Here is a 72,089-nt window from a genome sequence, read left to right as displayed (position 1 = left end):
CCGAACCAAATGAACACGAACCATTTAACTTACTGTTATTTCTTTTATTTATAAATGGTCTAGATAAATTGTTGCTATATTCAGTTTGATTAAAATAGAATGTGCTTTTACTTGTTCAATACATTAATTTCATCTGCTTAATGATTTTATTTGGTTTGGCCTATGCTTCATCAATGGACTTTGGTAGGTCATTCTTTACCCCCGAGTCCGATTTTACCTGTAAGATTTTAAACTAATTTCGTGGTTTTTCATTATGAATATTATTTAAAAGGAGATTTTTAATGTCGATATTTCGACCCAGTTGCATGGATCGTGGTCACGACGGGACTGAAGTTGCGAGATGCGAAGTTGACATTCAGCTGATGTAACCCCTAACAGCTGATGTATATGAATAGGGGCAGAATCGATTGAATTCAATTATAGAATCCTTCGCTTGTTCGAGATTCAAACTCGGCACTCGATGAACAAATTACAACTTTGCTCACTTTTTGAACAAATAACTATTTTCGCCTCAACCAGGTGAATTTGAGCGGCAGCGTCAAACAGAGCCGACAAAATGTCGTCAACACACGTTTCCGACACCGGAGCATCCTCAGGAAATGTTGATTCTACAATATTTGTTCAATATACAGCCAAGCTTTCGCGGGAAATAGCAAAACATACATTGATTGTATTCCCCTAAATAGTGTAATGTACTGGTAAATTATAAATAAACAAAGTGGAAGAAGAAATATTTACTACTAGCTAATGCTTGCGACGTTGTCCGCGTCAAACTAGCGTAGAATATAAAAAAGTTTGGTTATTTTTAATCTTGGCGGTATTCTGGTATGAATTTTGATACAAGCATACTACATCACATCGATTCAAACCTTTCTACAAACGCTAACGCTTCGAAAACTAAAAAAAATGTATTAGAAAGACAGATCCGTTCGATAGCTTGATCACGTGACCTATTGATAACGAATGTCATTATCATACATTTTTTAATTTTCGTATTAAATTGTTAATTACATCAGTTTTTTTTAAATAGTTTGGATATCAAAATATATGTTTTACGATTTTATGATATTTATTCTAAAATAAGTTCTTTGTACCCATGTCTATACATAATCAAATATTGAGTATACCCGTATCTAGTATCCCGTACCCGTATCCCGTGGAGAATATAGATGGACCTCCGAAATTTTCAATAACAATAAAAGGCTAATACAATAAAGGAAACGAGGAAAATATAATAGAAAAAGAGAGTTTTTCAATTATGTTGACGATGTTACCGACAAGATTTTATGTTGAGGAATTTAATTGAAATTAAATGAAATGAAAATAAAATGAAATGAAATAAAAACGTCTAAAATATGAACGTCCTATAGAGTGTCCATACATACTAGTGTCAGCGTAGTGTATTAGTAATGCGCAGTGTTGGTCGACCCCCCACTAGGTAGGTAGGTAGCTGGATGCTGGCGGCTCGAAACCGAGTTGTTTGTAAGAGGCCTATGTCCAGCAGTGGACGTCTATCGGCTCCGAATGTTGATGATGATGATGATACATTAGTGGGTCACTAGCATACAGGCAAATATCTCTAACGGCGTTATAATATTTTTTAATAATTTACTATAACGCCGTTAGAGATGGAACGCCAGTTGCATGGATCGTGATCACGACGGTACTGACCACGATCCATGCAACTGGGTCGAAATATTGACATTAAAAATCTCGTCGTTTTTTCGTGGTATGTACCCGTTTAAATAATATTCATAATGAACAACCACGAAATTAGTTTAAAATCATTAACAACATAACATGATGTCCGCGTGTAGCCCAAAGGTTGACATGTAATGTATGTAAATCAATAGATTATATAACATATGCTGCACTTCCTAGCTTTGTATTTCCATGCGGTTTTTGAAAATTGATTAAAAAAGCCTTTGTTCTATGCTCTATTGGGTCTAAAGAAATTTCTGTATTCCTCGCACAAGAAGTCGCGACCAATTGTAGGTATAAAGTAGCACATACACATAAAACTTGAGAAACTGTGATGCATATAAACCTGCCTGCCTATACCTATACCTACTACTTCTACTGTTCTATACGTCAATGTGACGTGCATTTTCATACTAATCTATGTAAATGAATACATTCTGCAAGCAGACCCTAGTTATAGCAAATGCTAATGTCGCTCTAGTGTATTCATATATTCATCATTAACCTATTTAATTATTTACTGTCCCACAGTTAGGTAAGAAGAACATATGGACCTTAAATGAAAAATTTGGCGAGTTTATTAGCGTGATATTTGATTCTATAACGATCATTATTAGTTTTAGTGGCAATGACCACAGACTTGCAAACAAAGTCTAATTGTTGTCAAACCGCTCTGTTGCACTTTTAAGAAGAACCGAAAAAACATGGTTTAGTTAATACATTAGGCGGAACAAATGTAAATACCATAAACATAAAAAAAATGTATATTTGTGCATTTTATTCTTCCTTCTCTGTGCCTTTCCAACTATTGATCATTGTTATGTATAAATAGAGTTCACATCTTCAGATTAGCTTATCCGATATTCAATGTAGCTAAGTACCTACACTGAATATCAGATAAGCAATTTTTTTTTTAATTTTAAATTTTAAAGTCAAATTTTAAAACATTTGATTGTGATAAACGGACAATCGGCAACGCACGTGATCCTTTAAGGGTTCCGTTTGCACTAACATTCGGAACTTTAACAATCTTTATTTATGAGCTGCGATGTCACAGATAAACATATACGTACACTTTGTGTTGTTGGTACTATCCTACTCCTACTAATATTATAAACGCGAAAGTTTGTATGGATATTTTGATGTTTGGATGTTTGTTACTCTATAACGCCGCTACTACTGAAGCGATTTAGCTGAAATTTGGAATGGAAATAGATTTTTCTCTTAATTAACACATAGCTACTTTTTATCCTGAAAAAATCCATGGTTTCTCGAGGTTTGCGAAAACTGGTAATTTTGATGATATAAATGTTTGTTACTCTTTCACGCCTCGACTATTGAACCGAAATAGCTGAAATCTGGTGTTGAGATATATCATAGTATGGATTAACACATACTTTTTATCCCGGAAAAATCCATGTTGGCCGAGGGATTTGTGAAAAACTAAATTCCAGGCGGACGAAGTCGCGGGCGTCCGCTAGTATACTATACTTATAACACCCCTTGTACGTACGTTCGTAGAGGGTTAAAGAGAACAACAACATCGTTTACAAATTCCCCTTCGTGGTTTCGAGCTTCCGGTGGTATTTGGACGTGTCCTGTTATTTAAAATTTAACCGTTACCTACCCAAAGCCGCGCCGAAGGAATAAAATATGAGTTGCTCGGAAGCTATGTTTCACGGGGATGAATTTTAGATTGATATTGTTATTTATTCACAATAATTCCATTAACAACAGTTTTAAATAAATGTAACAAACAATGTATTTCAATATTAACCCGTTTGTAAAGCTTATGGATAATAATATAATTTGTTGTTTCATATTATAATATACTAGCGGATGCGACTTCGTCCGCGTGGAATTTAGTTTTTCACAAACCCCGCGGGAACCATGGATTTTTCCGGAATGAAAAGTAGCCTACGTGTTAATCCAGAGCAAAATATATTTCCATTCCAAATTTCAGCCAAATCGGTTCAGTTGTTAACATCCAAACAAACACCCATACAAACTTTCGCGTTTACAATATTAGTAGGATTAGTAGGACTTGCCAACACTCCACGGTTTTACTCGCGTGATTCTCGTTCCCTTGAGAATGCGGGATTAAAATATAGCCTATGGCACTCAAAAAAATAATGATGTTTTATAGTGGTATTAAATCGGTTCAGTAGATCCAGAGATTACACCCTACAACACCACAGACTTTAACTTTTTATGATATTAGTATAAACAAACATACCTTACTTACTCTTTTTTGATAATTTACATATTTTTCTCCATATTTCAATTCACTTACACAACGCCTTGATAAATGATATGCCTAAGCCTTCTCATGAAACACTGTATCTATTGTTGAAAATCGTAAGAAACGGCAGTACGTTCAGTCGTTTTTGATTTTATTCGGAACAGTCAGATAGACAGACAGACGCGCCGAGGGACTTTGTTTTATAATATTATTATGTATATGATTATCCAACAAATTCAAAATTCATTTATTTCATTGGGCTTAGTTTCCAAGCACTTTTGAAGACAGGTAATAAATAATATTGTTAGATAATGGTGATAATAATTGGTCGAAAAGTTTAAAATTAAAGTTACGAGGGATCGAAACGCGCTATGGTCTGAGAAGAGCCCACAAACTCAGCCAACAAAGTCAGATTAAAACATAATAAACTATGAATTTTTCACAACACAATGAAATATTGCAACGAATCAGAAGTGGAAATGGCAAATCATATAAAGCTACCAGAACGTGTTCGAGAGCAAATTCAATAAATCTCTATCAGAAGCGTATATATACGTAGCTATCAGATCTATACCTCGCAGCAGATCTTTGTAAATAAACGAATACATGGTTCCGATACAGTAAATACTTGAGTTGAGTTTGTTATGTACTTCTTTTTATACTGGTAGAGTTTCACTAGTTAATAAAAGACTGAAACTTTATAGATAAGAGTATCTATAGCTTTAACTTTGAATAGGTTACGTTACATAAAATAATTATTATCATACGCGATTCAGAAAGCCTTTAATTATAATGGAAATGTTACCAATTTATTATTGTAGAAATCATATCTTTATTCAAATTACTGTAATTAATACATACATAAATTCTGGGATTCTGGGAGATCATTAGCCAGTAAAATTATTTCAATATAAGCTTTCATTTGTTTTGGTCTTTGTGTGATTATGACGACACAATTTATATAAAGATATTGCTACTATGGAAAGAAAAACTACTATCCTATTAGGTTTCTTCATTTCTGGTTGGCACAATAAAGATGATGATTTCAAGCAAGGCTAAGTTTAAGCTTAGCTTGCTATAGCTTATGTGAGCATTAAGCATCTGGTGCCCTGTGATTTTTAATTAGAAGTGAATTGATTTTCACGACTACTTTCAAAAAATTTTAATATATGTCGGCGCGAGTAATGTATTTGATCAGTCGGTCGTGACCCCATGGGTCGAGATAGTACGAAGCTAGGTGGGGGACCGAGTGCTGGCGATATAAGAGACCGCTCCGGTGGTCTAGCTCATTCTTGCCGAACCGTCAACACCTTTTAATTTAATGGATAATAACCCTGGGTTGTTATGAGATAGGCGTGGAGAGTGACTTGAGTGGAAAAAGGGAGTGTTAGATATCTGTCAAAGGTGCTTTTAATCCTACACACATCGTTCACAAGTGCGTGACTCCACTCAAGGTCATTATCTGCCACTCAGGGTCTGACAGATTTTCATTCAATAATTGTATTTTGAAGACAACCGCTTCTGATGTCAAACCCGTTTTCTCCAACATATAAAAGATATAAGTTTAAAATATAATTACCACGATGTCACTAGCAATAAGTAACACGAGAATCAAAAATATATTTTTCATCAAAAAATTTAAACGATACTTGCAGACTGTTTCGATCTTTTTGATGAGAAGTCTCACAGCTTATTTTAACAGCCCATTACAGAGCACTTGCCTCCCTCCGTAAAGAAGGTGGATTTTATAGGAGAGGGGATATGGAGCTTAGACACACCACGCTGTTTCAAATGCTTGTTTTAAACTTATTATCGACCAAGTGTTAGTGATAACGATCGCGACCAATGACTTAACGTTCTCTTCAAGGCACCATCATTCATTATTTAAGAATGTAATATGTGGCATTACTTAAAAATAAAGATCTTTCTTTCTTTCTTTACCTACCAATTTACCACCTCCTAGTGTTATTACATACGTCATGTAAAACTACCAATTTGATCACATACGGCACGTAAAATTAACAAATTGCCAACTTCTAGTATTACTCATCACATACGTCATGTAAAATTACCAACTCCAAGTATTGTCATATACGTCATGTAAAATTATCAGTTTACCAACTACGAGTACTAGCTAGTACTATCACATACGTCATGTAAAATCACCAATTTCATCACATACGGTATGTAAAATTACCAATTTACCAACTCCTAGTATTACACAAACGTCATGTAAATTGAAACATTAGTAAAACTTTTAAAAAAGCTTTAACTGCAAATAAAGTTTGGCATACAACGTAATACTTTTATAAAACATTTATATAACAAGGTTTAAAGCCGCAGCGGTCGTGATGGCAAATTTTATAAGCCGTAACGTATGCCCGGGGCTTAATTATAAAACCTAATTAAGAAGTGGAAACCTCCATTTCGTTCTTCAGCATTTTTATTATCAGAAATGATAATGCGATGTCGGAGAAGGGAATTTAATTAGTGTATTATTCACTTGGCTACACAAAATGACGTCTAAGTAATCAAGTATGTTTAATATGTTTTTTAAAATATGACTAACTAAGATGCCCGCGACTTCGTCTGCATGTAATTTCGTTTTTCGCAAATCTCGCAAAAGGTAGCCTATGCGTTAATACCGGGTTTTATCTTCGTTTTTAGTTTCAGCAAAATCAGTTCAGTAGTAGCGGCGTCAATGACTAACAAACATCCAAACATACATATAATATTAGTAGGATAACTGAAAAAACATAATCAAATTTACATTCTAAAGAATGTCAACTGCATGCAGAATAAAATATATTAGTGATATTTAAGAAAAAAATCAAATATATATTTATTTTAACGTATTGTAATTTTTATACAAAATTGTTAACTTGAAATTATAACTATGGTCATAATTTTAAGTTTATAATGTTGTATTGAATATATTATAAAATTACTACTTTATTTTACACCTATTTTTTATATAAATTAGTCGGTAATTTTCTATTTTCATGAACTATGAAGGCTTCAAAGTGAAAATTTAATACTTGCTCCCACACCCATAAAAATTATTCAAGCGCAACTTAAAAAATACGTAGATATTTTTATTCCAGCATGACAATACTTCACTACGGTAGTAACAAAATCAAAACTCCAAGTCTCCGAGTGAAACAACGTTAACATTTATGAGAATTCCATTGCAATCAGTAGTAACTCGAGCTTATTAAATTGAATGCAAGAGAAATAAAACCAGAAGCTAATAAAAGCTAGGAGTTGTATAAAGCGACAATGGCGCAACTAGGCGACGGGCACATCCGGGAACGCGGCCAGGTCAAGGTCACGGCCCGCGGATCGATGCAGCTCCGCCCCTCTCCCGGTCCCCGCTACGTCGCTACGCGGCTACGGCGCTACAATGCTACGCCTGCTACGTCGGTTGCCTAGTTCTACGCAATTTTTGCAACTACACTACTCTTTACAACTTTATAGTTACGATTACGACTTGATGTATATTACGAAATAAATATATAGATTTAAAATTCGCCAGAGCTAGAGCTTAGATGGAACTTATTACTTATGTCGATATATTCGATGATCTATTACAAATTAGAAGTTAGCAGTATTGTATATAAAGTAATACATATTATGCAATACTATTCTCTAGATGGAGTCCGTGATAGCCCAGTGGATATGACTTCTGCCTCTGTTTCCGGAAGATGTGGTTTCGAATCCGGTCCGGAGCATGCACCTCAAAATTTTCAGTCATGAGCATTTTAAAAAATTTTATAATATTAGTAGGAGTAGGATTAATGTTTATACTACCTTGTTGTTCCAATACTTCGCCTAAACAGCTATAGGTTATGCGATCCTGAGTTCCAGTCCTAAGGTTATTACGAAATATTGAATTGTTGTTTCTTTCAATCAATCCTCAGCTGCAGTGTAATGTTAGAAAGTGGTTTTTTTACCTAATCTCAGAAATTACATTGAATAGAATAGTAGAAACTGAAAGGGGTGTAGATTTTCATTCTACTCCTAACAAGTTGGCCCGCTTCCACCTTAGATTTCGTCATCACTTATATAGGTGAGATTTTAGTCAGGGGCTAACTTGTAAAGGATAAAAAACAAGAAAAAAAAGCCGGTCCCGGTTATATCACTTACACTGATATTAATAATAATCGTTACTGAATCAAATCCCACTCCAATAGGAAAATAAGACTGTATTTCTAATCAAAGCATACACAATAACGTTAGAACGAAACATAAGTTATATCAAAGCCATAAATGACAAATAAACTCTTATATAACATCTATGAAAAATATGAACGTATGCACTTAAGAATTAAATGGAAACGCTCCACGCTAAATCATAAAAAGATTAACGTGTCAGCATTCTGATTTCCGGCACCGAGCTAGCGTAGGCGAAAATATTTCCTTTGAAGCAATATTGGGTCACACATGTGCTGTGGAAAACGCTCCAACGTTTTCAAATACGAGAACATACTCGTAAACTAGATAAAAGTTTGAACCACCCGACAACTACTACTCTTTGTGAGTACTGACACGAGCTAACAGATTTTTTTTTTTCAATTTATTCTTTACAAGTTAAGCCCTTGACTACAATCTCACCTGATGGTGAGTGATGATGCAATTTACGATGGAAGCGGGCTAACTTGTTATGAGGAGGATGAAAATCCACACCACTTTCGGTTGCGACACGACATCGTACCGGAACGTTAAATCGCTTGGCGGTCTTTGTCGGTAGGGTGGCAACTATCCACAGCCGAAGCCTACCACCAACCAGACCTAGACCAATTAAGAAAAACTCAATCAGCCCAGCCGGGGATCAAACCCAGGACCTCCGTCTTGTAAATCCTACGCCAAAGAGACCGTCAAATTAGCTTAAATTTAGCTATTGGTCTAAAATAATTAGGTATTCTTTCATTTAATACCAAAGACGAAGAATTTCCATCATAATACAACAAGTCAAACTCGTATATTTATGTACTTCGTATACTAATATTATAAAAAGGTAAAGTGAGTTTGTAGTGGGTAATCTATAGGTCTGAACCGATTTTGAAAATTATTTCACCAATAGAATGCCACGTTATTTGTGATTATCATCCTACTAATACTATAAACGCAAAAGTTTGTACGGATGTTTGTTACTCTTTAACAACTATAAAACTGATTTGGCTGAAATTTGTAATAGAAATAGATTTTACTCTGGGTTAACACACAGGCTTTTCTACTCGGTAAAATCCATGGTTACAACGGTTGAAACGAAGTCGCTGACGTCCGCTAGTCTATTTTATCCCTCATAGAAACAGGAACTACGTAGCTTAAAAGCGTTATCTGTGTTCTGTGCTTACAACATCCTTAAAGAGAAACAAATAAATATATAACTAAAATAGTAAGCTATACAATATTTAAGAGTTCAAATAAATGCGCATTGATTTTGTATTACCTATCTGGTTTATTTTCTTTGATTAGTTTATTACTTTGTAAATGAATAATATAATTCTCATGGTATTATGTAACCCTAGCGGTTGCAGAAATAAAATTGTTGTAATTTATCGTAAAAATGTAAAGAATCATAATTAACGTTCAGCGAACATGCAGTGTTGGAAGCAACCTTGATAAAGGTTCTATAGCAACCGCGAACGTCCACCCCTGTACCACAAAGGGTCATGGTCGCGAGACAACTTCAGCTTTAAACAGAGACGTCCGCTCACCTCCGAAGCAGCCGCCCGAATGGCCTTCCCTCGGAGAGCAGGGGGTCTGTTTACCCGCCAGCCCCCCACCCCGACCGTGCCAGCTGAGCAGCGGCACGCTATATTTAGGTTGCGCTGTAAATATTCGCTCCAAGTACGGAAAGCGCCCCCCTGTGGGGGCAGGTGGGGACTTTGGATACATGAAGCGCTAAAAGTTGAAAGTTCACCAACGCCCCACACGAGCTCGCAGTTCGCACCGTTAGAGAACGTTCTCTTTATTTAAATTCTATTGCTAGATATTCTTTCCGTAGTTTCTTTTGAATTGACGTCATACAACTATGCTAATTTCTCAGGGAACAAAGGCAGTTTGTCTTCTTTTTTGAATGGAAAAAAAATCATTTTCATTTTCAAATAAAACATAAATGTGAGAATCCGCAAACTACTGAATAGAGGCAGGCGTTAGATTAAGCAAGTTCATAATTATCAATGCCAATATTATAAATGCAAAAGTAAGTCTGTCTGTCCTGTTACCTTTTCACAAGTAAACCGCTGAACTGATATCGATGAAATTTAGTATAGAGATAAATTTGGACCTTCGAGCAGAACACAGGCTACTTTTTACACCTGAAAATTACGGCATCCCAAAGTAATTAATTTAGTTTAAGATAACACCACCATAAGGCTGCCTGTCTATCAAAGCGGAGTGAGGGAGCGTAGCGGAAAAATGGACTAATGCGGAGCGGATTTGCTTACTGTCCACAGAAGCGGAGCGAGGCTGCGGAGTGAAGTGTCTTCTTAAAGAAACTGCCCCGCTCCGCTGCCCCACACGTGATTCCCCGCTCTGCTTACCGGTTTTATATGATTTTTTAAACTAGCTCTCAAATCTTAAGCCCTGTCCACTTAAGAGGAGCAGATTTTTTTGCAATCCTATTGGTTAATAGTTTCTCAGTTTCTCGGCTCTGCTGCCTCGCTCCGCTTCGGTGGACTGGCAGCCTAATACGGCTACAAATTCTCTACGTACAATGCAAATTTGCAATTGACCATTGTGAATTCTAATTCTACTGACGATACTCCGGTTTCAGAGTTAATCCTATTTAGAAGGTTTTAATCTTTAAACAGTTTAAATCGTCAGTATTACGCGGAAAATATATTATTAATTATCATATTATTTAACATCATCTGGATTAATACATAGGCTACTTTTCATCCCGGAAAAATCCATGGTTTCCGCGTGATTTGTGATAAACTGAATTCCACGCAGATGAACCTAAATATGAAAACACAATTTTGTAGTAAAGTTTTTTTCTCCATGTTCACCTGGTCCGCACACACGCCTCATATGAAGCTAACGTTGTACTCATTTCGGGAACGGTAACTGTTATGGCAACACCGGCCAATTTAAACAAAACATCAACGCTCACAAAATTATAACGGGATGAAAACAAGCTGCAGTGACCAGTCAGGGTTGTTCCGAAAATATGACTTCCTTTTCACTGAAATTAAAACAGATTACCTTACCCGTGATGGGCTATTTGCGTGCGTGAACAAATGGGGATGGCGTTTTGCTACATCATGGCGCTTTATATAGAAACATATTATCACAGATACCTTGGGTAGGTATTGCGAAAAATTGCCTTCATTATGATTACAACTGACGGACGCCCGCGACTTCGTCCGGGAGAAAATCGATATGTAATGTTTCGTTGTTTGCAAAGAAACATTACGTATCGATTTTCTCTATATCGATCTATTTGACGGGCTCCGTGGCGCATTGGTATGCGCGGTGGATTTACTTGACGGAGGACCTAGGTTCGATCCCCGGCTGACCCGATTGAGGTTTCATTATTGGTCCAGGTCTGGCTCGTGGGAGGCTTCGGCGTAGCGTTCCGGTACAATGTCGTGTAGAAACCGAAAGGGGTGTGGATTTTTATCCTCCTCCTAACAAATTAGCCCACTTCCATCTTAGATTGCATCATCACTTTTCATCAGGTGAGATTGTAGTCAAGGGCTAACTTGTAGAGAATAAAAGAAATATATTGGAAGATAAAATGGGTATATACCTAATCCTGAAAAGATATCCTTGAAAAATTTAAGACATCGCGGAGATTTTGAATACCTATAAAAGAGACATATGCCACCATGTATGTTTTTGTTATATCTCGAAAGGATTAGTATAGATATATTGAATCAAACAGAATTATCAAACACGAAGAGGGAGTGAAGATTAAAATGGAAACATATTTGAATAGTTTCGTTTTTCACGCTAATTTCGGAAATTATTCAATTAATTTTCATCCAGGATTTACAGGAAGAGTAAACATAGTATGGAGCAACAAAAAGTAACACAAACGTGCCATACAATTAGGTCATTCGTTGCTAGTGCTGTAAAATGCTTACTTTTACAGCATTGGCAATCTTACAAGACTCTAGTGTACCTATTTTAGTGCTCGTACTAATTGCTTTAAAAATGCAGCACTGAGACATCCAGTAAAAAATGTCCCGAGCTTAGCAGTTTTACAAGACTAAATAGACACCCGAGTGTGTTTTTGAAACGGGTTGACATCAAAAGCGAATTTAAAGTTCAAAACACTATTATTGAATTTAAGTTAATTAAAAAAAAAGTCTGTCAAGTCTAACAATACCCACTAAGAATGTTACCAATAAACCCTGGAATGGCAGTAATTAATGAAGAATGTTACCAATAACCTTTAATGAAGTCCCGGACTTGTGACCGAATGACGTAGGGTTAAAGACGTCTTTTAAAACTAATTAACACTCCCCTTCTCCACTCAAGTAATTCTCCCCAAATACCAAAATAATTCAGACAAAGCTCAAAATTTGATTAGCACAACTCAATTTTACGACTTTACTTATTACACTACGTTCTTGTAAAAATAATAAAAATATTAATGTGTCAAAGCATCATTAACAGGTTTACCATTTTTTTAATTAAAAAAGCTAGATTTGGAGTCTTAGACGCCAGTTTTGAAATTCCGAATCGTCCTGAGCATATGACCATCCTCATCATCATTATCAACCCATACTCGGCTCACTGCTGAGCTTGAGTCTCCTCTCAGAATTAGAGGGGTTAGACCAATAATCCACAACGCTGGCCCAACGCGGATTGGCAGAATTCACACGAGTACATAATTATGAAAATTCCCTGGTATGCAGATATATTATGATATTAATAGCCTTATTTTTGAACCTGAACATCAGCAAACATATTTTAGTCCAAGTGTTTGCGGATCGTAAATAGTTTGATTGGCAGCCGAGGTCGCTTTAATTTGGCATAAATGTACCTACAGCTTTTGTTAAACACCATGAGTTGCACTTTCTATTCAATAAGGGTAAACAATAAATCTGGTACTAAGGGGTAGCGTGTTTGATCATGTTATTGGATAGTGAATCTTTCAATGTTACTTTAATAACGTATTCAAGCATTAAATCAACTCAGTTTTGCATTAGGCTGTTAAAATTATAGTATAGTAGTTATAGTACTCATAGTACTATAACTTCTTATATAAAAGTACTTGCTGTTTGTATCAATTAGGCCACCTTTGCATATTGAACATTTTCAATATTTATTTCTCACTAGCGGACGGCCGCGACTTCGTCAGGGTGGAATTCAGTTTTTTTCAAATCCCGCGGGAACCATCGATTTTTCCGGGATGAAAAGTAGCTTATGTGTTAATTCAGAGTGAAATCTATTTCCATTCCAAATTTCAGCCAAATCGCTTCAGTAGCCGCAGCGTAAAGGAGGAACAAACATACACACATACTTACACACAAACTTTCGCCTTTATAATATTAGTATAATACCCGTGCGAAGCCGGAGCGGGCCGCTATATTTTTATATTTTTATATAACCACTGTCTAAGACTGTAGATAATAGTTAATCAATAACTTCAATTAATTGTTTTTTCTTTATATATTTGTTTTTTATTTTGTCACCCAAGAACGTATCCCATAGAATCCCATATAAAATACCATTCCATATTCGCGGTTTCTGTATTCGCGACACAGTTAGAGAACGTATCCCCCGCGAATAATGAGCTTTTACTGTATAAAACTACAAAGTTCGATCCTCGCCAATTGGACAGTTGTAGTATCAACTCTTATTAAAGTCTTTCCCGACTAGTTGGAGTGGAAAAGAAATATTTGTCATATTTAGAGGACATGGCAAATATTCTTTGAAAAAAAAATCACATCAAAGTAAGCGATCAAAGACAAACATATTATCGTATAACACAAAAAAGAAACATCATTCTTTTGTCTGAAAATAACTTTATTGCACTTGCTAAAAGGTTCTCAATGAATTTTATAAGAAAACAAAATGAGGGTAGAAAGTACCTAATTAATAATCTACGAAGTATACTCAGAGGGCGTTTTTCAGGGATCCGCGGCAGCGCCGCAAATCTGACCCTTTAAGTCTCTGTAGCTCCGAAAGTAATGATCGCAGATACCCTGTTACTTTTACAAAATTGCTTTACTATTAGCATTCTCTTAATTTATATACAATTTAAAAAACTTTCATCATCCCTATTATCCGCACACTTTAATATACTCGCGTCATAATAAAGTGGGCGGATAATTGTGCCTCTGAGTATATCTATGTTTCAAGCCGTATCACTCTAATCATCAAACCAATGAGGATCTCTGACAGTGTAGTCGTATTCCGGTTCGGATTCCACAACATACTTCTCATGCTTGGGATCGTGGAAGCTTACGATGCTCAAAACCGGCGTGGTGCCTCCGAACGCAATTCTATCATTGTGGCTGGCGATGGCCAGAACTGTTCCTTGTGCAGGATAGGAACAGCTGATGTATCGGTTGTGGAGGTTAATGACCTCGACGCAGTTGGTTCCGCTGCCGCCGATGATGCCGTATTTGCCTTTACGATTTAACTGTGAAAAAATAAAATGAAAATTATTCATCATCATCATTAATATCAGCCTATTTTGACCTTTACAAGGGGTGACATGGAGCTTAGACCCGTCATGCTGCTTCTTTGCGATTTGGCGGGATTAGGGTGATAATGTTGAGTTAATGATATCGATTGGGACTGACGGCTTTACGTGCTCTGCAAAGCACGAGTTGTAACATCACCAACTTCCCAGCTTAAGGATGAGAATTTTAATGAAAATACCTTAGAAAAAAGAAAAGTTCGGTAGGTTGTCCATGATTGAGTAGAGGTTAATGGAAATCACAATGATTAACCACTAGAACAGCGAGGCTGTTAAAATTCATAAATTACTTAATTCGAAAATTTTAATGAAGAATAATGCAAGTTTAGTTATAACTAGCAGACACCTCTGACCTCAGTATTGTTTGCGTTGAATTCCGTTTCCTTTAAAAAAGAAGGGTAAATGTACTGCTAAACGTCCTCTCCGATACCGTGATACCGTGTAAGAGCCGTGATAGCCCAGTCGATATGACCTCTGCCTCCGATTCCGGAGGGTGTGGGTTCGAATCCGGTCCGGGGCATGCACCTCCAACTTTTCAGTTGTGTGCATTTTAAAGAAATTAAATATCACGTGTCTCAATCGGTGAAGGAAAACATCGTGAGGAAACCTGCATACCAGAGAATTATCTTAATTCACTGGGTGTGTGAAGTCTGCCAATCCGCATTGGCCAGCGTGGTGGACTAATGGCCTTATCCCTCTCATTCTAAGACGTTCAGAAGAGGAGACTCGAGCTCAGCAGTGAGCCGAATATGGGTTGATGACGTAAACGTCCTCTCCAAAGTACGGTGTACCATCACCTATTCCCTGACTTCTTTTAAAAATAAACAAGATCATTTTGAGAATCGAACCTACAAATTCTTGAGTCGCAGTCACACACGCTAACTACAGAACAAACGAGGCATTTTTGTGGAAACCGTTTAAAATAATTGGATAAGATAGTATAAAATTCATGCTTACACTTAAATATCACGAGCAAGGTCATTAATGGGTTTAACCCAGCCTTATCAGAATGTTAGCCAACCAAACGGCCCGAGGCGGCAAGCTTACAATAACATTATAACGTTGTTCTAATGTTTGGATTGAAAATACAGAATAAACTGTTGTATTATGAGCATCATTTTCAGAGGTTTCAAAGGTTTTCGAAAGGTTGTTTTCCTTTAATTCTCCGAACGTTGATAAGTACATTTGGTAAGGTAGCAAAGTTTTGCTACGTAAGGCGGTTGTGTTTAAATAATATTAAGTGTGCCTAGTGGGAGTTTTCAATATTTTCATAGGTACTGTTACTACAGCGTTAACGTAAACGCAAATTTATATGGTATTGAAACAGTTGTATAATAGTGGGTTGGTGGGATTATGGTGATAATGTTGAGTTAATGATATCGATTGGGACTGGCGACTTAACGTGCCTTGGAAAGCACGTTAAGTTGTAGCTACCTGCCTACATACGTACATATATGCCAAACATGCGACCGCGCGCGATTCCATTCTGACTACAACATCGAGTCTTTCATTACTCTCAGAATAAACTGTTGTATTATGAGCATCATTTTCAGAGGTTTCAAAGGTTTTCGAAAGGTTGTTTTCCTTTAAATCTCCGAACGTTGAAAAGTACATTTGGTAAGGTAGCAAAGTTTTGCTACGTAAGGCAAGGCAGGTTGTGTTTAAATATTATTCTGATGGTTCGATCTAACTTCGCTGAGTTTTCGCTTGGGATGTTGAAATGTTAATTGCTTTACGTGAGGCGAACGGAATTCCATGGCCGTTGATATGGAATGGTATGTTACGCTAATAATTTTTGGGGAAATATCCAATGAAAATCTGGACTATTAATATGGTTTTGCTTATCATTTCGTGCCATTTCTCTCCATTGACAATCCAAACAAGCAGTAGCATGCACTTCATAGATGCAAAAATGCCCTGATTTCCCTAAGGACTCATAACGATCTTGTATTTGAGAAGGAATTTAAAATTTTGTACAATTTGTAAGTAATACCTACTTACAAATTGTAGTGCCTAGTTTAAAGCCTTGTGCACGCCACTACCGACTAGGTATTAATATGATTTTGTGTCTTAGTTAAAATCATCTAAGTTTAAAACAGCTTATTGTAAAACGGTTTCTTTACGAGAACCTAAAAGTTCCAAATCTATACTAACATTATGAAGAGGTAAAGTTTGTTTTATTATAGAGGGTAATCTCTGGATTTACTGAACTTATTTTGAAAATTCTTTTTTCATTAGACAGCCATGTTATTTGTGAGTGTTATAGGCTATATTTTGTTCCCATGTTCTCAAGGAAACGGGAACTACGCGGTTAAAACTGCGGGGAGTCGGCTAGTTCTAAATAGAGTAAATTTTTTACTGACCTCCTTAGATCTCCAGTATCGACAGGCGTAAATATATTCGCCGTCGACGTCTGGCCGTCTGTTCTGCACTCGGACGGTGTGCAACTTTTTCTTGGCAACTAAATCCCATACAGTGAAGGCTTCAGTCGGCTGCCAACTACCAACGATGCAGTTATCTCTCTAAACAAAGATTCTACATTAGTTTTCGTTACAATATTTTGACCTGGATTTCAGTTAGTTATTTTATTTGTTTTGTGGTATCCTGTGACTCGATTTAATTATAGAAAAGACTAAACTTAAATATACCTAATACTGCACCTAATTAGCACCATAAAATACATATACTCCACTACACGAAACAGGTCCCATAGACGCGGCGCTAATGTCTTAATGGCGCTCATTGTCATTTGGTAATGGTGGTATTATTGTCATTTATGTAAGGGTTAATATAAGTTCAGATTTCAGCCGCGGGACTTCTTTCGTGGCGCGGAGTCTAGGTGACAAGTTAACATTATCAAATAAATATATAGGTAAATATAAGGCTATAGGTATTACGAGTAAAATAGTATTGCACAAGTTTCGTCGTTATCAACCCATATTCGGCTCACTGCTGAGCTCGAGTCTCCTCTCAGAATGACAGGGGTTAGACCGATAGTCCACCACGCTGGCCCAATGCGGATTGGCTTCTACGCGCAAAGAATTAAGAAAATTCTCTGGTATGCAGGTTTCCTCACGATGTTTTCCTTCACCGTTTGAGACACGTAATATTTAATTTCTTAAAATGCACAAAACTGAAAAGTTGGAGGTGCATGCCCCGGACTGGATTCGAACCCACACCCTCCGGAATCGGAGGCAGAGGTCATATCACTAGTTTACATGACCAATATTACGGTTTCCCTTCAACTACGCCCAACCAACCAAAAAACAGAAGCTATGGATAAAAAATGGTTAACGGGCGGAGTTAAAGCTAACGCAGCAAAGTCATCCATCATTATCATACCATTTCTAACCCACTACTGTAAGGTATTGGCAGGTTTCACGACGTTTTCCTTCACCGTTTGAGACAAGTGATATTTGATTTCATAAAATACACATAACTGAAAAGTTAGAGGTGCATGCCCGAACCGCATTCGAACCTATGCCCTTCAAATCGAAGGCAGAGGTCATATCCATTGGGCTGTCACGTCACTACTATGTATTTAAAATTACGTTTTTTTATAAAAAGAAGCCTTTATAATATAATTTTGTAAACGTAAAAAATAATCTCAAGGGAGACTGCTAAGATCTCCAGGCGCAAGTTGAAAAGTATAATAAATAAAGTACCTCAAAGGCTCCGAACAAACTATGAGGGCACGTCAAAGTTGATAACAAGCGCAACAAAACTGTAGATGAAACCAAGTTCGTGACAAAGGCGGTTGTTTTTAATTAAAAGTACCTCGTCTTAGTTCTATAAACATCTCGGGAGTTTCTAACTATAGTACAAGTGGTAGAGCTTACGACCAACCGCTGCTAGGAGATACGTCGGGCCGAAATGCTTTGTTGCCCGAATTAAATTCTCCGTGCCTTAGGGTTTGGAAAAAATAATATGATTTTGTTTTTTACTGGGTTTACTTCGATGTATAAGAAAAGGAACGAGAGGTTCTTCAGCATCCGATAAAAATAGACTACATACCCATGGACAAAATTAACCTGTGAAATGAACCAGCGTGAATAACGCTTAGAAGGCTGTTAATATATCAGGAAATAGCTCTGAGCACTATGCCGTTATTCTGAGCGGTACATTTCGATAATTATTTATTTAAACAAATATTAACTGTAATTTTAGGCCGCATAGTTATTAAACATTATTGTCCGTGTTAAATAATATTTTGGACATGATGCCGTACATTTTACAATGATCTATATTTATTATTATATCATATGGGGTTTAGAGATAAGGTTGCTACCCCAGTACTATGTAATATGTACGGCGTTTACGGGTAAAGTATTTGTATATGTGTACAAAAGTAATTACACAAATGCCGTTCAAAAATAAATTACGTATATTGCTTCTGCAATTATCGGCGAATTAAAAATTTGCACCGACTTCCGGCACCACCACTTTAGAACGGCACTACGGTGTTTCGATATTATTTTTTAATCATCTTTACCTATATTACAAAGCCGTTTAAGAATAATTTAGTCCTAATTCGTCATTTGTACCTAAGAAATTCCATTCTCTCAAATACTCACCAGTACCGCTCAGAAATGACGGCATAGAACTCAGAGCTATTTTCTGATATAGTAACAGCCTTCTAAGCGTTGTTCACGTTTGGTTCAATTCACAGGTTATTTTTTTAAAGGGCTTGTAGTCTATTCTACTGTAGGTATTTTGCTTGAAACAGTAATTTAGCGACCTATAAATTGAATACACGAAGTGAATACAAAGGCCTAATTCCATAAGAGCCTCCATTTATCACCAGCTTTCACGTTACAAGTAAAACTCGGCATGTTTTTCGATTAATCTTGCAAAATCCCCGAAATGTGTTAAATATACGAAAACAGCTTTATCATATTTACGTAACTCTTGAAAGGCTCGCTTTAAGTACGCCCGTTTAATTATGGACTAGCTAATGTTCGTTAGTTTAATCGTGGAAATAAGTACTGAATACACGTACATAAAACCTTTAAAGCAAGGGTTTGTACATAATCGACGTCATGTAAAAAGAGAGCTGACTCTTGGTACATCTGTGCAATATAAAAAAAAGCTTAATTTAACGACTTATGCACAACGGATAGTAATTCGCGTACATATAGTATCTATGTTTATACTTACACCGATTTATCTTAGCTTAATTTTTTTTTCCTTTTATTTTTTGTTCTGCATACTAGAGCTGCTGAAGCACCTACATTACATTAACTACGTAGGTATATTAGAACGTTTAAGTATGGTTTTTTTGGTAAAATGGTAAGTAACTTTTATACATTTTATCACAGAAAACTTGAATCTATATTTGAAAACGTAAACTCCCAAATGAAACTCCGACAGGTATCGGACACGATTTTTTTTTTTATTGTTTTACAAGTTAGCCCTTGACTACAATCTCACCTGATGGTAAGTGATGATGCAGTCTAAGATGGAAGCGGGCTAACTTGTTAGGAGGAGGATGAAAATCCACACCCCTTTCGGTTTTTACACGGCATCGGTACGTCTTAGCCGGTATTTCCCGATTATATAAATCAAACCAACTCTACTCTGCCAGAGATATCGTCTTCCCTTCCATGTAATGATGTAACTTGCCAAGTCAGCGTCCTTTTTACATAACCTGACGTATCCTTATGAATATATTAATTTTCCTGTACGTTTGCAAAAGACGTCAGTTCCATTGACCTGTTCAAATTATACATAGTTATTAGAAATTTAGTTTCTTTCTTGTATTTTTCTTCCAAGAAATTACCCGAAAATCCTCAAGAACATTTCTTTCTATTTGCGGAGACGTGAAATGTGGCTTCATATAAAAGACACTAAATTCATCTGTACAATGGCAATAGAAAAAAGGCTCTCTTGTTTTTGCCATAACGACGTGCCTACCAGCCACAGATCGTAGTAAACTAGATAAGTCGACAGCAATCAGCATTATTGCCCTTAGTGTCATTGCACACCGACGACTGATACTCGTAGATTTTCGAGACTCAAACTTGCGACTTATTAATTACATAGCGATATCTGTTAACGTCAAAGAATGCGAGTTGTTTGTCTGTCAGGTATTTGTCTGTGGAAATTTGTCAGTTGACGGTCTCTGAGAAAGCAAGACGCAGTAGCTCACAGGTGATTTCAATTATGTACTAGAGTTGGGTCGAGACAGTTCAGTTCAGTTATCGTCCGGTCATTGCATTGTTAGTTACTTGGCTGGGAGGCACCACGAATGGAGAAGGGGAGCGTTAACTAGTCTTAAAGGGATCACTAAACCCTACTGCCATCGGTCGCAAGTCCGAGATCCGTTGTGGTAGCCATAGGATAGTTTACACTGATTTCCGTCCGATCTATTTTAATTAATTACCAAACCAAAACACAGCGGTAGCACTGACAATGTTTGGTTAATTTATAGACAAAATTTATCCAAAGTATTTAAAAATACATGTTTCAGTGGCAAGCATAAATAATTTTGAATCATGTAATAATTACCGAGAAATTGCCAAGAAAGAGTAAATCCTTGTCGTGCAAGTTAAAGTTGCTGCGTCTATTTAGTCGTCAGTGTGCAACAGTTTTTATACTTACATAGATGTATGATTCTTATATTTTTGCGGTATTATTTTGGCTTTTTGCTACTCCAATTCGATATGTCTCCAGGCATTTGGTACAAGGTCCTTAATAATTCCTTAATAATTTATAATTTTATATTTTAACTGAATAATATTGTATAACAATGAAGTATTTTGTACTGTTGTAGGGTTGTAGGGGGCAATCAGAGATTCATCCAGAGGATCTACTAAACCGATTTTGAAAACTCTTTTACCACTAGAAAGCCACGGTTTTTGTGAAAGTATTATACAGAATGCTCGGGAGTATTTTCCATAACTCTCCCATATTCTATAGCAAACATTTAAAGTTCAAAGAACATGTGTTCTAAAATGAACATTTTCGGAGTAAATAATATTTCGTTTGTAAATAGATCTTAAAATGTGTCCTTTATGCGCATCCTTATAATAATGACGTAACCAAACTTAAAATGCAACATTGTCGCTTTGTTACCTAAAAGCGTGTGTTAATAGTTGATATTATTTGAATTACTTTGTATAGAAACATTATTTTTTGTAGTTAATAAAATATTAGTCATACAGCTCGGTTCCTACAAGTGGTTTCATTAATACCTTAAAGTTAAGGTAAACTGGCGGACGCCCGTGACTTCGTCCGCGTGGAATTAAGTTTTTCAAACATCCCGCGGGTACCATGCTTTTTTCCGAAATTAAAAGTAACCTATATGTTAATCCACCAAATCGCTTCAGAAGCCCCAGCGCAAAGGAGGATTAAAACATACTAATACACACGAACTTTCGCATTTATAATATTAGAGTGATACTCCCGAGCAACCTGTATATTTTATCCCCATATTCTCACGGGAATGGGAACTACGTGGGTGAAACCGTGGGGCGTCGGCTAGTAAACGATATTTCTATACCTGTGCTGTGCTCTGATATTCCAAAATTCGAATCGAACAAATGGACAAAAAGCCGACGGCAATGCGGCATGATCGCAAAAAAATGGCTAGCAACATAATAAAGTATATATTTAATAACATTATCTTGTTACTGAAGATGCTTGATCAAAACATGAAAATATTTAAAAATTTCCAAAGATATAATAAACTTTACGAGGCTCTCTCTCATTAATTTTTCGAAGTTTGATCTTCAAGGACAACGAAAGCCTACTTTCCCGTAAATAAAGATAATACAATTTGCGTATCAAAAAATCGAATGGAAAAAGTCTATAATGTATTCGAAGTAACCGTATTTTGTAATTCGTAGCCGGGAGCTAAGCAATTTGGGTTATAGGTACTTCCACAGTTCGCAATTTGATATTATCTCGAACGACATGCATTATTTTATCTAAATCACGAAAGTCTGAAGAGTAACTTTGGAATGTCTGCTTTCAAAAAGTCATTATTATATTTTCTACGACACTTTAAACCAGTAGCGTAGCGTGCCGGATTAATATTTGTCTGACGTGTCGTGTCGTGACGCATCAGAACAGAATCGGTATCGGTATTAGATAGCCCATTTATCGAAGAATATAGGCTATCGAAGAATATATCAAAAAATATAGGATAATATGTAGGCTATAGGCTACATATTATCCCTGTGTTCCTACGGGAACGGGAACCACGCGGATGAAACCGCACGGCGTCAGCTTGTATTAGTATAAATAAGAGTATGGGCAATAAATATGTTGTGGATATTTAGTTGATGTTGTCTTGATCTCCAAATTAATTTACTCCTCACTAACTTTAAGATAAGCTATAGTCTATAAGCTCGTCTAGATTTAAGGTTTCGATCTCGCTGGACCTTTTCATTTAGCAAGAATTTATGAATTTCTAAAACTCCATAATAACTTGTTTACTTACATTCAAATCAATACTATCACCACAAATGTTCACTCCTTCAAAAGTCATCACACATCCGACTTTACATCTCAAGTCCCAGATCTGAAAAATATAATATTGTTAGCATCTGCATTCATCATCATCATTATCAACCCATATTCGGTTCACTGCTGAGCTCGAGTCTCTCTCAGAATGAGACGGGTTAGGCCAAATAGTCCACCACGCTGGCCCAATGCGGATTGGCAGATTTCACACACGCAGAGAATTAAGAAAATTCTCTGATATGCAGGTTTCGTCACGATGTTTATCCTTCACCGTTAGAGACTCGTGATATTTAATTTCTTAAAATGCACACTATTGAATAGTTGGAGGTGCATGCCCCGGATCGGATACGAACCCACACCCTCCGGAAGCGGAGGCAGAGGTCATATCCGCTGGGCTATCACGGCTCCTCTGAAGCATCTGCATGACTATTAATTTTTACTAAAATACGAAATAAGCCTTATGCAATCCAATTAAGACTTGTTTTCGAAATAACAGAATGATATTTTAAAAGTTGATGAAAGTTAAACCCTATTAACATTATATAATTTGTAGATGAACTAAATACGAGTTATACGATCGATCGATAGAGTAAATACGATCTAAAAATGTCACTTCAGAACTTTGTGAAAAGTACACACTTCTATCATTATATTTGCATTTTTCGACATCTTATTTCGTCGTATAAGTCGTTACGATGTTTAAGAACCCAATCTAGACATCGCAAATATTAATTTTATTAATTATTCAAATTTAAACTCTAAGCCTTAATCAAACTCCAGCATGACAGTTGGTTTAACTATGCACTTTAAACTTTCTAATTTATAGCTTTTTAATTAAATATTATATAAACAAAACAATAAATGTCATTAGAATACCCGTATGTCACATTAAAAAAAAGAAATTATATTACTAAGCAATTAACTTTCGGGAAAATTAAAAGTATGTGGGAACGCCGCTTTTTCAAAAAGGCACAACACCGAGTTACGAGTGCGATTCTTTGTTGACGCTTTTGTAAAGGAGCGCTTAATAAATAATTTGAGCAGTTAACCGCTAAGCAAAATATTTTAATCTCGACAGAGTCGCTTTGAGCGGTCGTTGTCCGCCATGTTTTATTCAGGGAGCGTTTACAAGTTGCGAGCGGAGTGTCTCGAAGCGTTGCGTCGAGTCAAGTGGGACAAGACCCGACCCTACTGTCTGCCTGCCTATCCCAGTAATCCTTGACCGTGTTTCCTTAAGTAATAACCACTTACATATCTGTATTATCTAGATAGCTGATAATTATCTGTCTATAACGGTAGGCGAGCTATATTTAGATGCGATGAACTATAGAAATAATTTTATGATCTATTTGTTATTGACTCTTCAGATCGGATTTATGTTTAAAGTGATAGTTTGTTAATACAAACGAATTTGGTACTTATTCTTTTGATACCTACATTTTTTATTATACATTATTGAAATTATAATAATTAAATTCATATATACATATTTGAAACGAAGGAAAAATAACTATTGACATCTAACTGATGGTATATACAATTTAAACGTTTATAATAGTGTGCCTAGTGAGAGTTTTCAATATTTTGATACTGTTACTATCGCGTTGACGTAAACGCGAATGTATATGTAATTGAAACAGTTGTGCAGTAGTGCCACTAGATGGCGCTGTTTCGATTTCTTAGAAATTCGCGTTTACGTTAACGCGATAGTAACAGTATAAAACCCTCTAAAAGATAAACTTGTAACTAAGGTAGACTTGAGTCAATTTTGGAAATAAAATGTCAATAGTTTTTTAATAATCTGTAGCAGTTACTTTCTTTCTAGGTACACCAGGCAGGTATATTACAAACTACAATTTAATGCAAACGGAGCTTGAGGAATAAAACGCCTTTTAATTTAATAGTAATGTCGACCACAGACCAGCTTCAAAGAGTCTGGTATTGTTACATTGTTTTTTAGAGTTCCGTACGCTGAGAAAGGAAAACCATTTAATTATAATAATAAGACCACCTAATAAATTATTTTTTTAATAGCTATCACAAAAATGAAAGCCTTATCTATTCATTTAAAAAAATACTGTTGTGCGAAAAATGTTTGTTATGTAGGTACCTTTTTAAATTTTTGATCGTGTTTTAGAGAATATAATTTTCTTTCGCCTTCAACGATATTAAAAGGCCTAAGTTAGGAGTAAGCATCACAACAGTTCAGCAGAAGCTTGAACCTAGACCCTCTCAGCCTTTAGTTAGGCCATTTAAGCGTGGAGTTATAGAGGCTGAGTTTGCAGTAGCACAAACAGTGCGTGCACAAGGTGTTTAACTAGGCTATGCACTACAAACATATCGGCGTACAAATTGTAAAAATCTAAAATGTACAAATTGTAAAAATGCATGTATGATGTGCACGCCACTGAGCACAAACAATCTTTTCACGTCGATAAGGGATCAGAGGATGTCGCGTTTCCCTAGACGAGCCTTAGAGGCTTAGAGAGGAACAGATATACTATACTCACTATAATCGTACCTAATATAACAAAGATGTCTAAGGCACAAGGTACGAATACCTGAAAGTTCTACGGCTTTTGCTAATTAAGAAAGTTAGTGCCAGACTCAACAAAGTTATAAAACAATATGTAAATGCGTTTACGTAATAATAGTACCTAACAGTAGTTTTATTTTTTCTTTTATTTATTTATTTGTTCTTTTTTTTTTTAATTTTTAACAATGTTACAAATACAAAATTTAATACAAAACACTATTAAAAATTAATAAAAAAAAAATATTGTTGTGATAATAATTCCTTTTTCCTTTTAGACGTGAATTTTTGGCTGGTGGGAGGCTTCGGCCGCGGCTAGTTACCACCCTACCGACTAAGACGTATCGCCAAGCGATTTAGCGTTCCGGTACGATGTCGTGTAGAAACCGATAGGGGTGTGGATTTTCAGCCTCCTCTTAACAAGTTAGCCCGCTGCCATCTTAGATTGCATCATCACTTACTATCAGATGTGATTGTAGTCAAGAGCTAACTTGTAGAAAAAAAAAAAAATCCTACGATCATAATCACAATACTAAGCAACATTTCCTAATCTAAAGCTTTTTTGTTAATAATTAATATAATTTAGTATCTGCCTTGAGCCTTGAGATGATGATGATGATGAATAACTGCCTCGTTGTTGCATTGGTGTGGCTTTGAATCATGAGGTTCTGGGTTAAGACCATAATTAAGTCATAAGGTCGGTCTATGAATCCAAGATAAATATAGAGAAATGTTGATATATTTTTTTCATATTTATTTAATTTATTGAAAAACTGAATTCCACGTGAACGAAGTCGTGGGCGTCTGCTAGTTTATTATTATTCAATACAAAACTAAGGCTACAAGAGAATTCCAATAAGTTCAGTTCTAAGAAACGGTAGAATCTAAGTAAATTTAATCAAATCTGTAGAGAAAAACAAAGGCAGGTATTCACTGAGATTTTAGTATTATTGGTTCCGATCGAACTATAGCACAAATACTAAGAGAAAATAAAACGATATTGTTTTATCTAAAAACATCGCAAGTTACGCAATAACAGTTTGAAATGGGATAGGCTTGTTCTGTGAAGAGGTTTCAATATAACAAAGGTTTGAATTTTGATTCGTAAACCAAAACTACGGTATTATATTCTATTAAAAAGAAAAACTTTTTTGCAGTTGTTTTTTTTTTAGAATCGTATTAAAAAAAAAGGATATTCGACGCGAACTAAATTATTAGGGTCTATAAAATGTAAGTTATACTCGTATCACTAAGTACACGAAGTTTTTGCTTAGATGTATGTAAATGTAGTCGGATATCGCTTGGCGGTACATTTTTGTAAGCAGGGTGGTGCTATGAAGCGAAAGAGTTTGTTCGTTTGTATAATGCTAATGTCAACAACAAATTGTATTTTTTTTACACGAAGCGCTAGGGATGATGACAGTTTTTTAAATTGTATATAAATTAAGAGTATGCTAATAGTAAAGCAATTTTGTAAAAGGAACAGGATATCTGCGATTATTACTTTCAGAGCTACAGGGATTTAAAGGGTCAGATTTGCGGCGCTGTCGCGGATTCCTGAAAAACGCCCCATATAAAATGGCACGAACTAATGACGTCGTAGGTAATGTAATGATCGTTAGATTTGTATGTGCGTTCAAACAAAATTACTAATATCTTTGTTATTTGTGCGTTTATCTTTATATTTCACGTATTAAAAAATGTCACATTTAATGTAAGGAAGCTAAAACTGTATGAATTTTCATCTAATTACGATAAAAGATTTTTAATAGATTTTGAAATTTCATTATCTGATTTATTTTGCAAATATCCAGACAATCTTTGCTTTTTATGTATAAATTAGTTAACTAATTGACCGTATTTACCCGAATGTATGATAAAAGTCAATATATTCAAACCTAGTCATCACCCCCATTCGCTTAAGATTTCCGCGCTAATGAAGTCTATAACGCGGAAATCTTCTAGTCTAGTATGCTTGTACCAGTATAAGTTGAACCGTACCCTTAAAGTTCTATCCCACGCCCCGCTGGCGAATATATAGGGTCTTTGGTCATGACAACGGATAGCGCACACTTGTCCAAAGTGTATCCTCTGCAGCTTCTTTGGTATGAACTGGAGGCGCAGCTTTTGTACCTTGTATGTTGTATCCGCCTGAAAAGATAAAGGTCTATTAATAGGTTGCAATCATTATCATTATCTTTTTTTTGTGCAAGACAAGATCGCGCTTGATTACAATTATTGATTACATTTGCATGTTGGAAAATATTAATGGGGTCTTGCTTTGAAGATATTTAAATTTTGATTGTTAGGAAACACAAACCTAAAGGTATTTAAACTAATATTATAATGAGGTAAAGTTTGTGTGTTCTGTGACATACATTGTAAAGCGTTTTGATAATTCTTTACTAATAGAAAGCCACGTTTTTTTCAGTGTGTCATAGGCTATATTATATCCCCGTATACTTACGGGAACGGGAACTACGCGGAGCGACGACTAGTAAGGAATATATTATACATTTGCCTAGCTATATACATTAGGTATATAGGTAGGCAAATGTGATTTTGTTCTTAGATTTTTTGTTTACGCTTTCACGCTTTAACCACATGTTTAGCACTGCCAGGGGTACACTTTCAAGGACATAGGGTACCTTTTATATAGGAAATGCTGCTGTTCCTTTGGGATAAAAAAAATTGAAGGCCCTTTTTTCTGAAGGCCCGGCTTTAATAAAAAATATTGTTTTTCTCAATGAATTTCTTTACTTAAGACAGTAAATTTTCTAGTCGGCACGATTTTTTCCAGCATACTCATGCCAAATTACGGCTTTTTAATAGTAGTAGTCTCTGCGGACGGATATGGTGAAACTTACTTGTTACTTGTTAACTACAGAACCCTAAAAAAAGGAATTTTCCATTTTGTATATATAATCTGTATTCTGTAAATATAATCTACCCTAGTCAAAAAACTAGAAACTACAATTTAGTTCGTTATCAACCCATATTCGGCTCACTGCTGAGCTCAATTCTCCTCTCAGAATGAGAGGGGTTAGACCAATAGTCCACCACGCTGGCCCAATGCGGATTGGCAGACTTCACACACGCAGAGAGTTAAAGAAATTCTCTGGTACGCAGGTTTCCTCACGATGTTTTTCCTTCACTGAGACACGTGATATTTAATTTCTTAATATGCACATTACTGAAAAGTTGGAGGTGCATGCCCCTCCGGAAACGGAGGCAGAGGTCATATCCACTGAGCTATCACGGCTTTTTTACAAATAAGTAATACGTACAAAATAATGGTTAAAATATGGTTGGATATGTTTTAGTTACATGGCGTATTAGGTATGTTCATTCTGTAATAATGTTGTTGTTCGTTTGTTTACGAAAGTTTAGTGTAAGCAAACGAAATGAGTTATCAAAGAGTTCTCTATTAGTTTCATAATGTAAACGTGTATCTACGTAGTTCCCAACTTTAGGTATAGGTACTTACAAAGTTCTACGTTGATTGTTCGGATTTGGTACACACAGGTAGGTAGATAAAATAGACTAGAGACATTTTGCTGTTATAGGTACTCGTATCTCTAAGGTAAGAGTAGATAGCACCTCCTTTGAAATATTTTTATTTTATTTTATTTATTTTGAAATAGTTTTAATTTATTTTATTTATTTTGAAATATTTTTAATTTAGGGATTGTTTACTATTGTAACCTATTAGGGGTACGAGTAAATAATATAAGAAAGAGGCTCTATAATATTATTTGAGGAATTATTGAGAATTATTTCAGGTAATTGCGTAAACCCGCCGGTCAACTGATGTACGTCGACCCGAGGCACGAGATAGCAACTGTGAGTTCCTTATGCCCACAGAACACCTTTATACTTAACTGAAAAGATGAAGCATAAGAATCACCAGTAGGCCTATTCACTATTTTGGTCTATAATATCAACCTATTAAAATAGACAACGAATCAATTGACAAAATTTCATCCATATCCACCGTTAGCACCAGATGACATATAGTAATAATTAGATTCCCTAGAATACTGAAAACTCCAGAAGGTGTGATCGAGCATAAGAATGAAGCCGTTGAAATTGCTATTTTTTGGTGTAATTTCACGAAGCGAAAGCGATGTAGCATTTAGACACACTAGTCGTTATCAACCCTACGGATAACTACTGAGCTTGAGTTTCCGCTCAGAATGAGAGGGGTTAGACCAATAGTCCACCACGCTGACCCAATGCGGATTGGCAGACTTCACACACGCAGAGAATGAAGAAATTCTCTGGCGTGCAGGTTTCCTCACGATGTTTTCCTTCACCGTTTGAGACACGTGATATTTAATTTCTTAAAATGCACACAACTGAAAAGTTGGAGGTGCATGCCCCGGACCGGATTCGAACCCACACCCTCCGGAATTGGAGGCAGAGGTCATATCCACAGGACGTCTCTCAGACACACTAAGTAAGCCGTAATACAGGTACAATTTTTAGGCACAATGCGTGCTTTATAATGACGGCTTAAAGTTGTTTCTGGTGTTTTCTGTATTCTGAATTTGTATCTTAATAGATGACATTTTGTCAATTGATTTGTTGTTGATAATAAAGACGAAAATAGGCCAGCAGGAAAAAATCTCATTAATTAACCCGCGGAAAGTTGTCGGGTTATTAGTTAAATTAACCCTTTGCCCGTTTTATGAAAAAGATTTTAATATTTTCTATTTCTAGAAAAACTTTCTTATCTTTATTTATAAGAAATTTTTCTAATAACAAACGTAATCAAAGTTAGGATAGAAATTATAAAAAGAAGCCTTGACCTTTACTCGTTGGCAAAATTTTAAGAATAATTTAAGTGAAACGATGTGACTTTTAGAACTTTTATGTACAGAAATTCAAGGCTCTCATCAGAGAGGATTTCCTGCAACATTATAAAGGGTTCCTTTATATAATCAACTTTAACTTATTCTCCTGATTTAATTTTGTGAGATGAGTCATCTACCTACTAGAACCGTAAACTAGCAAAGTTGTTTGATTTGCCTTTCTGCTTCGTTAATCTCGAAACAGAACTATTTATTACATTTGTTGACTATTAACATTTTGGACTCCGAATAGTGCAGCCCAGAAATCGATTGCTGCGGTAGCCAAAAAATATTGAATTTTATTAAATATTAGGAAAATGATAACACTAAACAACTCAATTTATGAGATAAATGATTGATTAAATACAGGCGTTTTTTTATTCTCTACAAGTTAGCCCTTGACTACAATCTCACCTGATGGTAAGTGATGATGCAATCTAAGATAGAAGCGGGCTAACTTGTTAGAGATAGGATGAAATCCACACGGCTTAGGTTTCTACAGGACTTCGTACCGCACCGCTAAATCGGTCGGCCGCTAAGTCTTTGTCGGTAGGGTGGTAACCACGGCCGAAGCCAGACCTGGACTAATTAAGAAAACCTCAATCAGCCCAGCCGGGGATCGAACCCAAGACCTCTGTCTGGGAAGTAACTGTAAGGTTACTTCCCATAAAATCGCATAATCTCAGTTTACGACCAACATCAGATAGGGTTGTTTGTTGGCCGTAAACTGAGATTACGCGATTTTATGGGAAGTAACCTTTATTGTAATCGGATTACAGCAAATAATTTAAAATTTCGTTATAAACTTCAAAATTGTAAGTTTGACGCTGTAAGTTTGACTGTATCCTGACAAAAACTTGCTGAGCAAGCTAAAAAATGCTGTGACAGTCACTATTTCCTCCTTTTTTAATAGTTGTAAGTGTGTCCCTAAGCTATTTCCTACCTTCAACCCCTACAGAATCGTTTTCTGCGTCAAATCACGGGCGCGCCGTGGTTTGTACGCAATAATGACCTCCGTAAAGATCTAGAACTGCCACCAATAGCCAACTACATGAAACAGCTCTCTCAAAACTATTTTGACAGAGCTGCCACCCTTCCCAACCAACTAGTGGTTGAGGCCTGCAACTACACTCTCAACCCTAACCCTAACGCAAACTGCGAGCAGAGGCGTCCTAAAAACGTCCTTTAACCAGACGATGACATGACGACAGACAATGTTTCCCAGGCAATACAAACACAAGCTACACAGCGTCTTCGCCGGCGAAGACGAGGTCCTCGATATCTAACGTCACCCGGACGTGGGTTTTCTAACTCACGAGCTTGGGGGCGTCCGGACTGATTCACTCAGGCGGATCATAGGAGACGCCCTTAGAGAGTCGTTCCTTCCTCTCTCTTATTTCAGCCTTCGGGTCTCATCAGGCGATGCTTCTGCGCTCGCCCAAACCCCCCGGTGACGCCGTAGTGGTTCCGTAGCACTTAGCACGGAGCTATTAGCACTTACTCAAACAGAAAAAAAAATCCTGCCTAAATTTATCAACTACCAAATCAAATCAAATTCAAGTAGACTTAGTTTACAAGCACTTTTTTTATACTTTACAAGTTAGCCCCTGACTGCAATCTCACCTGATGGTAAGTGATGATGCAGTCTAAGATGGAAGCGGGCTAACTTGTTAGGAGGAGGATGAAAATCCACACCCCTTTCGGTTTCTACACGGCATCGTACCGGAACGCTAAATCGCTTGGCGGTACGTCTTTGTCGGTATGGTGGTAACTGGCCACGGCTGAAGCCTCCCAGCCAAAAACTTATGAAACTTATGAAACGTTTGACTTTATGGAGACTCTATCACCGGTTCGAAAGGCAGGTTCTGCTGCAAAAAGCTGGCAATAAAATCAAAAGGATGCCGTTTTGAATTTAACATTATTTACAATATTTAATGTTATTATTACACAACATAATTTACTCTACTTTTTGTATGAAGATGCTAAAAGTTGCATATAATATCTTTAACATTCGGCTATAGATCAATCTCCAGCAACTAAAGCTTATCTAAATAAATATATAGGTTCATTATCCAAGTCTCTTGTTCCAACGTAAAATTTTACAAAACACAAACTAAATTATACTGAAATATTATTAATATTTATATTTTCAAATTGGGTATTTATTAGGTGTATTCTAATGAAAATTGTAATTTGTTTTGTTTCGTTCGGTATCAAACAAAGTAATGCATATTCAACACTAAACTGGAATATGCAAATGTTAAAGAGAGCCAATAACAATAAATTAAGCCACCTGAGGTATTTCATTCGCATCTGCCAGAGAAGTGTAACTCTATTTTATTTTATTTTATTTAAGAGAACGCCTAATAGTTCTATTAAGGCCTGCGATAGCCAGACCACTCTTACTCAACTCTGTTCAGAACTGTGGTTCTCGACAAATAGGTTCGATTCCTAGCGAGGGTCAGTTTCATCATTATCGTCATCATCATTAACAGCCGATAGATATCCACAGAAAATCCACACCCCTTTCGGTTTCTACACGACATCGTACCGGAACGCTAAATTGCATGGCGGCACGTCTTTGTCGGTAGGGTGGTAACTAGCCACGGCCGAAGCCTCCCACCAGCCAGACCTGGACCAATTAAGAAAACCTCAATCGGCCCAGCCGGGGATCGAACCCAGGACCTCCGTCTTGTAAATCCACCGCGCTTACCACTGCGCGACGGAGGCCGTCAAAATGGTCTTCCAAACAAAAGGGTCTCGAGCCGTGAGCATCCAGCGGCTCCCTGCAACCCGCTTGATGTCCTCGGTCCAGCTAGGGAGGTGAATCTTTGAACCTTATAGCAAGATAAGATTTTTCTTGTAAGAAAAATCCCAACAACGTATTTTTTGTTAGCCTGACCCGGGATTCGAAACCTGAACCTCATAATGCGTAACTTAACCAGTTAACCACGGGACTAATGAAGCACTTCATATTTATGCATCATCATCATTATCAACCCATATTCGGCTCACTGCTGAGCTCGAGTCTCCTATCAGAATGAGAGGGGTTAGGCCAATAGTCCATCATGCTGGCCCAATTCGGATTGGCAGACTTCACACACGCAGAGAATTAATAAATTTCTCTGGTGTGCAGGTTTCCTCACGATGTTTTCCTTCACCGTTTGAGACACGTGATATTTAATTTCTTAAAATGCACACAACGAAAAGTTCGGCCTTCGGAATCGGAGGCAGAGGTTATACCCACTGGGCTATCACGGCTATTTATGCATATAATGGGGTATATCTGACTATGACAGGCTCCTAAACCATAACAAAATATTCAATGAACATAAATTTCACAAAAACGCAATGCGACTCACCGTTGTAAGTTCTCTTATATCTAAACCATAAAAACTTAAAATATTATTCTAACACGAAACACCCGTTTATGTGACAGATAAACTATTGTGGCAAACACGTAAATTAACTCGAAGCGTCTAGAATCTAGATACTTTCAGCATTAAACATTCTATATATATATTTTTCTATTCCCATTTTCGTCAATAAAAAACTTCAAACCATATCACAAAGCTATTGATTCCTACAGGTAGTTTCGTAATGTTTATAACCACACGGGTAAACCATGCTACATTATTTTTTTTTTAATTATTTCCATATCATTAGTTTCAAAAAATCAGGCTTCCATAAAAGATACAAATCGAGGAGTCCAACGCCAATTATAAATTATTTACCGAGTTTTGTTAATTCTTTTTATCATGGTCGTAGAAAAGTATTGTATGCCACTGCACGTAATTAGCGATTATAGCACTCGTTCGCCTCAATGCACAAAAACACTCGTGCTACAATATTACATGACAGTGACATCGTCGTCATCAACCCACATTCGGCTCACTGCAGAGCTCGAGTCTCCTCTCAGACTGAGAGGGGTAAGGCCAATAGTCCACCACGCTGGCCCAATGCGGATTGGCAGACTTCACACACGCAGAGAATTATGATAATTCTCTGGTATGCAGGTTTCCTCACGATGTTTTCCTTCACCGATTAAGACACGTGATATTTAATTTCTTAAAATGCACACAACTGAAAAGTTGGAGGTGCATGCCCCGGACCGGATTCGAACCCACACCCTCCGGAATCGGAGGCAGAGGTCATATCCACAGGACAGTGACATAAATAACTATTATTTAATCAAAAAATATACCTAGGTAGTACAACAAACATACACAAATAAACTCAAACTTTTCCAGTTTCGGAAGTTAACAGAACTCTAAACCTATTTAACTTTAACCTTCTCTTCTTTGACATAGGTTAAAAAATCCATTCCAATGATATAAATACAAAAGTTAGTTGTCTGTCTGACTTTCATCAATAAACCTCTGAACCAATTTTGATGTATTTAACATACTTAAATTGGACCTTGGAGCACGAGCAGGACTCCTTCCATCGTATTCGCCGTCCTAATACAAAGCGTCATAATCCTGTTTACTGAGGAATGTGACCCTTAGCACAAGCTTGCTTTTCTATGATATCGCGACATAATATGGCTCGGATTCTCAAGACATACAGAGCCAGAGAGAGTGGCGCGGATTTCGTCTGACCAGAATAGTATAGAGTAGAACATAAACTGCTTTTTAATTCAAAAATCCAAGTGATTTTTCACGCACGGAGTTCTTGCGTGCGCCTAGTGCAAAATAATAGCATAAATAGATATTTTTAATAAATTATCACCAAACCTGTAATGTCTCCATATCGTAGACTTTAATGGAAGTGTCCGAGTAGCCGACAACCATTTTCGATTGGTTAGCCGTTATCCCCAGGGCTAGCGCAGCCGATCGGTCTATTAAATACATAATAACTGTTAGGCGAAAACTCAAAGTCGTTTTCTACATCTACGCTGTTATGTTGGCTAATAAATAATATAAATATTAAAGATTATTTCGGTTGTTCGTAGAGCGAATAGTCTCCGTAACTTTGAGGCGATTTTAAAAAATCCTTCACCAGTCATCATCATCATATCAGCCGATGGACGTCCACTGCCTTTAGTAGCGACTTCCAAACATCACGATACTGAGCCATCTGCATCCAGCGAATCCCTGCGACTCGCTTGATGTCGTCAGTCCACCTGATGGAGGGTTGACCATCACTGCGCTTTCTAATGCGGGGTCACCATTCCAGCACTTTGAGACCCCAATGTCTATCGGCTCTTCGAAATACGTGCCCCGCCCATTACCACGTCAGCTTCGGGTACCACGTAATCTATGTTAGTGACTTTAGTTCTTCTACGGATCTACTCATTTCTGATTCACGCAGAGATACTCCTAACACAGCTCGTTCCATCGCCCGCCTTCACCATTGGAAAGCTGTAATAGCAGCGATTAATATTTTATCCCCGTATTCCCACAGAAACGGAAACTACGCGGGTGAAATTGAGGTGCGTCCGCTAGAATCTATACCTATATCAACATAGGTTAACTTGAACTTACGAGTTATCCATGGAGTAGAGCAGGAGGAAATGCTAGGGCTCCCATAGTATTGCGTGTTTAGGCACTCTAAAGCCGGATCCGCTCGAATGCAAAATGCTGGTGGGTCATCAATTGATGTATCCATCTATTAGAAATATAATTGAATAATTTTCGTAATATATCACAGAAAGTAAATGTTTTTCAACTTTTGTACATTACATAACATAGGATGTAGATAATGGGTTGCAGCGGCTCCCTGCAATCCGCTTGATGTCCTCAGTCCATCCTAATGGAGGATCGACCAAAACTGCGCTTTCCGGTATTCCAGCACGTTTGAACCCCAACGTCCATCGGATCTTCACGATATTCTTGTTGTTTTTACCATACAAGTATAGCGAGGTACAGGATAGTGCTACAATTAATTTACCGTCTAAAAGCGACTGTGGAAAAATAAGGTTCTTACATTTGGTATCTCAATACGATATATGATTCCATCCGTGCAAGTTGCATAGCACACTCGCTCTTCTAGCCGACTATACTCCAAAGCAAAAACAGGTTTCGGCGGAAACTGTATGTTACGTAAAGTACAAAGAACAACTCCTGTACTTCCATGACGCATCTGTGGGAAAATAATAAAAATTTTAATAAAATAAATACAACCGACTTCAAAACCTAAAAACGTACCCACTAAACTAAAAAGCGAAAAATAACATCATAATATGTTCTACCTGCTGATCAGTATGAAGGCGGTGCTAAGCCGGTGATGTATTAATTCAAGCCATGTGAGATTATCTTATAGATTTAGATTTTGCAGACAGTGTTGTTTCATGTTGTCCTGTCAGAAATGGCTTAAATTAAGACAAAACGCCCAGAAAAGCTTTGCATTGCATACTTACTTCGTACTGACGTAAATTTTAGATACCTGTATCATTCCCGATGCATGACCGACAATGATATGGGTTCCTTTAGGAGAGTAGGCCATCGCAGTAATGGCCCCCATTTCAGAACAAAACCACCGATTGTATAACATCTCATTACGTGTGCCTTTCATAAACTTGTCATAGTTTTCGTTCACCCACCCATTAGAGTAATAACTCCGAACAGACTCTTGGTAAAACATTGGGTACCAAATGTTTGGAAGTTCTTCATTTTTGTAATGATTCAAAATATTGGCCACATATTCATTGAGGATTTCCCTTTGGTCACCCATGATTATTGGTACCTAGCTATCAACTTCCACGTGTCTAAGGCCTACTAGATATTGGCTTTGTCATTTTGGTACTTATATGCGTCAAATAAAATACGTGTGATTACCTACATTCGTTCACCCACCCTTGACCGCAATTCAAATTGTTCGCTATGGAACGGAATTTATAGAAACCTGTGTAAAGCTGTTCACCTGAATTAGTCCTGTAGAATGGCCAACAACTAAATGTTCACCATCAGGAGAATAAATCATAGAACAAATGAACCCAGTCTGTGACAAATAGTTTAAGCTTATCAAATTCTCATTGTGGGTATCCTTTATAAATCTCTCTTGGTTATCTTGAAGCCATGCTACGTCGGTTAAGCTCAATCTCTTCTCAGCGAACGATAAGAAAGCACTCTTACTGCCTTCGTCTTCGCGGGTCAATTGTTCTTCAATACGATCAGCATACTCTTTGACAAACACTTGGATGTCTGATTCGCTTTGAGATAAATTAAATCGACTGTACGTCGAATTATTCAGAAGACTTGAAGCCATGAATTTTTATCTCAGAATCTTAGAATAGACGGGTACCAAAAATATTTAGATGATATTTTTATATTCGTTACCTGTTTTATTTAAAACGTTATTTTATTTTATGTTTATGTTTATTCTATTAAAAATAAAATAAAAAATAGCCAATGCAGCTTAAATCCGAGGAAAGTCTGTTTATTTATAATTTTTATATTATGACAATAATAAGTCAATTGCACAGAATAAAGAATTTGTTTGATCATAAAGGGTACCTATATTATAAATAAATAAAATAATAAAAAACCCTTAAAAACCCGACTGCATTGAATATAAAAACCTTTGTAAGAACTAAAAAGAAAAAAAAAACCAAGCCCAGTCCAGAATTGTGAAAAGCAAATAAAAAACAGTCGATGATGATCGACAATGTGGTAGAGACTCTGATCTTAGTATCAAGCTCAACGACCTTAACAGAGTTCCTCAACGTGTGGGCCTAAAAATTAACATGAGAAGGCAGACGTTAATGTTCTCGCTCGAACTTGTAGACGAATTTGCTCGAAATTGTAGACGAATATAAACGAGAACGAGTTTATACCTAGGACACACAGTCCAGTTAGATAGATCCAATTTCGAGAAAGAGGTGAATCGCCGAATCCAGCTCGGCTGGGCAGGAAAAGGCTCGGAAACTTTGCGACATCTTTTAGTCCGGAAATTCCTCAGTGCCTGAAGACGAAAGTCTTCGAACAGTGCGTGTTGCCAGTGATGACCTACGGATCATAGACTTGGTCGCTAACTATGGGCCTTATAAGAAGGCTCAAAGTCCCTCAGCAGGCGATGGAGCGAGCAGAACAAATAAATAAATGAGAGATGGTAGATGGTAACAAACAAGCTATTTTGTTAGACGAATACTTTGTCCGTATTTAATATTTTAAGTAGATCGAGAGCCTGCGTAGGCAGACTTAGCTACCTCATTTTAAAGACGTACCTAAAGTACTTACAATGCAAACCCATGGTTATGCCATAAGTATGAAACCTACGGCAACTAAAATAGGCAAAATTACATGCTATCTAATTTTAATTTTTCAATATAAAATAATTTTCGAATAATAATAAAATTCTTCTTAATTTCTAACGTGAAAAGAAACGTTTAACATATTTTTATGTTGGCCAACTTACTGAACGTATATAAGAAAGAGATAAACATATTCACATCACTTAAGACAGAAAGAGAAACATTGACAGCGTCACATCAATGGCGAATGTAAACGAAACATTCCGAATAATACGCCATATTGTCATGTCAGTGAAGGTGGTGAAAGCACTTGCGTTTTTATTTACTTGAATTGTGTGATATTAAGTGATTTACTAATTGATAGCGGCTTAAAAATTCAAGGTGTGTATAATACTGAATATTTTGAATATAAATATATATCGGTCTATTTATTAAACAATATATCAAATGTAATTTATAGATTTGTCGGGTGTGGTATTTAGTTCATCGGATTTGGAGCCCTACTTTGTTTATTTTGTTTTAATTGTTCGGTTTTCTTCAATCGTTGTATTAAACAAAGTGTAGAATGAAGTGTTTATGTGGATATCGAAGCCCTTTTATAGTTTTACAGTGGGACGTTGGATTGTTTATAAATCGATACACGGCTGCGTAGTGATGATCGCTTCATAGTTTGTTTTTTTATAGGCGCAGGGTGCATCGCTGCATCCGCTGAACCATGAGTTACCAGATACCATCCTCACAGAGCCGCACGAGTGAGTATCTGAATGGTTATTATAATTAAGTATATAATATATTTATATTAGTTATAACTAGATTCAGGACAAGTTTATGAGTCATACTTCTTAGTTCAGGTAAGTTATAGATATTGCATTTTCTCAAAGATTGGTATTGGGTTACTGGTAATATTTGATTTAATTGACTTTGCTCTATATTTATAAGGTTAGTTTAGTGTGTGTTAAAAATTACTTTGTTAATCATAATCATTTAACTTGAGTTATTTAAAAAATTGATAAGTAACACTATTGTTTCCGTCATAATTCACTCTTAAAAACTAACCTTCCACTGGTAAAATGATTTTTGTGTAACATCTTTCTGGTGACACTAAGTCAAAATTCACAAACACTTTAGATTGTGAGGCTCAAATCACTAAAAGGAATGAGCTGATATTTGGCATGCAAATATTTATTGTGAAATTAGCATTGGTAAATAAAACATTTCCAAATATTCCTACTGAATAATAAAAATCTCAACTTCAAATGGACAAAAGACCTTCTGGGTTAACAAAAATATATATAAAAAAAAGAAATTAAAAGTTGATGGTTTGCTGGAATCACACTCCAACTGCCAACAGCCTCACATCACATCTGATTAAAGTTGCAAAACTGATTGCAGATAAAATTGGAACAAAAAAATGGACAAAGTTTCAGACATCAGAGTGTTTAAAGAGTGTGCCTACTAACTATTTATTTAATTATTTTATTTATATATAAATATACATTTTTTAACATTTATTAATATAACATAACAGTGTGACATAAACTCAATTAAAATTTTTCCGTACACCAGCATTCATCATCAGCACTCGGAGCTTGCAATCAATAATAAACATTTCAATTGTTTCTTCTTTTACCACAACACTACAGGACACTGGATTGGTTTTGAGCTCTATGTTGACAAGTCCTAGAGACACTTGTCAAAAACAAAGTGTTTGCAAAGTCTGTGTATACTCTATATCTTTTTATCTATATTATGAGTGAATAAGGATGTTCTTGCCAGTGTCTTTCACCTAGACCACATATACACCATGGCAACATTCACAGACACTTCAAGTTCACTTAATCATGATGAATAGAAGTCTACTGCTGGACATAAGTCCCTTGTATGGACTCCCAAACAGTTAGGGGGTGAGTAACACTGCTTTCTAGTGTGAGGTCACCGTTCCAGCAACTTCTGATCTGACATCCATCAGCTCTTTGAACTGTGCACCCTGCCCACTGCCACTTTAGCTTTGCCACTCACTTAGATATGTCAATCACTTTATCATCATCATTATCAACCCATATTCAGCTCACTGCTGAGCTCAAGTCTCCTCTCAGAATTAGAGGGGTTAGGCCAATAGTCCACCACGCTGGCCCAATGCACATTGGCAAACTTCACATACACAGAAAATTCTTTAGTATGCAGGTTTCCTCACGACATTTTTCCTTCACCGTTTGAGGCATGTGGTAATTAATTTCTTAAAATGCACACAACTGCAAAGTTGGAGGTGCATGGCCGGACCGGATTGAACCCACACCCTCCGAAATCGGAGGCAGAGGGCATATCCACTGGGCTATCACAGCTCAGTAACAAATATCACAGTAGAATATGCCTATATCAATAAACATTATATTATTTTTCAGTGTCACACAGCAACTATGGTGGTTCTGACGTGCCAATGGCACCCAGCAAGGAACAACAGACACTCATGTGGCAGCAGAACTCATACCTGGTGGATTCTGGTATCAACTCTGGGGCAGCCACTCAGGTAAATGCTCTATTGAGTTGTATTATTATTGGCTAATAATAATTAATTAATAGCCAATTTAAAAAAGGATGTTCTGTACTCTACCTGTATGTTTGTATGTATGTCTATGATTTATGGAAATCTACTTATCTCAATATACATTCATATGATAAAAATCTACTATTTTATTGTGTAAGTATATTTATTTATTTATCTGATTTGGAGGCATCTTCTGGAAATATTCATTCAATGGGATTTTGGACAAATTACATTTTCTACTGTGAACTTTAAAGAGTTTGTGTGACTGTAGTGCATGTAAGTAAAAATTGCATTGATCCAAAAGAGAAGTTTCTATGTAAATGATTTTTATCACAGGTGCCATCTCTCACTGGCAAAGAAGATGACGAGATGGAAGGAGATCAGCTCATGTTTGATCTGGACCAGGGCTTCGCTCAAGGGTTCACTCAGGAGCAAGTGGATGGTAAGTTATATCTCTTTACTATATTTTTAATCACCATAAATAGGTTTTTGATGTTTCAAAATGATATTTAATTGATAGGAGACAGCTCACCTGATGATAGGTGAAAACCGGCACCTATAAACAGCAACAGTTCATAGAGCACACAATGGCCGCATCCTACAAAGTGAAGCTGCTGCCTATATGAGTTATAATAAAAGTATTTCTTTTAAAAATTCTCAGCCTGTAGTTGGGATGTCGGTGGTGTTATACCCTTTGCCTCTGAGAACATTTTAAACCTCCTGGTCCTGGGTGCTAACATGCGAACAACGAATGGCTAACATTGATAATTTTTAATATTTTCCCAATTTACAGACATGAACCAGCAGTTGTCACAAACCAGGTCCCAGCGAGTGCGCGCCGCCATGTTCCCAGAGACTCTGGAGGAGGGCATTGAAATCCCCTCCACACAGCTGGACCCAGCACAGCCTACTGCAGTCCAGCGCTTGTCTGAGCCCTCCCAGATGTTGAAACATGCTGTTGTCAATCTTATTAATTATCAAGATGATGCTGATTTGGCAACAAGGTACTTTTTATATCTCTTTATGGGGACTATAGAACAAGATTTTTTAAAGAAGTTTTAAGTTAATATTTTTTTTAATAAATATAATTTCTAGAATATATAACATAACGTATAATGTTAAGCAAAAGCAAGATTTGTTTAATTGAGATGTAAGGTAAAAGGTCTGAAAAAATAATCACAGAGATTAAGTCTTGTGCATTTTTTATTTGAAAATTAACTATGGTCACTTGGACCATAATTTTTCTTAACAACACAAAATTTTCTATAGATCTTAAATATAATGCTAACTTTCCCAATATTTGACGTATATATGTCTTTATGAGGACTATAGAAGAAGATTTTTTAAAGAAATTTTAAGTTAATAATTTTTTGAATAAATATGATTTCTAGAAGGTTAAGGTTAAGCAAAAGCAGGATTTGTTTAATTGAGATCAGATGTAAGGTAAAATGTGTGGAAAAAAAAATCACAGAGATTAAGTCTTGTGCATTCTTTATTTGAAAATGAACTATGGTCACTTCGACCATAATTTTTCTTAACAACTCGAACTCGATCTTAAATATCATGGTAACTTTCCCAATATATGACATCTTTAAAATAATGTAAATTGTCGAAAATTAGTCATGTTTTGATTTTTTCAGGGCAATCCCAGAGTTGATCAAACTACTCAATGACGAAGATCAAGTGGTAGTGTCACAAGCTGCCATGATGGTTCACCAGTTGTCAAAGAAGGAAGCTTCGCGGCACGCTATAATGAACTCTCCGCAAATGGTTGCGGCCTTAGTGCGAGCGATCTCCAACAGCAATGACTTGGAGACAACCAAAGGGGCAGTTGGGACCTTGCACAACTTGTCTCACCACCGACAAGGTCTTCTTGCCATATTCAAGAGTGGAGGCATACCAGCTCTGGTGAAACTCCTATCCTCACCAGTGGAATCTGTGTTGTTCTATGCCATTACGACCTTGCATAACCTTTTACTGCACCAAGATGGTTCAAAAATGGCTGTCCGTCTTGCTGGTGGTCTTCAAAAGATGGTGGCCTTACTTCAGAGGAATAATGTGAAGTTCCTGGCAATTGTTACCGATTGTCTCCAGATATTGGCGTATGGGAACCAGGAATCCAAGCTTATCATCCTGGCTTCACAAGGCCCTATCGAGTTAGTGCGTATCATGCGCTCTTTTGACTACGAGAAGTTGCTTTGGACCACATCCAGGGTTCTGAAGGTGAGAATAACTTATAACATTAACATTACTAGAGACTCCTCAACATGTGCTCCTTGTGTATTTATGAATGAAAGGCATATAACTTTTTTTTATCTATTTATAATTATTTAGTTGGTTACCTCCCCCACTAGGTGAACTGACAACATCAAGCGAATGCAGGAGTTCCCTGGATGCAGGCTCAATTGATGTTGTGTGATGTTTGGATTCCCTGTAAAATTCGTATGTCCAACAGTGGACATCCATCAGCTGATATGATGATTTAAAAATAACATAATATATTTCAAAATACGATAATATTTTATTTTTAAGTTATTATAAGTTTTAAATCCTCCTGAAAGAGTGCAATATCATGATCAACAGTTCTCAATGAATAAACAAATATTGACTTTGAAAGAGATGACTTTTTAGTGGAAAGACTAATTGTATAACTAGTGGAAATGGGAGGCACTTACTGGGTTGGAGTTTACTGGATTGACTTAATAATGATATTAAAGTATTAATCTCAGTTTTAATAATAATAACATGTACTATAATGTTTATTATTTCTTCAGGTTTTGTCCGTCTGCTCAAGCAACAAGCCGGCGATAGTGGAGGCAGGTGGTATGCAGGCCCTGGCCATGCACCTTGGCAACCCCAGTGGCCGCTTAGTCCAGAATTGCCTTTGGACTTTGAGGAATCTGTCTGATGCTGCTACCAAGGTAACTATTCAATTTTTTAACTATAAAAAAGAAAGTTTAAAACCATTAATTTATAAAAAAAAAATAATTTTGGTGTGTCTACTTTATCTGTACTTTTGTTTTCTTATTATGTTTTAATCTGTAACCATTATATAATTTTTTTTTATGTATATCGCAATAAAGGACATGAAACGCACAACGGCCAACCCTAGTGGCCAAGTGCGGAAAAGGCCCAGGAAAAATTAAAAAGAAATTAAAATAATACACATTAGACATTTAATAATTTGGGTTGATCAATCTATGTATTTTGATTTTTCAAAATTGTGGTACGGCGTTCAAAGATTGTAAAATTTGTGGGTAGAGGGGTTGAATAACCGTTATTAATAGACTATTTACATGTAAAATAAAGTATGTGTTAATCTTTACATCCAAATATCTTAGTAAAGTGACACTGCTGTTGCTAGCTCCGCAAATGCCATTAATTATGTAATCTGTGCCTTACAATAAAGGGCCGAAAACGGAACATCGGTGGTGTCATATACAATGTGACTTTGACAGGCTTTTAAATAAAACCAACGACTTTTACGCCAAGCGCTTAACTGACACCACGTACGTTCCGAACAATTAGCCGTTTTACAAAGAAATATCTGTGTTTTTTATTAAACCTGGCCCTTACAGTTGTCTTGACAAGTTTTTGGTCCTCGTGTCCATTTGTAATTGTAATTTATTTATTTGTTGTTTTATATTTTTGTGTAGGTGGAAGGGCTAGAAGGCCTGCTGCAAAGCCTGGTGCAAGTGCTGGCCTCCACCGACGTTAATATCGTGACTTGTGCTGCTGGAATATTGTCCAACTTGACCTGCAACAACCAACGTAACAAGGTACTGGTTAGTTATTTATTTATATTTATTTACTTAAGAAATTAACACATTTACTGCCAAATGGTCATTTTAAAAAACAGTGTGTCTTTATTTAATTAACATTAAGAATACAAACAAGCATAAAAAGAAGAAAAAAATAAATCGAACGCACATTTTTCAGCTATTACAGGCGTGTACCCAAATTGGCACAGTGGTCACTCATGTTTGTTATGAAATTTTTTGTCCTTTTTTACCCCCTTCTAATATGATAGATTGCACAATGCACTTGTTGTAGAAGCTTTTCAGGAACATTAATATTCAATGAAGAAGGGCGGGCAGTTTCTCTTTGTGAAGCCTGTTTTAGTGAAAATTTTGTAATTTTTGACTGAATTAGCAAATGGTTCATGAACTCATCTTTTTAAGAAGAAATAGGAATATTGGTCATATTTCTAAATATAAAAATATGACCAATATTTCCATTCTCCTCCAGCAAGTCTGAAAAGACTGTGTTAGGAATGGGTACAACAATCTGTTAGGAGTGGGTAGGTACAACAATATTTCAGCAAGCAGACATTGAACCACAACCTCACTATGTTGAGTCCAGAGTCCATTGTATAACATGCATACAATGAAGGGTATGAATTTAGCGTTGTATTGGTAACACATCTCAGGAACATATTTTAACAAGTTACAAGTATGCAATTTATTCACATAATGTTATAGATACAGTGGCTTCTTGGAAAGTAATTTTTATGAATTTTTATAGCTATTCCTTTACACCTCAGACCAATTATAAAAGGACCTGTATCGCACTCATAGTCACGAACAAAATTGTCTGTCATTTTCTGAGGAAAACGAGCTTAGATTTTGTACATATCTTATGCTAAACTAGAAGTTTTTGCCCGTTTTTTACACAATTCAATCACACAAAAAGGTATTTTTACGGAGCTCTTTAACCGACGAACACGATTACAACTATTTAAAATCGATTCTATACAGACAGTTTTTATAATCGCATTAGATCGTTCATATACATTGACAGAAAAGTAACGTCTAGCGAGGCAGGTCCATACAATAATTGGTCTGAGCTTTACACAGTCCTTTTGTGCAGTTTTATCCAACGTGTATAGTGTGTCCAAATCTGTGTCAATTTTGGTACACTTGTTCGATAAAAATGCAGTGACATTGTACAGTTTTATTGTTGCCATGTAAAGTAAAATAGTGCTGGAATGTGCGTGCTTTCTCGCACACATTTCTTTCTGTTTTCGTAAAAAGCACACACAACGCCAATCAAAAGCCCTTTTTTTTTAATTCCAGGTGACAGTGTGCCAAGCCGGCGGCGTGGACGCCCTGGTGCGCACGGTGGTGTCGGCCGGGGACCGCGAGGAGATCACCGAGCCGGCCGTGTGCGCGCTCCGCCACCTCACCTCGCGGCACGTCGAGAGCGAGATGGCGCAGAACGCTGTCCGGCTGCATTACGGCCTGCCTGTGAGTATAGCTTAACACATTCAATTGTAACACTCCCGATCATGCGCGGAGGCCGGGGGGCGCGTAGCGTTAATAGTTGACTGCTACACATGCTACACATGAAGTTGGCTGCGGAATAAGTAAGCGCATTCGTACAGACGCGAACTCTCCCCCTGCGCCGTTCGTACCGTTATTGATTCATTGCACAGTCATTTGTGCTAGCCTCACAAACACGATGATCCATGGCGAGCACTGTACGAGTATATTATGTATATTATTTGTATATCTATTTAATTAAATATAATATAACTATGATTAGCGAAATGAAAACTTTCATTTGTGTAACAAATGAAAGTTTTTATTTATATATGTAGATAAATAAAAGTAACTAAATCTTCCTATGATTAATAAATAATAAATCAGTTTCTATTATATTTATAAGTTATTTGCTTGTCTTGACTCATCGAAATGAATATTGTGTGTTCGTGTGTAAGTTTTGACAGGCGCACCTCTTATAATACGAGTTGTCGACAGTGACTGCCCACGCCCACTTGCCTTCTGGCCATGCCCCGTGCGCACGATTTCACACCCTTGTAGTCATACGTTCCCCGTCGCCGGCATACCATAGGAGTGACATCAATGAACTTGCCAAAGGGCAATTTGTGCTACAGTGAATTGTATATGGGTTGTTAATGATGATATAATGAATTCGCACAGGTGATAGTGAAACTTCTGCAACCGCCGTCCCGCTGGCCGCTGGTGAAGGCGGTGGTGGGGCTGGTGCGCAACCTGGCGCTGTGCCCCGCCAACCACGCGCCGCTGCGCGAGCACGGCGCCGTGCACCACCTCGTGCGCCTGCTGCTGCGCGCCTTCAACGACACGCAGCGGGTATGTGGAACAAGTCTCAGACCAATTATAGAAGGACCTGTATCGCGCTCATAGTCACGAACAAAATTGTCTATCATTTTCTGAGGAAAACGAGCTTAGATTTGGTATATATCTTATACTAAACTAGAAGTTTTTGCACGTTTTTTTACACAATTCAATTCAATTACACAAAAAGGTATTTTTACGGAGCTCCGGCGAACACGATTACAACCGTTTAACATCGAATTTGACAGAAAAGTAACGTCTAGCGAGGCAGGTCCTATACAATAATTGGTCTGAGGGAACAAGTGCATAGGCCCTATGCTCATCTTTTATCCAATAGCCTATGTCATAGGGTATTGGATAGAAGATTGGATATGATAAGTTTGGATTGGAAGATTGGGTAGACGACAGTATTTTGACGTTTGGAAAATTTGAAAAAGTACATGATATTTAAATTGAGTTTTATAAGAAATCCTTAAGTTTTATTCATTGATATCGATATATTTCCGATCCCTATTCCATGTTCTATACGAAATCAATATCGTTTATATTAAATTTGATATGAGTCAACTACCCTATTGAGGTATGTCATCTACCTGCTATAAGATAATCACCAGTATGCACCACCGGATGACATTTTTTACTAAAATCTCAATTTCGTATATGTCACTTTGAGTGACTATTAAGCCGCGTCCAAACATCGCGCTTTTTAGACATGTCTAGCATGCCGCGCACACATTTCTGAGATGTCTACACTAGTCTCGCGTCAGGGCTGTGTCTCGCGATTGCCGCGTGTTGATGCGACATGCGACAAAGACATACCGCCAAGCGATTTAGCTTTCCGGTACGATGTGTAGAAACCGATAGGAGTGTGGATTTTCATCCTCCCCCTAACAAGTTAGCCCGCTTCCATCTTAGATTGCATCATCACTTACCATTAGGTGAGATTGTAATCAAGGGCTAACTTGTAAGGAATAATAAAAAAAAAATACCTCTGACGTCACCATGGCAACAGCAACGCGGCTCGGTGTCGGGCGGCGGCGGCGCGGGCGGCGCGTACGCGGACGGCGTGCGCATGGAGGAGATCGTGGAGGGCGCGGTGGGCGCGCTGCACATCCTGGCGCGCGAGGGGCTCAACCGCGCGCTCATCCGCCAGCAGAACGTCATACCGATCTTTGTGCAGCTGCTGTTCAACGAGATCGAGAACATACAGGTAAGAGCAAAAGCCGGCTCGTCCATACTTTTTTTTTTTTTTTTATACAAAATAAGCTCGCGCTTGACCACGATCTCACCTGATGGTAAGTGTAGATGTGGCCGGGAGAGAGTTCCATACCCTAGCCATACGTATAAGAAACGAAGAAGCAAATCGCTTAGTACGAGTCCTGCGAACGGAGCAGTCGCTCCAGGCGCCAAATCCTAGAGAGCGCCTAAATGATAATCCTACTCGATCGTAGAAGGTACTGCGCCCGATTTTCAATTGGTCACCCCAGAGTATGGTCGAGATCTTCGCGTTCCATTGTTACTTTACACTCATAATTTGGTATAGGTATCTACATATTATTAGGAACAAACAGGTGAGGCGCCATAATTGGATCTCACTCCATTTTAAAATTTACTTTGGGCCGGCGCCTGGGTCAGAGGCTACTTGCCTCTTTTGTAAACAGTGTTTAAACTGAATTATGCAAGTATTATAATATGCTAGTAACCAGTAAAAAAAATAATATAAACAAAAAAATATCTACGTAAAATTTTTGCCGCCGAAACACAACACATTAGCAAGTGACGTCATTCATAGAGATAACAGCGTATTTGGCGTTTATAGTAATGTGATATATCACGTCACCGCAAGCGCCAATCACAAACCGATGCCTTGTAGCGAATGACGTCACAGTTTATGATTGGCGTTTGCGGTGACGTGATATATCACATCACTGCAAACGCCAATCACGCTGTTATCTCTATGAATCCAGCGGTTAAAGTTTTGATTTCTTTATTCAACATGAAACGAATATTTTATTTCTTAATAGAATTTACATACTCCAAAGAGAAAAAAGAAACCTGTATTTGTTATTATCTCAATATGATTGGAGTATAATGTTTTTATTGTAATATGATTATTTACATTTAATTTCTATCCATAGCGCGTAGCAGCAGGGGTACTTTGCGAGTTGGCCGCAGACAAAGAAGGGGCCGAAATGATAGAAGCCGAAGGGGCTACGGCCCCTCTCACAGAGTTGCTGCACTCCCGTAATGAAGGTACTTTGTAATTTTTATATTAAACATAATAATTCTCTTTCATCATACCATTCATAATATTTTTAAATATTTTGAAAATGCCACGGTCAGCTACACTATGAAAACATTTTATTAAAAGACACTAGTAGACGCCGCGCGGTTTCACCCGCGTGGTTCCCGTTCCCGTAGGAATACGGCTATCTAACACTGAAATGATTTTTCAAATTGGACCAGTAGTTCCTGAGATTAGCGCGTTCAATGAAACAAACAAACAAACTCTTCAGTTTTATAATATTAGTATTGTAAGCTCCTACAAATTTGAGTTAGATCCTACAAATTTTATTGGGCAGGAAAAACAACATGAAGGTAAGTTTTGACATGTAAGGCAACTTTAGTGAATCCAGCAGCCTAAGGAATGCTAGAAGTAATATTTTTAATTCTTTGTTCCCCATAATTAGTAAACTTAGCAGAATTTAAAAATTCTGCAATATTTTGATTATAGTTATAGAAGCAAGCACAATTTATTTTCTCTCTATTTAATGTAATTCTAACATGCGATCAAGTGAAGAGAAATAGACAAAATGTCGTCCAATCGCAGCGTACAATCTCTTTCGTCCTAACGCAATGAAAGATATAGCGTTATTTCCGGTTGCACTGCCATTGCTTGAAATTTGTCTATTTCTGTTCACAAGATTATCTCGTTGGTTGCATTGCTACAGGTTTAGCAGAATTTAAATATTTCTATGAAAAATGTTTTCAGTTTTACATTATGGTTCAGTTCTTTAAAATTTTTGCTCGCAGTTTTAATATTGAAATAGTGGAAAGTTAACGCCTATATAAGTTTCACATAGTTTAATTTTATTATATGTGCTAGTAATAATAACATTTTATTTGTAAAACATATTTTTCAAACCGAAATACAGTCATACTAATGTTGCATGCCCTAGAACTTAAAATTTTCTTGACATATGTAAAGGCATGTAGTCATTTCTAACTAGCGATTGCAATTGCCCATAGCTTTAATTGCGTTTTGTAGTATATTTTTCAATCCCTCTGGAATAGTGCATTTTTTCGTGATGATAACACCACCCTATAAATAGAAAGAAAGAAAAGAAAGAAAGAAAAGTTTATTTAGAATACACATCATACAAAGAAAAGAGAGAAAAAAAAAAAACAATAAATTAAAATACATTGCAACTTGCATGATGTGATCCTAAAAGGGTCACCACTCAGCATATTGCAGTGTCCGTGGGGACACCGCGCTGATCTTCCGTGGAGCCATTAAGGTGACGTTTGGACGGTATCGAGACGTGCGGAGCGCCTCTAACAAACATCGACAAATATTAAAAGAAGACAGATACGTAAATTAAATACAAAAATATTACTAGTAGAAACAAGTGGTAAAAATAAGCCAATTATAAATAATAATACAATAAATAAATGATAACATAATAATTTGGTAAATAAATATTATAATAAATTAAACAAAACAAAGGACCCATTACTTATATGTTTTGAATTAAAAGATAATGTTTTCGAATTTTGGTTTTAAAAGTGGTCTTGGATATTTTTAAATTACGAAGAGGAGGAGGCAAATCATTCCAGCACTTTGTTGCCGCGAATTTAAAGCTTCCTCGAAAGGCAGCTCTGAAATGTTGCGGCACTTTAAGGGTCCAGACTCGATTTGATCTTGTCAAGGATGTTTTGTTCCACTCTAGCTTATCAAATAAGTAAGCAGGCTGCTGAGACTTCAATACTCCAAATAGAAGTGTAGCAAGGTGAAGATTCCGTCTCGCTTTCATATTGAGCAGTTTAGCTTCGTTAATAAACGGCGTAACATGCGTTCTGGGGGGAATATGAAAGCAGAACCGGGCACATGCATTTTGGATGCGTTGTATTAGCCGTTGAGTGCGAACGAGCAGTCGTGGCCCATACAAAGCATCAGCGTAGTTTAATTTTGAGAGTATTAAAGACTCACATATCCCAACACGCACATCTACACTCATATAATTCCGTACACGGTATAAAGTTCTTAATCTATAAAAACAACTGCGCACTGTTTCCAAGATATAACCTTCAAAACGCAATTCAGTATCTATCAGTACCCCTAAATTTCTAGCCTCATTAATACGCTGCAGCACTTGATCTTTAATACATATAGCAGAGAGGTTTGGCGATACCTTTGCGACTGCCTGACGAGAGCCAAGTAACATGAACTTTGACTTGCCAGCATTTAGCACTAACTGATTATTATTCGCCCAGTTTGCTATATTTTCCAAGTCATCGTTTAGTTTACTAACGGCATCACTATAATCATCAGGTTTAAAAGAAATATACAGTTGAGTGTCGTCTGCATACATATGATAATTTGAGTTATTAATACTGTCTACTATGTCTGCAGTATATATAATGAAAAGTAAGGGACCTAAGATAGAGCCTTGTGGGACTCCTCGAGACAAAAGTTTAGATTCTGAGGTAGCTATCCATCCCGTGGAATCGCGCAATTCAACGTACTGAGTACGCTGAGACAGATAGCTTGCAAACCAACTGATGGATTTTGTCGAGAACCCGTAAAATGAAAGTTTAGCTAATAATAACGAAATATTAATTGTATCAAATGCTCGAGAAAAATCTAACAAAGTTAACACCGTTACTTCACCTTTGTCTTGTGATGCTAACATATTATCAACCACATCAATAAGAGCGGTGGTAGTACTTCGAAACTTTCTAAAACCGGATTGCTTGTTTGGAAGAATATTGTTACTTTCAAGGTATTGAGACAGTTGATTACAAACAACTTTTTCAAGTATTTTAGAGAGACAAGGAAGTATGCTAATCGGTCTTAAATCCTTTAATTCAAGTACATTCTGTTTTTTTGGCAACGGTTTGACCACAGCATTTTTCCATATTTGCGGAAAAGTACTAGTTTTAATGGAATGATTGACAATTTCAGTTATAATACTAAGCGTGACCGGCAGCGTTAACAAAACCATATCTAAAGAAATGCCATCAACTCCCACAGCATTTGTTTTTATGGATTTAATATGTTTAAAGACTTCACTTTCTGTAACTGGTTTCAATTCAAAAATTAGATCAGAGTGATTATGCTGGTGGTTTAGTAGCAGAGACTCCGGTACATCGCTTCCAGTGGGTATGTTTAGAAAGTGGTCATTAATAAGATTAGGGTCTCTAAAAACTTCAGCGACCTCAAAATCTTTAGAGTTTATGCCTGCAAGAACATAAGTTTTTATGTTTTTCCACAGAATCTTTGGGTTATTAATGTATTTATTTATATATTGATTATGAAAGGCAGCTTTTTCACTGTGTAGTGCAGATATGACAATGTGTTTAAGATCTTTATAGTATTGCTTTTGGCGTTCCAAGTCAGCTGCAAAATTGTGATTACCTAACATATTTCGCGATTTTAAATCCAAGTATTTAGTATGTGCCACGTTTCGAGTTTTCATCATTTCAATAATGGTTGGTGTGATCCACGGTGAGCGTTGTTCTTTAATGCGAAGTGTTTTTAGTGGGGCATGTACATCGAAAAGTATAAGAATGTAGGCATTGAGAGCAGCGACCATACTGTCTACATCTTGCAGGGCAACTATCCCTGACCAATCAAAGGACTTGAGGTGTTCTGTAAAAATATCGGAATCTATATCTTTTAAGGGTCTATAAGTTATAATTTTTGGGGCAATTTTTTTCTTTGGAATATTGACTTGGAATTTTATAAAAGCGTGTCTCCCCAGTTCAGGAATTAAGTTAATATCAATTTGAGATACACCTACATCAGAACAAACGAGATCTATTAAAGTACTGCTGTGATCTGTAAAATGTGTAGGATTTTTTATGTGTTGTGAAAGATTCATATACAAAAGGAAGTCTTGAAATTTTTTACTTTTAGAATCTTCTCTATCTAACAAATTAATATTAAAATCGCCGACAATCAGAATATGGTCATATAAAGAAAAAGAGCTTACCGACGTAGCAATTGCATCAAGAAAAATATCCGTGTCCAGCCAAGGGGGTTTGTATGCTGTCCCTATAGCTAGATTAGCCCCTCCAGAATGATAAGCAAGCCACATTTGTTCGACGTTGGGGTTTTCAGGGTGATGTATAGTTTTCGCTGTTATTCCGCGACGTATGTAGAAACCCACTCCACCCCCACGTAAGCGAATGCTTGCTGGGCGTGGGATGTGCCTCAACTTGTACCCTGGGACTACAGGAGCTCGCCCCTCCTCTCCATTTCGTAACCAGGTCTCATTGATTGCCATAATGTCGACTGAGTACAAACGCATAGCTGCAATAAATTCATCGTGTGCTGTACCCAGAGATCCAGCATTAAGGAGACCTACTAACAATGCTTTATTTTTATTTATCATTTTTGAAAAATAAAAATGAAAATTAAGATAATTTGGAATATAATATTACACAAATAATTAAGAATATATATAATTAAACCAATGTACAATAAAATATTATAATAAAATGTTCCTATTATATTTAAAATATATTTCAAGTACATATTAAAATAAAACCACATAGTGGTGCAATAATGATACAATACTTGAACTGTATCACTAATGTTCAAACTTGTGATACAATTCGATACCATGTACTCGTATGTAAATAAACTAATGTTAAGTAAAGGTACACAAATAAAGTATAAAATATATGATAATAAAAAAAAGGAATAGGCATTGCGTGTATGCGTCATGGCAACCCATTTTAAAATCACATCATAAGTATTTTGAAAACCTTTACGTATAATTTTATAAGAAAACGCGCAAGATTTTATATAGTAATGAACACAATGCTTAGATATCATAATATAGCATGCCATTATTATTTTAAATAGTTTCAAACAGCAAGATGAATTTTTCACGTGATTAAACAACAGTCTAACGTTAATTACATATTTCCATTTTTTAAATTTTAATATAAGTAATTTTATAAAATAACCTTTACATCTTTTGTAATTTAAGCTTACCACTTTCGACAGACAGTTCTCATTCAAATTAATGGAGCAATACATTACAATATATATTACTAACAGTAAATTAAATATTATTACACTGATATTCACATGGTTAATTTGTAATAAATACGTTACGGATATAAATAAAACTTTCAAAGCAAAATTTCTAAGTACAACAAAAATATTTACTTTACATATTTTTTGTAAACATTCGTGTAACATATAAAATTCATCAAGAAATGTGTATATTCTAATTGAAATAATTGAACAATTAAAGTAATAATTAAAATAATAACTGCTACTGTTGACTATGCAAATGTATAGAGAGTTCAAAGCAAGTAAGAACAGAGACAATAAAATATGTAAATATACACATTCTAGTAACTTTCCTTCACCCCAACTGAAAAATCGCCAAAAACCCGTATTAAATCGCTTTCTGATTTGATTTGATGCGCCGGTTTCCCCTCTCCCTGACGCGCGTATATTTTTCCTTTCTTAGTCCAGGTGTATCTCCAACGCGCTTGTTTGGCTTTTTCCCGAACCAAATAAAACAGGCTTTTATTTTTTTTAGTTAGCCTTTCATTTACGTAGAACCGTCTAGAAGGAGGGTCCAAACCTAGTCCCTCAGTTGTGATGCCACGTCGCGTTCGGGCGTTACGCAGGAAATCATCCCGCAGTTTCGGTCGCGACAGCCGCACCACAAGTCGGCGACCCCGGCCTTCCCCGTCGGATTCGGTCTTCCTGCCAACTCTCTCCGCATATACAATATCCCTCTCTTCAAGGTCGATCCCAAGTTTAGTAGCTATACAGGCAACTGTATGACAAGGATTTTCCCCATTTACTTCTGGAAGATTTGAAATTTCAATATCTCCCTGGAGGAGATCCTGGTCCCGATCATCGATATCCGCTTTAAGCTGTAAGATCGTTTCTTCTAGCTTGGTAGTTTCTGTGCATTTGTTACAGGATGAGACTTTGACTTCTTTCTCCAGATTCGTCAGTCTAGAATTGAAGTCATCCATTCTTTGGTTGCACGTTGTAATGGCCCCCCGTATGTCGCACAGGTCAGCACGAAACTCCTTGATCTCCTTACTTAGGTTTTGTAGTTCTTCGCGGAAGAGGCGTATTTCGACGCTCAAGTCTAATGACTGAGTGTCGTCAACGTTTTCCATTTCACAGTATACTTTCGATGTGGTCGTCGTAGGTGTATTTTTTAGGATATTCGCCTGCACGGGAGGCCTATCTGTCATCTTAACAGGAGTATTAGCGTTACCGACTTTCGGCCTCCTCGATACGCACTCCGGGCAGTCCCACTGCGCATTCGGTTGCGCGTTGTCACCAAGTCCTACGCACGCCTTATGATACAATTTAGCGCAGCGACTACATGTAGCGGCACCTATTGTTGACATAAATTTTCCACAACCTCCGCAATGGTTCATATCGAAAACTGCTATTGATTAATACTAGGAGGTGTATTTGACTTCCTATAGAGGGCCGGTTCGTCGGATGCTAGGTGATGACTTTGTCCTCCGATAGATGGCGTTCTATCTTGATGGCGCTTAGCTCGCGAGTGTCGCGTTGTCGCGTCCAAACATATGCTGCGACGAGTTCGTCGTAGTTCAAAATGTAGCCAACAGGTAGTGTTAAACAGAAACAGTTAAATGCGGGTACGTTCAACTCAATTTTATATTTGAACTGACCTCTTTTTTTTATAAATTCTGTGCTGCTTTCGAAGATATTTTCCTCTTTTTCAACTCTTCCCGGCCAGATTTGTACAGGACAACGCTTCCACCAATTCACTGAACCACCATTCACACTTGTATTACGTTAAAATTGTTTAATATGTAAAATTTACATTAATTTAATAATTAAAACGGTAGACACCCAGCCGTCCCGATCGCGTCCGTGACGTCACTCTTGTACATAAATACTCTTGTACATCTTTTAATTTCAGGATAATCGGTTTAGTAGTTTCAGTGTGAAAGCATAACTAACAGACAAACTTTAAAATCTAATATAAATACATATAAATACAATTGAAGTGTCTATCTGTGTTTTCAAAATTCTCTAGTGCTTAATGGCTTATTTAAAAGATAAACAAGCTTTTTTAAATTTCTTGTCAGTCTGTTTGTCCGGGCTAATCTTTTAATTAGCTCAACCGATTTTAATGGGACTTTCACTGAAAGATTTATTTAGCAAACATAAAAGCTACTTTCATCCAGGAAAAATACTGGTTTGCGCGAGATTTGTGAAAAACTGAATTTCATGCGTACGGAAAAGTGTATGAAACCATATTATGTGAAACCTTGGTTTAATAGTATAAAGTGCTGTAGCTAGCGGCCCTTGGTAAATAGTAATGACATTTCATTACTATAAACAACAGTCAACATAACTTAGACAAAGAAGGAAATAGACAACTGATTAGCATGTGCATAAGTGAAAAGGTTTGATATAACAACGCATTTTACTAGGCCATTTTTTCACTAATATATTTTTATTTTAGCTAACTCATTATCTTTCTATAAACGCTTTGAAAACTAAAAAAATGTATAGGAATGACAGATCCGATCAATAACTTGATCACATGACTCGTCGATAACAAATATCATTCTTATATATTTTATAATTACCGAGGCGTTTGCGGTATAAAAAAAAGAATCAACGTGCTATATGGCTACAGGCTCTGGTTACTTACAATTTAACAAGCTTAGGGTGTAATTTTGGTATCATACTATATTTATTTTATATTTTCAAATAAGCTTAAAAATCTATTACTAATTGGGTTTTAATTGTTTAACCAGTCGTTTGTGCGTGAAAAAACGCGTTACGAAACCGAATATCAAATCGCCTCGTCTCGGTGTATAATCATAAGTTGTTTTCTTTTTTTGTGAAAATGTCAAAGATGTCTATTTACTTCTCTGTCTACGTAACAAAATAGTAGTAATGACAATCTCATTACTATTTACTGTCATATTTTATGAGCTGTTTGTTGGAACGTTGCAGGCGTAGCGACGTACGCCGCGGCCGTACTGTTCCGCATGTCCGAGGACAAGCCGCATGACTACAAGAAGAGACTCTCCATGGAGCTGACCAATTCGCTGTTCCGCGACGATCACCAGATGTGGCCCAACGATCTGGCCATGCAACCTGATCTGCAGGTGAGTCAGACATAGACAGAATTACTAAAATACTTTTAATATATATAAATATACATATCGATGTCCAGCCGACTCGCACAAAACGTTCGACGACATGCATCGACGTTTCTAATAAGAACAGCGAAGATGTGGAATGCCCTTCCGGCTTCTATGTTTCCTAACACTTATGATTTGTGCGCCTTCAAGACAAAAGTGAATAGGCATTTTCTAAAGCGAGCGCTCCAACCTAGACCTCATCATTTCTTTCCGGCATGATTGTAGTCAAGCTCAAGTCTATTATGAATAAAAAAATCATAGACGTTGTGGAAAGGCGCCCCCTGGGGATCCTTCACCCGCTGGATGACGAATTTAAACACTATGCGTTTGAGAATTCGACACTCAGGGGTTGAATGGTCCCCTGGGGGTGGCCTTGCAACGTGAGATTATGGCATAGGCAGAATTACAAAAATGCGTAGGTACTATAAAATATAAAAATAAAAATAGTACATATTAGAAAAATACACAAATCTGTACCTAACTCAATTTGCAGTGAGGTGAGGCTTAGACAGAATTACAAAAAGACCTACAATGGTAATGAATATGACACAGCCATCTGGTTGAATAGGCCTATTAACAAAATGCCTAGGCCTTTCATTAAATATATTTATGGATAAATGATGAATGTAAATTTTCATCACACTAATTCCAGTTGTGTGTAACTTACAGGAACAAAAAATTGCTTTTGTTTTACGATTTTGTTTACGAAAGCAAAAGCCAAAACATATTATTATGTAACATAATATTTTTACTTAACCATAGAGAATATTATCTCTTTGCTTAAAATATAATAAAAGACTCCTAGATAAATTAAAAAACACACAAGCACAGAGAAAACAGTTTTACCAGTTCATTGTGAGCACTTGAAATTTTATTTCATTCTAAAAGTGCATTAGGCTTTGTTTATTGGTGTTTTAAGTTTTTTTTTTCAAATATAGTTTGCATATTATTTTACGTTTAAAAAGTGTACAGTGTATCCTATATGTGGTATCTTTCAATGTGATTTTATATATATGATCACACTAGAAATTTAGGGATAGTTGTGCAAAGCTGCATACTTTATTAAACATAACTTGCCACGTGATCCGCATGCTTAGTAACCGAAGGATTCTAAATAAGCAAAATATTATATTTTTGAGCGTAGCGAGCATTCACAGGCATTTCATAACACTTCATCTCGCAACAATAAGTTATATTGCAAAAAAAAAATAAAGAATTATGTAACTCTATTATATAAAAGAAGTCTACGTGGCGAGATAGGTTTTGGCAAAATATTCTGGCCATAAATTTTGTGTAATCAGTGAGATTTTACTAGTGTGATCATATGTAAAAAAGAAAAATTGACTATTTGACAGTAACCTTAGGCCGAGTGTACCGTGAACATAGTTACGACATGCTAACTCCATACTGATAAATTTATGTCAAACTTGCCATGAATATGTCAGTATGGCTATAAACATTTTGTTCCTAGGCCCAAGGACTAACATGCAGCTTATCGTTTTAAGTCTCAGACTAATTACATATGGACCAATATCGCACCCAAATTCACGAGCAATATTGTTTGTAATTTTTTGATGAAAAGGGGCTTATGATTTAGATATATCTTATGCTAAACTAGAAGTTGTTGACCGTTTCTTACACCATTCAACTACACTAAAAGGTATTTTTATGGAGGTCTTTAACCGACGAACACGATTACAACAATGAAACATCGATCCCATAGAGACAGTTTTTATAATCGCATTAGAACAACGATCTTTTTTGTACGATCTATTTTTGATAGAAAAGTAACGTCTAGCGAGGCAGGTCCTTATGTTATTAGTCTGAGCTTTAAGTGTTTCACTCAAAAAAATCTGTCAAGTAGTCAATTAGCTTGCTTCCCAACTTTTGGTTTTTGATGTGTTGATAAGAGATAACCGTTCGATAGGACATGCTCGGGCCCGAGCAGGGCTATGAGGGTCTCTACGGGACGCGGCCCTCCTTCCATCAGCAAGGTAAGACGCCACCAAGCACCGCACACTGTTTGGTACACTAACCCTATAGATATGTAGAATGGTAAACGGCACACGCAACAGAATATTATAGTCTAAGATCCGGCGTAAGGAATATATACCCTCATCTGCTATTTATTTGGGATAAGAAATAAATGGTAGAATATATTCACATTGAGACATTGCAAAGTGGTTGCCTAGTTTTTCATACAAAATCTAGGAACTAGATCTAAGGCAAGTTAATACAGTAAAATTAAGCATACAATGAGCTTTCATTTGACATAATATAAGACGACTAAAAATCTAATGAGGGGTATTTGTATAACATTAATTATTTGTTTTTATCTGGCAACAGTTGCAGAGTGAAAGCAGGCAACCATTGCGTTTTCAATTCTGTGGGTATGGGTATATTATTTTAACTAGTGTACTATTTTCATTTAAATAAATAAGTAGATTAAATAAATTTAATAAAAATTTAATCATTTAATACTCACCGGCGGCAATTTCACTAGGCAACCTATTTGCAATGTGTAAATGTTAATATTTTCCATCATTTATTTCTTATCCCAAATAAATAACAGATGAGGGTATATATTCCATATGCCGGATCTCGTACTATGAATGGTAGCTATTTATCAAGTATCTTATTTCTTTCTTCAGTTTGCTCTAAATTACTTGAAAATCTTTTATTTCGTGTTTAAAATAGTTTTAAAAGATCAAAGCTGGCAGTTGGTAGTGACTTTGTTATCGGTTTAGTAGATATACTACAGGCTTTTTTGATGAATACTGTTTACCAACAAACAAATAAAAAATGGGGGTATAAATCACTAGTTATTTCACACCTAATAATAGTTATAATTAACTCTTAAATGAATGAATTTGGTTAATAAGCTTAGATTTATTAGATATGGTTAATATATTTTACATAACAGTTAATAAACAAACAATACATAATTTAAAATAAATAAGTTATGAAATGACATGCGTTTTCTAAATTCATTTCTAATTTCTTTGTTGGTAAACACTACTCATACAGAAAGGCTGTAGTATAGTTATTGTATTTAAAAAGAATTGAAAGTAATCAATTGCTTGTTTTCATATAACATTCTTTTACATATCATATTTCTGTTTATATCAAATCCTTTAATTTTTTTCATAATTACTTTATTCAAATAATTTTTACGCATTATTTCTAGATACTAATCTATTTATTCCACAATAATGTGTATATTTCTTATCTATACTTAGAATATTCTCTTGCGTATGTTCTAAGTTATATCTTTAGAAACTAACACTGTAATTAGATAGAAAAATATATAATTTAAATGTAAAAGTATGTCCATAGAGCACTGTAAATGTATGTTTATTGTTTTATATCGTAAGAATGTCGTAAAGTTATCTGTATAAATATGTTTCTCTCTTCTTTACATGCAGCTTAATCCGGGACCTATATATCACTAAACTCAGGTGATGGGAATATTATATTACTTATGATTGTTTTGTGGTGTTCTAACTTTGCCTCTGTATACATACGTATGGTTTTTATATTTTGACTAGTGTTTTCAACTCGAAAACATTTAAATCTAAATGGAAAAGTCACTGAGACATACAAAAAAAATTACATAGGTTTGACTCCAAGATACTAAACATTTTTAGATGTTGATTCTACATTGTAGATTTAAAAAAGATTGTCCATTTCAGGTCCACTCTTGTACCCCGTATCATTAAAATTTAAAAAATACAAGGATTTTATTAAAATATAAATAAGTGAATAAATCTAACTAAATAAAAAAGATGGCGCCCTTGAAACAACTATGACATGACAATTGACAGCAAACGTCAAATCGACAGCTGCATTGAAAACGTCATCAATCCGCCATTAATACCCATAATGGTGTTGCATTTCTTGGGAGAGAATGAATATTATTTCGAACAATTAAAGTAAATTCGTAGATTTGTGTAATCAAAAAAAGTTAAAAAATATATTTTCTTATATTTCCGCCAGGGTACAATGACTAGTCCTGGGCTTCATACAATTTTGGACCATCTCCTTTTAAAAGTTTCATTTGTTAAAGCGATTAGTTATATTGTAATTGGTTTATTTAGTTGCATCTGACGTCAGCCGGATATTAAAATCAGCGCCGTTGTTTGTATACTCATATTAAGTTTATTTACATAAAACACGTGATGATGAGTTTACAAATACATTATAATGATTTAATATAATAAATATCATATCGCATAGACAATAATTTAGGATAGGAAGTAATATTTTAATATTGAAATGTAAATAAATACATTTTCTTTTAATAATTCATTAATTGCCATCAAACCTTATAACTAAACCGTGCGTATGAACAGAGCCTTATAGTATTGTGTGGAGTGAATTTGTATATAATTATAATATATTTGTATTTAATAAAAAATTATGAATAATATTATATTTTTATGGCGTGATTAACACTGAATGATAACTTATTAACAACATATAGAGAATATTAAGGCTTTTAGTCCAGGATCCGTAAAACATATTTTACTACTGATTACTATCAAGTTAATTTTTCGTGAGTAGCTTCGATAAGACATTTTTATTTCCTGGTAACTCAGTTAGCTACCAGAATCAAGAATTTTCGTAAATAAAAAAGTTGATCGTCTCATCGAGATGAAGCTACTCACGAATTTTACTTGATAGTAATCAGTTGTCAAAAATATTCTACGGATCCCGGACTGTTTATAATTAACGTCGTTTAGCATCCAATATGATGCTTGCTTTGTTTATTTATATGCATAAAGTTAATATTCATAGTGTGTGTGTTGTAACCAAGGAGAAGTGTTAGGGTCGGTTTTACAACTCTAATATGTGTCGGCTAGCTTATTCACAAAATATTAGACTATCCGACACATAACAGGTAGCGAAGCCGGCCCTTAGAGTTTTAAAAGGTCCCAAATAAATTTAAACAATCCATTGCTGCTTCCAATAACTTTCAATTGAAGGCGATTAATAAATGCCAAATTATATTCATATGCCTTGTAAACATTCCTTGCTTATTTCTATCTACGCTACGCTTATTCGCGTATATATTTTTGTCATAGTTTCACACATTTTTTACCAGAAGTGACGTCAGAGGGGAGTGAGAGAAGTGTGGAACTTTGATGGGTCTTACCACAAGCGGACTAGGCTAAATCTGGGGAATCTGTAGCACTGTTTATCCATTTCTGCCCCCTTTTGCGAAGGGGTATATATACCTATATTATACTTTTTTCCCATATTATACTTTTTCCCTCTTTTGGTATTAGTCACCCCAAGGAATGGTAACTGAGATAGGTAGAGATCCCAACCTGTCTGCCCTTGTGGCTCACAGTGACTGCTTAGAGCTTTTTCTCTCCTCTCATCAAAAAGTAAAAAAAAAAACCTATTCACCCCTGCACCGCGCAGGCGAGGTCTCACTTAATCGTTTTTTTTTTCATAAAAAAAGGCGCCAATAGATAACGAAAAAATTTTAACTACTCATTCGTTACGATGGTACGAAAGTGAGAGCAGTAATTTGTTCATTACCATTTTTTTTACATTGACTTAAGGCTTAGTATCTAGTTTAAGCCAGGTCAAAGCTGAAAGCATCTCAAGTAGTAAAATCATTGTATTTCGATGAACCCGCAATACTCGACATTCGCCACTTCTATATATATATATTTTATTATACAAATGGAGTAACAACCTAAAACCCACATTACCCTTTCAGGCTACGATCAGATACCGATAGATTCAATGCAGGGCCTCGAAATCGGCAGCGGATTCGGAATGGATATGGACATCGGGGAAGCCGACGGCGGCGGCGCAGCGTCTGCGGACCTGGCCTTCCCCGAACCACCGTTAGACAACAACAATGTCGCCGCCTGGTATGACACCGACCTTTGAACGACAAAACAACAGCACGCCAAAAACTTTGTCTAAGGCTATGTATACATGGTTGAAAATTAACGCGCGGATATTTGGATATACCGCGACAATTAAACTTAACCCGTCAAGTGACTGATATGTGTGATTCAAACTGAATTTCCATTTACCACCATTAGCGTTAACTTTGACTTTAAATCTAGCGTCTTTGACTGGTTTTCTTGACAAAAATAATCAATTTTATATGCAATTTCATCGTGGATTTTAGTTGCATTAGTAATAAGGCAGCTTTACGTTATCGATTGTTAAACTTGTATCGCGAACACCAAAATAAAATGATATTTTTGAATTAAAAATTGTATTAATTTGAATTTTGTGTAATGTTTATGGCGATTAAAAAACGCTGCGTCATTTTTCACTATCAGTGCCCAAGCCCAATCATAGCCCAAGAACGGAAAACGAGTACAAATAGCAGTAGTGAATACATGGAATCATAAATAAGATAGAGGTTGCAACTATACAATTGACTTCAGTGTAGAATCAAAACTACAAAACTAACCTTGGGCCTTAGCCAAGTTTCACGTCGATTCTCATTCTACAAACGCTAACGAAAGTTGGAAAACTAACAAAATGATGAATGACAGATCCGATCACGTGACCTGTGTTAGTGAATGTCATCCCCATACATTTTTTGATTTTCGAAGCGATAGCGTTTGTAGAAAGCTACAGGCCCTTGTTAGATTTCATGACTCCTCTTCAAATTCACGTTATGCTATTTACATTATTCATGTGTTTTGTTACAATGTACTGGACAGTATAAATTATTTCGAATGTTGTTATAAGGTAGATACATATTGCTAGAACAATGTTGTTTTTTATAAAAACATTATCTGTTTGTATTTTTTTTTAATAAAATCATATTTTTTAGAAAAAATTTGCTTTGAACTTAAAAATATTCAATATTCACAAAATTTTGATGTGTCATAGCATTTAGCAAATATGTATCTATCTTAGTATTGATTCGCGCGTTGATAAGTTATTGTTGAACGAATGAAAAAGTACGATTTAAGTTTTACCCCACGACATATTAATTAACAATTATTCTGTTGCAACTTGTTTTAATATTAAGATCTCATGAAAAATTATAAAAACATGACATTTAAATCGCACGAAAACTAAAATGTTCAATTCTGTGATATTACATTCATTTGAACATATCAAAGGCAGCTGACATGAATAAAAAAAAACGATTATTTTTATGTGATTAAATATAAAAAAAGTGCAATCACTAACACTGGTGCTAATTTTGAAAAAAAAAATTAAATTTTGAAACATCCGAAATCACACAGAACAACACAGAAAATCGATTTAATATCGCCCTGCATTGATTATATCGAGTTTTGTACGGGGACGTATGAAATGCGTGTAATCGGAAAATAGGGTATTGTTTACATTTAAGATATGACATAGGCTTTAAATTAATACTGGATAGAGTACCATTCTTCTAATATGTACGTGCATTTATGGAGTTTGTAGTGTGTTTTTTTTATGTTGAAATAATTAGCTGAATGACTCTTTTTTTTTAATTAATTAAATGATGCATAAGACTGTTTGATTGCGTAAGGTTGGTATTTTGTATTGGCTATGGACAACTATTTTGTATTGTGATGACTAAAGCAGACGTTATTTTACTGAAATCACTATGCATAACGCAAATTTATTTTGTTAATTTCCTCAAAAATCTGATCTGTGTTACCCTCCCACCTCACAGATCCGAAAAATCCACTCATGGTTTTGTTCGAATTTTCTAGATTACTTGTTGACAGAACACTTATTTAAATTGCAAAATAATTTATTTATTTAGGAATTTAGTGAAATAAAATTACTCATTATTACTTTTAAATGAAACTCACAGAATAAACTACATGTACATTTTTCCACTGACAAACGAAATTTTTATTTGAACAATATAATATGATCTGTTGTATACAAATCTTAAAGTGAAGAAAATCAAAGTTTTCGTCCCTGTCTGCTTCTATAATAGTAAAAGGGACTTGCGTTTTAAAACACAATTAATTGTTTTACTTTTTTATTTGTATATAAAACCCTATTATTACTGCATTATCCGCGTGTCATACGTTTATATAATAGTAAATGTAAAAAAATACACGCGGCGTTGTATGTATATGGTGAAAGCGTTAGTAGCAACATAACTGAACTAAACCAGTTCAAAATAGCAACATCGCATAAACCATATATTATACGACAAGTGAGGTATCAAATATTAATTGTGAGAAAAGTGGATAAATGTATATGTATTAGGGTGTCCCTTATTTTTGAAAGTTTTAAATTTGTAACGCATAGGTCCTAGTTTTGTTCATTTGCCTCTAAAACACTCGAAAATAATTTTTTACCTTAATTGAATAACGATAACCCGTGCCGACTTGCATCGAAACATGTTCATACATAGTAGCGGCGCACACTCGCGGTATTTGTCATTTGTTGACAATTATTCTCACGATTAACACGTATTGTTTTACATTTAAAAGATGGCAGTGGATTTAAGAAGTAACAAAAAATGTATTTTCTTAGTTAGTAACGCGAATTATCAAATAACAGGCGCAAAGTTACCGTCAAATCGTCAAGTTCTAGCAGTACTTTTGTTTAACATTCGCGAAGGGAAATTGTCTGTTAGTGAAAGCGCTAATCTCGTCATTCGGGAGTGTATTGTATATTGAAAAAAAGCTAGAATCCCTACCAGAGCTATACCTAACTGGGTAAAAAAACTTGTTGATCTTCACCATGCTTGGCGTGCTTTGATTATTTGACATAGCGCACGCTGATACTTTAGAACGGAATAAAATTGAAGAAGACAAAATATTTTTACAAAAACAATGAGAACCAGGGCGTCCAGGATATTTAGCGGGTGTAGACAAAGAGTTGGGCGAAAAAGAAGACAGGGCAAACCAAAGCAAATTAAATGAAGAGAAAAAAAAATGTGAGCAAATGTATTATGGAGGTTTATCGTCATCAGTTAGAACGCAACATGTTATTCAAGCAGAGGGACAACAAAAACAACTTACCAGCTCTAATGAAAGTTTTGAGGACCACTTGGCCTCCACCTCTCAAACGGTAAGTTCAGAAACTACTACAAAAAGAGGAAGGAAAGACTTCATCACGCCTAAGATAGTTGAGCTTTAGATAGATGTCAATTGAGCATGAGGGATTCTGTCTATAAAATTCAGGCTGTGGTAGAAGCACTAGATCTTGGTTGTGATGATTGCCCGACAAACATGTCGTCTATTTAACGTATTCGCACACAGGGTCGAAAGGATAGAGCGGAATCTATTAAATCCGATTTTCAGAATAATATGCTTGAAATGGTGACTGTTCACTGGGATGGGATATTATTACCTGGACTTGATGTAAGAAGTTCTAAAAAAACGCCTGCCAATTTTAATTTCATTTGGAGAAATTTATAAATTGTTAATACTGTCTTATTTATTGTTGCAGGAAAATCATTAAGTGATTTTGTGTCTGTCAAGAGCACTAATTTATTTAGTCGATTAAAAATTGATAGGGCGTTCCTCCAGACACCCATTTCTATATGGGATGACGTGGGGGATGGGGTGTTACCTATACAGAAGCAAAAAAGAAAGTGCTTTCTTTAAGGGCTGTTAATGATACGGCTGTATAGAGCTGTAAAACTTATGCAAGATTTTCGTGGTTCGATACTGCAAAGGAAGAGCAATAGCAATTTTTGCTTCGTTGTGTTTAGGAGCATAGAACTCTGTACCCGGACTGTAAAAAGAGACTTATCCTAAAAAAACTATCCTGCCTGATCTGTAATTTTATCTTTTAATAAATATTTTAAAGAAAATTGAGTATTTCAATTTATTTTGTTATATAGCGGAAGGGGTCAAAAACCGCAATACTTTAAATCTTTCGGGCCCTATCGGCACGGGTTAACGTTGACGTAGGACGATTAAATTTTGTATTTAAGTTAGTCTAGGTAGTCTAAAAAGAAATAGGGGGTATGCGTTTTAATATCTAAAAAAAAAATTTTTTTGCCCATATAAGGGACACCCTAATATGTATGTTTTGTTTTCTTGTACTATATTTAATTAAATTAAAAAACTTTAACAGTCTAATAGAAGCAGGTTTTACAAACATTCATGATGTATACCTACTATGAATTTTTTTCTTACATATTTTTTTTTAATCTAACAAGTCTGTGTGACGTAACACAGATTCGACAATTCCCCCAACTTTTTTAACCGACTGCAAGAAGAGTTACGTTTTTTTTTAATTTTACAATCTTAAATGATGAAAAGCCATTTTTCGAAGCAGATTTTTGTGGAAACAATAAAATGAATTTATTATTTCTTGTTTATTACTTAAACTTTTAATTACTTATTTGTAGGTACAGTATTGCGTAAAACTTTGATGCAATCGATGCAAAATTAAATTGACTGACACTGTTTTATTATTGAATATAACTACTAGTGTCAAGACTGTATGTGACTATTGCTTGGCAAGTTCGTTGATGACACTCCCATGATATGCGGGCGACGGAGGGGAAAGGCTGCGCGGGTGTGAAATCGTGCGTGCGGGGAAGTGATGTTCTTCATTCATCGCTACACGCCCCCCGGCCTGCGCGGACCATCGGTAGTGTTACGAACGAATTTGCCAAGCTTTAAGAGACAGGTTTCGTTGTACAGTACTTACCTGAACTTACGAATGGATAGTTTTTTTTTTTCACTTGTATACTTAAATACGCAATGTAATTTGTATGGACATGTATTAGGGAATATCTAGTTCTTTATTTAGTTTCCGATTAGACTATGAACAAACTAATTGAATATCGGTAATGTATGTAATAGAAAATAGTTGATATATACGACAAACTGACGTTTTTTAATCGAAGTAATAATCAGTAGAAACCCCTTATAGGTTAAGGTGCGTTTACACTATACACAGTTCGTGCCAAAATTATTATTATTTCCATTTGAATGTATTTTTCAAAATGTATTCCTGGTATTTTATTCTGTTGACGCGACTATGTCATAGTTTAGTTCGACCTATTTGGAATAAAAAAAAATCAAATAGTGTAATACGTAACTTAACAATATTGTGTTCTGTAATGAAAATAATCTAACTTTCATATTTATAAACATGGATTAATTTTCTGTGTGTGTGTCATAGTAAAGTGGACTTCACTACTATTTCTCTTTATTTTAAAGAAAATTGAGGTTTAAATCTTAATCCATGTTTATAAATATGGAAGAAAATGTTTAGGAGATGCACACTAACGTAACGTACACGTAGATTTAGATTATTGTAATCGTAATGTGTAAGGATTAGTATTAATTGCGTAATTCCTTTTTTTAGGGTCCTCATATAATTTTTCTATTTGATATTTTAAGTAGCTTCATCAATGTTTTTTATGTTTATTAGTACAACTATGAAGACATTGCTGAAGCTGTGATGTTTTTGTCCATTTATGTATGGATATTAAATTAAATTTAAAAAATATGATGTTTTTCTTTACTGCAACCTTATTCACCCTTAACTTAATTTTAATTAAGATTTTTTTAAAGAATTTAATTTTAGGTAGGTAGGTAAATTATTCGTCAAAGTCCGCTAGTACAAAAACTTTATGCCGTGGGGGTTAGGTTTTCGAGTTTCTACTTTGCTATTCTCTACAGAAATATTCCTCACATTCTAGCGTTTTCTGTAATAGCTAAGCTGTTAGTTATTACCTCTATTCAATTTTTTTTGGATAGGATTAATAATTACTATAATTATGGATTATGGATATAATTATGGATACGTAAATTAATCAACAATTTTAGGGTAGTTATGAAAAAGCTACTTTACCGCTTAATGCGAGCAACCGGTCGGCCATTGTGACCCGTCAGCAGGAGACGGGCAGGGCTCGTACGTAGTATGGCTCGTACGCAGTATTTCGATTGCATTCGAAAAAAATGCGATGTAGTGCAATTCAGCACTTCAAGTTGTCAGACTTCTCTTTCGGATTCCATATCCAACTGCAGTCCATCGTATTAGTTATTCCCCTAGTAACATTTGACAAGATATAGTATTGGCCTTTCGCTCTGAATATTTAGTTTCATCATCTTCAGCATCATAATCATCATCATCATAATCGTGTCATTGAATTTGACGATTTCTATGTCTAAACTTGAGAAACGAACCATTGTTCTTCTATATAACATCTTACCTATGTGCTACCTTCTGTTCAGTTTGAAGGCGGTGCCAAGCCAGTGATGTTTTAATTCAAGCCGTTTAAATTACACAATTTCTGTGGTTCTTTCAGAAACGGCTTTAATTAAAACATGACACTGGATTAGCACCGCCTTCAAACTGATCAGAAGGTAGCACATAGGTAAGATGTTATTTTTTGCTTTTTAGTTAGGGTTAATTTTTGAGTTGGAAGTCGGTTGAATTTTTTTTATTAAAATTTTTATTTTTTAATTTTTAGTGTTAGCACACCTACTGAGTGTGAACAAACCTACTGACTGTCTTACTGTCCTCCGTCTTCATCACCAGACCCCCTATGCAGTCACAATACATATGGGTGGAAAGTTCTCATCAATATAAAATTTATCAAGTCCAAACACAAGGTAGCTACTGTGAACCGTCGAGGAGTTCCCTTAACTCTCCTTCATCTTCATCACCAGACCTCTAATACAGTCACAACCTATCCAGGTGGAAAGTTCTCATCAATACAAATTTATCAAGTCCAAACACAAGGTAGCTACTGTGAACCGTCGAGGAGTTCTCTTCACTGTCCTTCGTCTTCATCATCAAACCCTTAATACAGTCACAACCCATCTAGGTGGAAAGTTCTCATCAATACAAATAAATTAAGCCCAAACAAAAGGTACCTGCTGTAAATCGTTGACGAGTTCCATCGTCTGTGTATCGGCTCCATCATCAGACCAACTCCAGATCTTCATAAAATTGTAGTGGTTTAAAATACCTTATGGAAACACTAACAAACGCACTAGCCGTCTCTACGATTTTCAAAAGTTTTCCTCGATTTCTCCAGGATGCCATCATCAGATCCTGACATGAAAAAAATGGGACCACCCTGGAATCAAACCCTTCAAAACAAAAAAAGAATTTTCAAAATCGGTCCACAAATAACGGAATTTTCGCTGGACATACATTAAAAAAAAAAACAAAACATACATACAGCCGAACGTAGAACTTCCTCCTTTTTGGAAGTCGGTTAAAAAATCACACTCAGTTTAGATAATGAAGTATATAGGTAGGTAGGTAGGTACATAATAAGTATGTCAAATATTGAATAGTCGTAGGTTTCGGTCGTGGAAAATAAAATATTTTTATAATATTTTAATAAATAATTCACAATAAAACTTAATTAAGTAGGTATCTACTTTCGTAGATAGGTAATCTACGAAAAATTGAGATTAAGTATCTATCTACGAAAAATTTGTTTGTAGGTACCTACTCAATTAAGTTTTATTGTGAAATATTTATTAAAATATAAAATGTTACCATACATTATCTTGGAAGGAAAACCATTAAGTGGCTCGGGTTCCAGATCGGTCGCTTTCATTCCTTGAATATACCCGAGTTTTCGTATCTACATATATCAAAGACTACTGTGTCTATACCAACCTAATAGGTACAGATAAGATCGCAGTGAAGTGTTTAATTCACATAAATAAAAAAAATAAACTATAGGTAACTAGCATAAAAGATATTATGTACTTACCCATCCCTACTGGGAGTCTCGTAGGTAGGTACCTAGTCGGTAATACATCCATAATATTATTCAATTCGTGCATTGTTCATGCACGCTGGTGCCACAACATTGTTCGTCCCGATAATAGCCGAGTCGACTCGATGCCAATTATAAAGTTGGGGGACACCTTTCAAAATGGAACACAAATTGCTTCACGTTGCCGACTGCCGCGTAGCTTGCCATTGATTGACGCGGTTTGTAATGCCTGTGACAATACAATCAGTGTAATTTGTAATGTCGACACGCTAACTTGAGATATAAATTGAAAATGTTTTATTTGTGGACTATATTTAATATTGCTGATGTATTTATCTACTCTTGTATTTTAAAGCTTGTCATACAGCCGGGCTAGCATGGGCAAGGGAGAATTTTATCCACGGGGAGAGGATAAAACGTTTATCCCCCAAACTCGTTTTATCCACTCTCCGGGCATAGGCACGCCGGTGGATATATTATCCCCGGTGGATAAACGGAGGGAAAGACTTGTCCACCCATTTGTAGATATCTTATAAATTGGCATTAGGTATATCAATAGTCCGAAATAAACGTAAATTTGGTAATATTTGGTTATTTTGTGCATATTATTTATCTGTTTTCTGTTGGCATTGTTTTGTTTGGTGATTGTTTTTTGCGGTGGTTTGTAGTAGGTATCTATAGTAAACGGTGTTTTAAGACTAATATTAGTAGAAAAAATTAATTTCAAAAA

The 72,089-nt window shown here is 36.1% G+C and overlaps 2 protein-coding genes across 5 annotated transcripts; one reads left to right on the top strand and one right to left on the bottom strand.

Annotated features, from left to right (window-relative positions):
• Positions 1-14,245: 14,245 nt before the first annotated feature.
• On the bottom strand, positions 14,246-37,670 carry LOC112048593 (uncharacterized). The gene is made up of 8 exons (XM_024086192.2): positions 37,326-37,670; positions 36,390-36,545; positions 35,948-36,071; positions 35,198-35,301; positions 27,610-27,759; positions 23,053-23,133; positions 16,973-17,131; positions 14,246-14,549 (listed from the first exon to the last, which is right to left on the bottom strand). The coding sequence occupies exons 1-8, from the start codon at positions 37,668-37,670 to the stop codon at positions 14,277-14,279; spliced, it is 1,392 nt and encodes a 463-aa protein (XP_023941960.2). The 3' UTR covers positions 14,246-14,276.
• A 1,209-nt stretch (positions 37,671-38,879) lies between these two features.
• LOC112048594 (armadillo segment polarity protein) lies at positions 38,880-69,123 on the top strand. 4 transcript variants are annotated; one of them, XM_052881475.1, is made up of 16 exons: positions 38,880-39,036; positions 39,340-39,407; positions 41,058-41,182; positions 41,537-41,642; positions 41,994-42,204; positions 42,841-43,423; positions 43,975-44,121; positions 44,857-44,985; positions 46,276-46,446; positions 47,143-47,313; positions 48,311-48,508; positions 49,437-49,551; positions 57,512-57,666; positions 59,630-59,696; positions 61,128-61,160; positions 63,434-63,554. In XM_052881475.1, exons 2-15 carry the CDS (start codon positions 39,371-39,373, stop codon positions 61,130-61,132), a joined length of 2,220 nt encoding a protein of 739 aa, XP_052737435.1. In that variant the 5' UTR covers positions 38,880-39,036; positions 39,340-39,370; the 3' UTR covers positions 61,133-61,160; positions 63,434-63,554. The 4 variants fall into 4 exon arrangements, with proteins under 4 accessions (XP_052737435.1, XP_052737433.1, XP_052737434.1 ...); XM_052881473.1 differs by lacking the exon at positions 61,128-61,160 and having other exon boundaries at positions 44,857-44,979; positions 63,434-69,123; XM_052881474.1 differs by lacking the exon at positions 61,128-61,160 and having other exon boundaries at positions 57,518-57,666; positions 63,434-69,123.
• The last annotated feature ends 2,966 nt before the right edge of the window (positions 69,124-72,089 follow it).

The sequence above is a fragment of the Bicyclus anynana genome, chromosome 5 (assembly GCF_947172395.1).
Source record: "Bicyclus anynana chromosome 5, ilBicAnyn1.1, whole genome shotgun sequence".
Taxonomy (NCBI): domain Eukaryota; kingdom Metazoa; phylum Arthropoda; class Insecta; order Lepidoptera; family Nymphalidae; genus Bicyclus; species Bicyclus anynana.
Note: the sequence above shows the minus strand (reverse complement) of the source record. Positions and strands in the feature narration are given on the sequence as shown.

What these genes read in the sequence shown, in the direction of transcription:
- LOC112048593 (XM_024086192.2), bottom strand. Translation starts at nt 37,670, where the DNA reads ATGGCTTCAAGTCTTCTGAATAATTCGACGTACAGTCGATTTAATTTA. An exon ending in ATCGTATTGAGATACCAAAT is followed by an intron (nt 36,072 to 36,389) that starts GTAAGAACCTTA and finishes TATTTCTAATAG; the next exon opens with ATGGATACATCAATTGATGA. An exon ending in CTCTACTCCATGGATAACTC is followed by an intron (nt 35,302 to 35,947) that starts GTAAGTTCAAGT and finishes TGTATTTAATAG; the next exon opens with ACCGATCGGCTGCGCTAGCC.
- LOC112048594 (XM_052881472.1), top strand. Translation starts at nt 39,371, where the DNA reads ATGAGTTACCAGATACCATCCTCACAGAGCCGCACGA. An exon ending in ACCAACGTAACAAGGTACTG is followed by an intron (nt 44,986 to 46,275) that starts GTTAGTTATTTA and finishes TTTTAATTCCAG; the next exon opens with GTGACAGTGTGCCAAGCCGG. An exon ending in CCATGCAACCTGATCTGCAG is followed by an intron (nt 57,667 to 59,629) that starts GTGAGTCAGACA and finishes ACCGTTCGATAG; the next exon opens with GACATGCTCGGGCCCGAGCA.